This window comes from Patagioenas fasciata, chromosome 3 (assembly GCF_037038585.1).
Source record: "Patagioenas fasciata isolate bPatFas1 chromosome 3, bPatFas1.hap1, whole genome shotgun sequence".
Classification (NCBI taxonomy): domain Eukaryota; kingdom Metazoa; phylum Chordata; class Aves; order Columbiformes; family Columbidae; genus Patagioenas; species Patagioenas fasciata.
This window is the reverse complement of record NC_092522.1, coordinates 75,876,232-75,948,320: the sequence shown is the minus strand read 5'-3', so window position 1 is coordinate 75,948,320 and position 72,089 is coordinate 75,876,232. Positions and strand designations below refer to the sequence as shown.

General features: G+C 38.1%; 3 long non-coding RNA genes across 7 annotated transcripts; 1 reads left to right on the top strand and 2 right to left on the bottom strand.

Moving 5' to 3' along the window:
• Positions 1-11,647: 11,647 nt before the first annotated feature.
• On the bottom strand, positions 11,648-19,076 carry LOC139827598 (uncharacterized). 5 transcript variants are annotated; one of them, XR_011738416.1, is made up of 5 exons: positions 18,687-19,076; positions 17,366-17,517; positions 16,322-16,532; positions 15,725-15,831; positions 11,648-14,223 (listed from the first exon to the last, which is right to left on the bottom strand). It is a non-coding gene; the product is annotated as an uncharacterized lncRNA (long non-coding RNA). The 5 variants fall into 5 exon arrangements; XR_011738417.1 differs by having other exon boundaries at positions 16,322-16,381; XR_011738414.1 differs by having other exon boundaries at positions 16,322-17,517.
• A 26,714-nt stretch (positions 19,077-45,790) lies between these two features.
• On the top strand, positions 45,791-52,891 carry LOC139827741 (uncharacterized). The gene is made up of 3 exons (XR_011738661.1): positions 45,791-45,870; positions 52,117-52,202; positions 52,807-52,891. It is a non-coding gene; the product is annotated as an uncharacterized lncRNA (long non-coding RNA).
• A 12,681-nt stretch (positions 52,892-65,572) lies between these two features.
• On the bottom strand, positions 65,573-70,130 carry LOC139827740 (uncharacterized). Its single transcript, XR_011738660.1, has 3 exons — positions 70,045-70,130; positions 67,319-67,514; positions 65,573-66,200 (listed from the first exon to the last, which is right to left on the bottom strand). It is a non-coding gene; the product is annotated as an uncharacterized lncRNA (long non-coding RNA).
• Positions 70,131-72,089: the final 1,959 nt, after the last annotated feature.

Sequence of the window (72,089 nt, the reverse complement as noted above, 5' to 3'; positions counted from 1 at the left end):
AGGACAAATCCAGTATCAAAGGCCATTCATCAACGAGAGGTACAAAACCAGAATTTGCCACTTGTAGTAACAGTTCTGTGTATTTGGTTGACATATAGATAAGTGAATCCTCTCAAGAGCATCCTGCTCCATCCAGGCAAACTTTCAGCAATGCTCTAACACTTTGCAGTCAAAGGTTTCCTTTGCAAGTCTGGCAGTCTGGTTACTGGTCTCTGTCTTCCAGCCTTCCAGACTCTACCATGCTCATTAGTTATGGCACTTAGATGCAGATATCTATTAAATAAATTCTGATCATCTCAATTCAGAGTTCTCTGTGTTTACCCTCTGCCATCAAGTCCAAATCCCACTAAAGTTGACTAAAAAAAAAATGAACCTGCTGACCTAGCCATGTTCTCATGGTTCACTTTATTTAGAATTTGTTTCACTCTTTTAATGTTCAGTTTTTTTTTTTTTTTTTGCTTTATTTTATACGATAATCTGTAGCTTTGCTGCTATGAATTAGTTGTCAGCCTCCATGGAGCTGTTTGCCTAGTCTCCCCACCTACTTGCCATCACAGTAATGGACCACCTCAAACCTGAGATTGCTTCTGCTTCGGCTTCATGACAGTTTCGGTGCCAGGGACTGTGAAAAAATGTCAATATATGCTAAAACAGATGAACAGTAAAACCTGACAACAGGTTGCTTCTAACAGAGTCCCCCATTCCAATCTGTAGAACAAGCTGGGATTGTATTTTGTACTGTATTTTATAATGGCCCTCTTCCAAAGCCTCTTTCTCCAAAGGACAGATCATTAAAAGGTAGTGACAAAATTCAAAGCTTCCACTCCTAAAAGAAATGCTTAATGGATGGGTTTTTTTCAGGTTCCAGAAATAGATATAACAGGTAGGAAATAATCCACAGGGAACTTTTCTGTTGCAACATGTGTACTGGAGAGATCAATTACCAGAGCATAAAAATGTGAAACCTCGTCATTAGAATAGTGTTATTCAGAGCTGTGAAAATGCTGGGAGAAAATGGACCTGCAAATATTCATTTAAATTTAAAAAATTAATTAGCTTCTTTATGCTGATACCTCTTTTCCCCAACACTCTGCTTGCATGAACATTCACAGGAAACGAGTTTTCTCTCACATGCTCTGTGAACACTGTCAGTATTATAATATTGTTGTGAGGAGTCAGAGCTTATTTCATAGATTCCCGTTTTAGTCTTAGCAACAGCCATAGCACATTTGCTGGCAAAGGATTTTTTATCCACCAGCTCTGCAAATTCAGGCAGGGACCTGAGACTCAAACTGGATTCTTTCTGGTACTTAACTGTTATCAGCTCCAACACCAATCCACTTGTTGGTAATACCTCTGCAGTATGGCAGTGTGCAAGGTAAGAAGAAGATCTGCACACCTTTTCTCAACTGTCTCCTAATATTGATTTTTGTGAAGAAGGTACACAAGATGATTTGACAATTGTTTTACTTACTGATGGCAAGCTTACAAACAACTGTTGAAATGGTGAAATGTGCTCAGACTTCGTACATATTTACCTTGCAAATTCCATTTCCTTCAATTACAGAATTATCTTAAATTCAATGACACAGAGAACCGGGCTAAAACAGAGCAGTGGGATTTCTATTTTCCCTACTTTGCCATTTTACTTATCCAGTCCTAGGAATATGAAATGAAAAACTGAAGCAGCTCAGTTTGTAGCACCAGCCACAATTTTCAATAGGTCAGAGATTCACCAGGGGAAATTCACTACCAATTGATTGTAGGAGAAAACTTCCACATTCCTGCTCTGAAATAAGGCCTTTAGAATTAAGTCTGCACCAAAAGGTGCTTTCGAGAAAACATCACGATGGCCCTCATCCATTAGAGCATTTAAACAAATGCTTAACTTTGAGTGGTTGAAAATTCCTACTTGAAGAGAAATATTTTCATTCCTAAAGCTAAGCACATGCCCACATTTTTATTATATGAAGTACCATATGAAGAGAACATCCAGTCCTGTGTAAACACAGATACGAGGCTGTATCTTTGGACACAGTTTTGTTGTTAGCCCTTTTTTTTTCCCCTGTTCCATGGAATACTATGTCAATGAAAGTTAGATACACACACACACAAAATGGACATCAGTCTGCATCTCCATTTGAATGTTGGGAGAAAAACGTTAGTTCACCTGAGCAGTAAGTACTCCCAAAGCAGTTACTTTTACTGATGGGAATTTTGAATAACAGTCCAAGATGCCTACAGATATGGTACATTTAATACATAAAATACACAGACCAAAGGCAAGAAAGTTAATATGTTTTATATGTGAAGTGAACATGTTTTATTTCTATTAGCCAGAAGATACAATTATCTAATAGGGATTTTTAGAAGTCTTTCAAACTAACTTTTTTAGGTCAACTGACACATCTTGGCTAGAAAACTTTCATTTTAAAATGGAACAGGATAGTATTTCCGTCTGCATTGCCTGTAAAAAAGGTTACAATGCATTTTTGTGACCTTCTGACTCTCTGTTCTGGTACCCAAGGTGCGGTGACACACAGGGGCTCAGATAACTCACAGAGAAGGGTCCAAAGCTGTAGTGTTTTCAGCCTTTAGCAATCATGCCAAGCACCAGTAAGTACCTCTCTCACTCTTTGCCTTTCACCTGGTCCTGGAAGTATAGCATTGCTGTCTTTAAAGCAAAGCGTAAAGCATGTTTTGATATGCCACATTCAGTTTAACATCAGGATTGTTTTCTGCATTTTTTTTCATTGTTTTTATGATGTTTTCATTTCTCCTGTTTGCATTGTATTACTTAAGAAAATGATGTTGATATATCATGGCAACATTATTTTAATAATTCTTACCATCCTTTACATCGTAACTTTGATTCTAGAGTTGGCCTTTCAGCTTCTGATGTGAGCAGAGTGGATTTTCTCTTCTGGACAGGGATGCTGCTGTTTTAAAGAGGATCTGGTCCTCTTTTTTAATGTGTCTGCCTGATGGCAGTCTCTCTCACAAACTGAGCAGACACTAACTAATGTAAGTTAACATGTGAATAGGGTAGTTTTACTTCTGCTTGTCTCTTTGTTATTCTTTTATCACTTCTTGCAAAACACAAATTATTCTGATTTTTATTACTTCCCCACAGGATGGCTTTTTCTTTCCCTCTCCCCTTCACAACTGTTGTCTCTTCCCTGTAGCCCAGCAAAATTCCTTTTAAAATTAAATTCAGTGGGGCATCTTCCATTTCCAGAAAAAAGTTTTTTTGTCAGCTCTACTGTAATATTTTTTATATACTGGTTTGGACTGAGCACCAAGCACTTAAAGGATAAACTTTACAGAGTTAAACAACCATTGTAAGCTGGATCAGAAATAAAAAAACCCACAACTCTACACACTAGGAAAAGGACTTACATTAGGTCAGGCTGGTGTGGTGCTTTATGGTTTTACTGAACAGAGGCCAATGATTGCCTTTTGCCATAATCTTTAACATTTTAATATGATTAACCTCTTAAAATCAGTTTTTCCTCTGCTACTTATCACTTCTATCCAGGTGTCACAGAGGCACCCAAAAATCAGTTTAGGCTGGTGTTAAACTCACAACAGACTTTATTGTAAGCAGAACTGTTTAGTGGAGAACCAACTAGAAATGGGATTTATCAAAAATGATTCAGCACTCCAACAACATCATAAAACAGAGATTCAAATACTCGTTAGCAGCTCAATTACTACATAGCTGATTCAGACTCAAGGGATCCCAAAACTCTACAGTGATGACTCAAAATGTGCATCTTCCCACTCATAAAATGTGACAACTCTCAAAGGTACTCAGAAGAGTGCTTACCAATAAGGCAATGTGTATCAATCCTTGACGAAATTTCCTCACATACAATCCCACCCTAACAAGCAGAACAACCTTCACCTTCAAAGAAGACTGACCGAAAAGTAGCTCTCTGGTGGGCTCTATTTATATCCTAAGTCGAAGCTGGGCTGTGGTCATTTATGGTAATGGCCTAGAAACTTCTCTCAACCAAGGTAATGCATTGGTCAAGGGTCCCGTCTGTTAACCACGAAGCATGTACATGACCATAGTGGTCCACTAGCCTAGAAGTTTCTGGTGCCTTTTGAGAGGAGATGGCATGGGGATTTGCACCTGCTACCCCAGGAGCAGGAAGATCCTACCTGACTCAATTCTGATCGTAGGTTGCTGCAGGTTATTCTGGTCACTGACTGAGAAACACTGCTCCTAACAGCAGAACAAGATAGTATTTACCATGAGTAAAAGAGGCAGAGTCTGATATATAGTTAATTACTACCAGAAAGAAGATACATTTTGTACATTTGCAGGTTACATGAAAGAAAATAAGGAATGGATGGATTGCCACATTACCCTTATTTTCTTAAAAAATGTCTTCTCACTTCCTTCCCTTTCTTACTCATGCTTCCAGTCCACTGTAGGAAGCAAGCAGAAAGTCTCCTGCACAGAACATCTTCCAAACTGATTTTTTTTTTTTTTTGACCATTATTTGAGCTTTGCATAGAGAATATAAAAGTATTAGTGAACAGCTGAATTTTTGGAGCATAGTTAGATTTATTGTGATTCTGTGATTTAGCTACATCTGAATGCTTCTTGTTTTTAACATTTCTGGGAGCAGGGAGAAGCTGGGCTGAGAGAAACACTCTGCTTCCCCTAAACCCTAACTGAAGTAGAAGGCATCTGTAGTATGAACTATGTGTGTATACCAACCACCTTTACAAAAAGAACAAGGAAAACCACCAGTGAGTTTGTCTAGTTTCAGTCCTCACTAAATCTACACAGACCAGTTATGACCACTTAGCCTGATGTCCATTTCAAGAATGAATGTGTCAGATACGTTATATAAATATGTAACGAGCTTAATTAAGAAATCACTTTAATTTAGCTGGCTGAATGCAATAAAAAATCCATCTCCATTAAGGGGAAATTACACATTTCAAGGAAAACAGAAAGGTTTGCATACTGCGGTGGTACTGGTTCCACTAAATGTACATCTATATTATGTTAGCTGAATCAGCACAATTTTCTCACCTCAGACACAGTTGCTGTTTTGAAATGTTAAAAGTATTTCCACACTGGGTAGCAAACTATGTTCTTAACTTAGTCTGGATGTGATTCAGTCAGAGAGTCAGTTTGGCTTTAAGACTCCTCATACCACATCGAAAACATCATAACCACAGGATACAAATCACTATCTAGTGTCATCTTACTCTGCTGGGTCAAACTTATCCAAAGAATTTGTGATTGGCTTTGCAGTACTAGGATTTAGAAATGCCTATATAAGTGAATTAAAAGAGTGAAGGACCATTTTTTGGCACCAACGTCAAATAGCATAGATCAGCTTGCATCCATGATGTGAAACCCTCTTATCCACCAGAATACAGTGATAACATGCAAACACTGATTGGAATTGCTTTTGGCTACTACTAATTGCCAAGTTATGCCCAAGTTTTATTTAGGGAATATTAGCAGGTGTGAACCAAAACCATGCCTTGGGCTGTGACAAGATTTTAGCAGCACAGAGGACTGGGTTTCAGTGCCCAGGAATGTTGTCCAACAGTATTTGTTCTACTTCAATAGAAGTTATCAAAATTCAGTCATCTAGTTCTATCTCAGACACACACTACAGTATTTCAAAAATGGATTGCCAGATGTGGTACATATTGTGCAAGGAAACCATATGCTTTTGGGCTAAGAAATAGAAGTGAAGAAGAATATAATTCCCTGCAGCCTTGAGCATCCCCAGTGACCATAGATAGATTTCTTTGTCTGAGGACCTGAGGGGAGACTTTCATGTTCATGCCCAATTACCACAGACCAGACACGATATGACCTGGTTTACCATATCCATCACCTTTACATGAAAATGATATCATGTCCACATTTTTTCATAAAGTCCAACTCAGCACAAATGTAATCTACTCCCACAGAATAAAGAACAACTCTGGGATTAAAGTGTTTGGTGACATGACAATGTTCACATCTGATGTGAGGATGAAGGAGTAATAACTTTCTATTAAGTTGCAGTGAAATACTGTGAATGCTCTGTTTTAACTTGAATTATCAGTTTAAGTCCAAACCTGTGGGGAAACAACGCAGAGACGAATACACAATAGCTCATCTGTCTTTTTAAAGAAATAACTTTTTTTCATATTTATGTCAGAATTCTTCACAAATGTCCACTCATCACTTCTGCTTTTGTATTTCAGAAATGTATTTGGGGAAATCCACTAACTAACATGAGAAAAGGAAGAGAGAAAAGGTGGAATTTCCACAAGCTGCAGTGTATACCATGACCTTTTTGAGGGAAAAAAACCTAAAATATTTTAAAGCTAATAGTTGGTCTCAAAGCTTTTTACACCTCCAGTTTCCTTCTGGTGTGTTTTTTTTATGGTGAATTCTGTAATATCGTCAGAAATCTGGCATCGAGCTGACTGCCCTAGATGGTTCTGCTTGAGCAAGGGGTTGGACAAGAAGACATCCAGAGGTCCCCCCAGTTTCAACCATTCTGTGGTGCTTTGCAGAACTCAGAAGCCCCTTCTCTCCAGCTACACTGGGAGAAAGACCATCTGAGTCTTTGAGTAACACCTGTCACCTTGACATCAAAAAAGGAAGAAAAGAGAGAATGGAACAACTACAAAAAAAGATACATTAAATGAGTAGAGAAGACAAATAGAATAAGGAAAAAAGGCACCTATGAGCATGTTAACTTAGCTACACTGTACAGGACACAGTTTAACTGACCTCCTCTGCTGTTCCAGTTTTCCAACAGTTACTTGGTTGAGTATGTTTTTCCCTAAAAATGATAGTCCACAATACGTTTACCTTAACTTGTGACTTCTGGCTCTATACAGCTTGAGAATTCAGTTTGACATGGAAATTCTTTAGGAACACAAACCAGTGATACTTCTCAAAACCTGTTTTGCATAGGAAAGGGGAATTTTTTATACCCCAATTATTCCACACCTCTGTACTATGATAACGTTTACTAGAACTGAAAAAGGAAATACTTTCACCTATGAGAGGACTAACAAGAGAGGATTGCTAATGTCTGATGAACATCCATTCAGTAGAGAGTCCCTGAAAATAAAACCAAAGATACCACCTGGGATTTTTTAAATTTGATTTTAAGTCTGAAAGAGGTGGAATTAAGCAATGGGTTCTAGGGGCAGAAGGAGAGAGTTTAGGTCTTCTGATGCTAATCAGGAATACTTGATAGAGCATGTGAAAAAGTGAGCCTGAAGGAAAAAGTTTCTCCCCAGTCATTAATAAGAGGCTGCAGAGGGACTAGAAGAGAGGGGTCAGGAAGAAGCAGAGAATTCAGGGTCCAAAGAAGCCCAATGCAGGAAGATTGAACAGCTAAAGAGACTTTCCTTAAGTTCAAAGACAACGTCAGAATAATCAGAAAAACGACTCTGGGAAATGTGGGAATCTTCTATGGTTTGACTACATCTATATAATTTTGTATTAAAAAAATAAAATTAAAAATTATTCTGGAAACTTTATAAAGCATGCATGTTTATTTACTTTGACTACTTTGCAGACCAAAAGACATCTTGAATGGAAAGGACACCGTGGAGAGGGTGAGCTTAGGTTACTGAGGCACATGAGGAAGCCTGGGTCATGGGAGCCCTGGGTCCTGTGCTTTTAGAGGACTATGTGATTACCTTACCACCAAGGGCTAACGGACTGGAATGAACTTTGTATCCAGAACAACAAGGACACAATTGCACAAATAAGCAAAAAAAGGGTATGTTGGTACCTATTCACAGGACTCATGTAAAAGCTAAAGAGCATATCTGTATGAGGGGAATAAATATTTAAATAAACTGATTAATTTTGAAAAATAAATCTGCAGTGTGAATCATCCTTCCTTGATAATGGAACCTTGTTATTCACAGCACTGTTCTTTTTAATTTCAGCCTTGCTTTTGAACTCTTCCTTTTCTCTTTTCACCTGGATTCTGCGTAAGTGGGCCTGAAGTTTTCAAAAGCATTTATCAATGAATCTGAACCTAATCCTACCCTGGCTTTGATTTAGGAGCCTGGAACTCATTCATTCAGAGTTTATTCATTTATTTATAAATACAATAGTTAACCTGAGCTTTGTAAAAGAAGGAAAATTATCTAGACCAATACTTTTCAACAACTGGCATATCATTCTGAATCTTGATAGATATTATTACTGCTAGTCATCTGAGAGTGAAACGTGATGAAGTTGTTTTTTTTGGTTTTCTTTTTGTAGTACTGTTCTTGTGATACAGCATTCTTTTGGAAAGCCATAGTAATAAAGTCGCAGTACTGCTTCAAACAGAGAATATATCATCATGTTCATTAGCAAAATTCTTCCCTGGTATGAAAGCTTTTTAAAAGTTTATGAGATATTTATTTATAAAATGATTTGTTGAAAATCTGCAATATGGTCATGGAAAAAGCCAATCTTTAGAAACAAGAATAGCAAGACCACGTGCAATGACCAGTTCAATGTATGACTGCATTGTGATGATTTCTGAACTAAGTAGTACAGAAACAGTGACAGTATAGAGCAAAGAGAAAGCATTATCTTTTCATTTCCTCTTAAAATTATTTTGTATTCTGTATCACTTCTCACTTTAGAGATTTTTGTTTTGTTTTCTTCCAAAGCCAGACTTAATTTGAACTTATATTCTTCCTGCAGCTCATGCTGTAGACTATTTCATGATTGGCATCATCATTTTACATGACACTATATAGTTTGTTGCTTCAGTCCATCTTTGTGGCAAAAACACAATTTTCAAAACAGTAATTTACTGTTCTGCGAACAGCTAGACTTGATATTTCATATCTCCATTTGCTCAGATGACGAACTCTCTTTTGGACCAAGAGGTAAGTAAGTACATGTAGCATGTGATTAAGCATTGATTTCACATGACATCTGCCCCTTATAGACCTAATCCTGCTTACAGTAATAATATGAGAAGTCTCTTTTCATACTGTACGCAGTCATGAAGCAGACAGCAGCATTTGGCTGCTAAACATGTTCTTTTCCTTCTCCCATTTCTTTCGTACACCCCAAAGTGTGATCAGAGCAGTATTAACCACTCATTACCTGCACATATATAGACGTTGTTTTTTGCAGAAAAAACCCTAGAGTGAAAATTGGAGTAATGAAAACCTGACACTAACCATAGACTGAGTTAACTCCGCCTGAGTTAAAACGAACCCCTTCTTTTGACAAGCTGCCATCAGATACTTTTCTGAAGAGAGAGTCTCTGCTGTTATTCCTGCAGACATAGTGAAAATGTACTGATCCTCTTCTGCTGCTGCTTTTGTTTCCAGGCCTTCGTTTTCAATGGTTGCCATAGAATCTGTCCATTATCATATGAAAAGCCTCACACAAAACCCCCCAAAAGCCTGTTGCTAAAGCCATGAACACTTTCCAATTTTCATGTAAAAGGAAAAAAAAACCTCTGGAAGTGAAATGGTTGCTGAGGGAGAGGTTGTCTTTAGCTCTCCTCCTGTCTTTCTCTGTAGAGATGACTTGATTCTTGTATTTCTTTTAACTACATAAACTTCTTACTGGATCTTCCTCCTGACTGCTGTAACAATTGCAGGCCATTTATCCACCAAAGTAATTTTAATTGCCTCATAATTCAAGTGATAACCACATTTTTTTCTTGCCTAATTTGTTATGCAGACTTCTATTTTAACATGCATTTGACTTTTTTGTTGAAGATTTCCATACCCAATTCCCAGGGTCTGGCTTCAAAAAAAGGGGTGAAAAACTACTGAAAACTGAAGAAGAAACATACACTCCGCGGTATATAAGCTTCTTATTGTTACAGGACTTCTTATTTGGTGTAAACAGAGGAAGTGTTTGTTATTGGGAATGCAACCCCCCAAAAAAGACAATTTTTTCCATATAGACAGTTTAACAATGAAGCCCACCCCCATTTACACATGTGTTATGCTGGAGATATCACACTCCAATTAGTGGACCTACAAGAGTAACTCCTGCTGTCTCATTGTTTACTTCAGTGTAAAAGAGGTAAAGAAAATCAGGTTTTGAATCTCAGGACTTTGGTATAAAATAGAAGCTTGGTTTTCAAAGACCAGTCATGATGTATACAATATTTATAGGAATACCTCCAAAAAATAAGGCAACATAATATAGCTACCTCACTGCATCATGTAAATGAGTAAATTTCTAATCTCTTGACATCTACTCACTTCAGGAAGGACACAATTTTTATAGGGGTATTGGAATGGTTCCCCTTGTCCCTGCAACTTGTTTGAGCATATACAATAGTGCATACAGCATGGATGTGACATGCTCCTCCCCTCAGAGCTGTTGAAAAAAACTTTTGCACCCCTTTCCCAAGTAGGGAAGAAAGTATCTTCCCACTGAATGGTAATGAAAATTTGGCATAAGGAAAAATTGTTAAGAAAATTCTCACTTTTCTGACGTAACTACTCTGATAAACAGCTATTTAATAACATGTAGATGTGTCACATTCAATATGCATTTAACCTCCTTGTAATCACCTTCAGAGAGGCACCCAAAATACCTTATTTCCTAAACTTTATTAAATCTCTGTTTCTTCTAGTGCAGCTGTGTTTTCTGCATATATTACATTGTTTTTGCACTACTTCAGGTAATTTCACAGGTATAAGCAACAAACAAATAAGCTTTATTTTCTGGATAAAAATGGGAAAGAAAATTACGTTACATTCTAGTTATGTACGCATGAGGATTTTGTAGATTCTGATTATTTTTTTCTTCGCCACCATTGACAATTTCAGTGTCTTGCCTGTTTGCTAGTCTTTGAGCATGACAGAAAAATAGAGTAATATCTTGGTCTGTGTGTATCTCCAGCACCCAAAGTCAGAGCCTCTTTGCAACCTTCACTAGCATTGCCTGTGCCTGCAGTAGTAAACAGCTGGAGACAAAATGTTTCATAAGAAACATAAAATGACACTGTGAAAGCCAGGAACCACAGATAAATTATCTGAAAGGACAAAACTTTATATCAAAGCTGATTATCTTAGTAAGAGTTCCTGCACTTGGCTTTTTTCTTATTTTTAAAATCCACATTCAGATCAACAGAAATATTTTCTACATCTGAGTTTGAAGTGTCCAAGGGTTTGTATAAAATACAAAACACACAAAAAAATGAGCCTCTCAGAAAGGCAACAGTAGTCTTAAATAAAAAAACTTGTTTATAACTTGAATTTCCTTCAGCATCACTAGTTTGAATGACACATGGTTTTTAATAGGATGCTTTTACAGACTGCCACAGATAGTCACCTCATCAATGAGAGGTGTTTTGTGGTCAAATCACTGAGCTGCCTGGTGAAAGATCTGAGATTGGAGATGACTAGACTATGCAGCACAAGGGAAGATGAGCAGGAGACCAAGAGGCTCTTTGCTGAAACCTTGTCATGTCAATAAACTACATTCTGCATTTTACAGAAGAAGGAACAGCTAGGCTAGAGGTGATGGAGACTTGGGACTTCATGACAGAGAATTTTGGAAGCTTGTGCTTCTAACAAGAGGAGGGAGAGTCTTTCTCCATTTGCAGTTGCACAGTTGCAGAAGATTTGTATGGCCCTGATGAGGTGCGGAATGACCTTACAACCCTTGAAGTTATAAGGAAGGTATGCATTTATTTACGATGCCAGACACACGGGATATCATTTCACCTAATGCGTGTGTAAAATTACAGTAGCTGTGAACTTGGTTAAATGCGGTAAAGTGTTACATATTCATGAAAGCTTTAGGAACGCCTATACATATTCATAACCTGTCCTCGAGAAGGCAGTTCTTATTACAATGAGTTCTGGGAGACCATTTCCAGAGTCTCCACCTCCGACTCCTCCTGGTTGCAGCTGTGCAGTGACCGTGAACCTGGGTCCTCTTTCTCTGTACGCGGTCACCTTTGGTCCAGTGTGATGAGTTGGTTAGGTCTCAGACTGCTGAGTTGGTTAAAACTGGCTTAATCTCCTGTCCTGTGCCCAAGTTTCTGTAATCTAGTTCACCCAAGGATGCACCCAAGGGTTATTATTTTTGCAAGGCGTCAGTGAAGTCCTGTTTTTCGTACAATAAGTTACACAGAGTTAAGCAAGGATAGGCAATAGTGATGTGCGTTAAAGGGTCTGCTCTCTAAATGTCTTTAGTGATGTGGGGTAGGGTTAGTTCTTTGAGTGTCAAGTGTTAGTTTTTTAAGTGTTAATTAGTTAATTGTCAATTCCCTGTATCACTGATACATGAATTGGGATCAGAAGCAAGGATAACAAGTGGGCATAATGGTGGTCATCTGCTATAGACTGCTCAATCTAGACAAGGAAAAAGGAAAAGACTTCCTTAAGCTACTGGAGGAAGCCTTGTGATTGCGCATGTTAGTTCTCATGGAAGACAGTTGAAGTTAGCCCTGCTTTGAACATGGTCTAGTCCAGATTGCCTTCTGAGATCCATTCAAACTTAAATTACTCTATGCTCTCTTTCATATGAAGTGGAAAAAATAAAAATATCCTTTTATATTCCTTTTTATGCTATGAAGAATTTTAGAAGATGACTCACTGGCAACCAAACGTCATTAAACTGCAGTCATCTCTAGTGACCAGACCTCTAACCTCAGAATAATTACCATGAAGAACATACCAGAACAGTGTAAATGAGACCAGAATATTCAGAACATGGCACTTCTTCACCTTTAGAAGGCATGCCTAGCTCTCTTCAAACTGCAACCAACGATACTATTATTTGGACCTCGCTCTGTATGCATGACAGCTCTGTTATGTCTGCAGTGGGATGGAAGTTTCTTACCTGAGCTTTAAGAATAATTGACAAAAACTGAACTTCTTGGCCTTTTGTGTCACATGGAACAGATTTTCTGATGCTCATTAAAACAGGATGCATCTCTGTTAGCATGTTAGTACATTTTTAAAGGAATTTCCTTGTGCATCCTTAGTTACAATGAATGGTTTGTTCGTATCACAGAACAGTCTCAAAACGTCTGAACTAGATTTGGTTTTGGATGATGCTAGGATGAAAGATATTCTTAAATCTTTCCTCTCCTGCTTTCTAAATCATAATTAAAATTGATCCATAGGACTAGATGAGAGTTAATTTAAAGTAACCCCCTCTGAAAAAGTGTGTGGTACAGACACCCAGTGCTCAGCTTTCTGTTCATTCTATGCCCCCATTATGACAGAGCTGCACACTTGTTAATGTGGATATAAGCCTTTAAAAAAACTGAATGTCCACTTATTAGTGAACAACTTCAGGTACTTTCAAGCACCATAATTTTATATGTTTGAGTTTATAAACTCTAAAAATGGTCTGATGGCTAAAAATGCCTGTAGTAGTTAAGTCATATTATTAGAAAATGTTGGCGTCTTTCACTGGAGGCATATGAAAACAATTTGCATGACTATGTTTTTGTATTTCTGCCATATTTTAAAATTTTACTTTTCCTGAAAATATTTGAGCTACTAGAAAACACTGGACAGAACTATGACTATCAAACTGAAATTTTATTTACTGTTCAGCTAACACAGCCCCATCTGATTTACAAGGGTCTAATACCTCCAATATTGGTCTTATTTAACCAGATCATGCTACACATACAGAATTATTAAAGGTGACAACCATCTAATATTTGCTGTTTCTGTATAAAAATTTACATACAAGTGTCACATCACAAGCTCTGAAAAGCTTTAAATAATATCATATCCTTCCTCTGTTAAATCAGAAGCATTCATTTGACCATAGATATTTTCCTGTAACACAAAAGGTAAAGTATAAAGCCCATTATATGGGTACTTTCTAACCGTATGAATAATATGGTGCAACTCTGGAAAAATGGGAATCTTCTTTGTAGTAGGATGTCAAGTCTAATTTTTCACAGATATTCAGTATTTAGTAGTACATTCAGTAGTGTTGCATCTGGAAAAGTACACTTCCCACAAGAGGCTAATCAGGGAGTAGAGATGTTTGAGCTGTTAAATTCATTTGCATTTTCTCCATCAACTTCACCTTGACCCCAGGAGAAAAGTCTTTACTTTCTTTTGTTCCTCTTCACAAAACCTGGTTTGGTCCTTCCATTCTTATTTTCACTTCAGTTGCCTTCTGAATCCCCAGTCCTTGCCTTTAGGAAGCCCAGTTCATCCTTCTCTTATTTGATGTGTTGCATCAGGCAAGGTACCCTTGCTGTTGTTGCACTTATTAATGAAGAATAGAAAGACTTTAAAACAGGAATGTGTTACTGAAATTTAATCCGAACATTGCTGGAGTGTGTGCAGAGACCCAACCCTGCTCAAAGGAGATGTGCACTGCTGACTTCTAGCAAAACCAGAACCGCTCTTATTGTCAGCAGTTAATTCATTGGCTTTGCAAATGACCTTGGTTTTTATTTTTTTTTAGTTCATGCTGGATTAGTATTAATATTAACCAAGAAAAGTATTCTTTCTATGTGATTTTAAATGTGCCTTACTACAGTCCTACCTGCTGTGAAAAGACTTGTGGGAAAAGTGAGCAGATTCAGATGCAGCTAGAGACAGTGGGCATGAGTAAAAATAAAAAAGGAATCTTTAATTAGTAAACTGAAATATAAGAATAATTATTTTAAATTATTACTCAAACAAGAAATGTTTCTCTTCATCCTGTGTGACAGCAAAGTTTGGGATGGAAATAAAGACTTGCCAGTCCTCTGTCCCTTCCCAAAACTGATGTGCATCATACAGTCCCAGAGGCAGAAGACATTCCTAGGCAGAGCCGGCAGCTACATTAAAGATTAATCCAAAGCAGAAGCAGCTGCACATCATCATAAGCACTGGACACTAACAGTGTTTTCCAACTCTGGCTTCACTTCTGCCAGCTGAGGATCTTCCTCCTCAAGCTCTTGAGACCTGTATTTCCATCTCCTCACACTTCTCTCTTTCAAGTCCTCTTGTGCCAGCTTTATTATTTCTGCTTGTCATGTTCTCCTTTACTTGTTTCCATCTCTTTCCACAACTTTTTAGTGCTTTCTATATTTTTCTAATTAACTAAACCATTGTTATTTTGTTTCTAGATAATGTTGATTTATCTCTAACTATGTGTTTAGAAAAAAAACAAAAACAAACAAAAAACAAACAAACAACAAAAAACCACATAACTGCCTATCCTCTACCGGTATAAGACAGAGAAATGAAAAACTTAATTTGTATGTTGCTGACCACACCCAGCGCCTCTAGGTGCTTTGGTAATATGCAAAATAGTAAGTTAAACACACTGGCTTTGAAAGATGAGTAAGAATAGTGAGATTTAGTTAAAAGACCATTCCAGAGCAAAGGTGATGTCTACTGGGGAATGTAAATTGCAGCCATTTGACTGTGGTGTGTGAGAACAGTAAAATTAGCATCCATAAATTAGCATCTGCAGTTTATGATATATCCCCTCAAGAGACACTCAGCAGGAGAGGCTCAGTTCACTTTTCAGAGGAAGTCAAAAAAGGGCGTTGTCTTTGATTTTTAGTGATTTTGTTACATTTCTGCTGTATCCCTGAAGCAGATATCAGCTTAAGTTTCCCACAGCAGCGGTTTCCTATTCCTTAACTTTAGAGGACCTCTCTGCCATAATTCCCAGGATTCCCAGACACAAAGTCTGATAGCTTTTTGGGTGGACATTTCTCTAGTCAGTGATAAGAGAGAATTATGTATAAGAGACATTTCCTACACTCACCTGTACACAACCTGTAACTTTAAGTCTCTGAAGTCTTTCCAATGAAGTGATCAAATATAACCTCCAAGAGTATGTTACGTTGCTGTCCAGAGCATGAACCATGTTACCTGGGAAATGATAGAAAAGACAACATTTATGCCTGTAAAGACCTACTTTTTAGAGGGTTTTCAAGGTCCTGCACAAAGACTTCAGTGCCAAGGACCGCTGAAATTCAATTTAGGCTGCATACCCTTTCTTCCTTTAAAACACACATTTGGCCAACTACAACTATGACAGTTCTTCGTTTTGGAAGCAACCGATGACTAAGTGCCTATGGAAGTCCCTATGACTAAGAGCATTATAGCCCCAGGAAACAATAAAGAAATGATCCATTCGCTAAGGTCAGTCCATCCACAAGACTGGTTAATGAATCCCATGCAGTCCATGGAAGCGTGAGAGAGAGTATCTCTCCCTTTACACATAACAGTTTCCTAAATCCTTCAGAAAATGACACTGGGGTGCAATCTTTAGAAAATAGAATTCATCAGGATAAACATAGGGGGTTTTAGGTTTCCAAAATCTTTGAGAAGGGTAATTCTGTCTTCAAGGTTTTCATACCTTAACATTTTAATTTACATTCTTGTTGACTTCCATGTTCACCATGTAAGTTAGGTCAGCCTAGAGGACAAAGGAAATCTTAGAATTACAGTACCATGAACATAGTGATGACTATCAACTTGATGCCTCTTTTCCATTTTTGTGGAACCCCTCCTTGCTGCAATTTGACTTGTTTGACTTCGTTAAGGCTAAGTCTGGACAGTTTTTTCCACTAATAAGAGAAGAGAGAGAATTACAAAGCTGAGTACCATGCTATCCTGACAGGGCTAGTCACAGTTACGTCTGGCAAAGGGCACAGTATAGGAGGAAGTTGTAGAGCCAGTACCAGGTATGGGACTGCTGCCTACCAATAGTGGTCTGCTGGCCTTGGCGGCTGTCAGATCTGTCTGACAGATCTACATTCTCTGGATAAGGACTGGTAGATGACTTGCAGTCCAAATAAGTGGAAATTATGGCAAATACCCAGACACTGAGGTGAATAAGTAGTAATTGCTATGGGTTTTTTTCAACATATTTTTTTATTTTCTTTGGGGAGAGGTTGTCAATAAAGTGTAAGATCTGAGGTGCTTGGGTCTTTTCACAGGGTTAAATGACAACAGTGATGGGATTTTTAAAGAAATGTTTCATTTTGACAAGGAGCCTGCAAATTTCTGAATGTAATAGACCTTGGTGCATTCATCTTTGCCTCTCTCACCTCTCTGGAGTGGTTTGCTCCCGTATGATCCACTTGCAATTACAGTTTAAAACCTCTTAGGAAATGCATTTACACAGGATCCAACTTCCTGTTCCATTCTGAGAATATGGGACAACACGCTATGCTGAGGTAAGCCCAGATACTGCCTTGCAACATGTTGGCAAGGAAAGCTGCTTTCACAGGACTTCTGGACAGCTTCCCATTCACTGTGGAGTAGAAGCATGCACACAAGCAGTGCTCATGCGTATCTAAGACCTCATAAATGCACATTATTCCTTAGTCTGTGCTGATTTGTTCTTCTGCCCATGTCCTTGCCAGTGTTTCTCACGCAGGGGGATCAGACAGCTTACCTTGGCTACCAGTTTCTTGTCAGACACAGTTCAAGGCATTGACCACCAGTTGTGTAGGAAACCTTCCCCTTGTATGAGAACTGGAGTGCTTGAAAGGGTACTCAGTCCAAACAGCTCAAACATCTACTTTCCTGGAGATAAGGACAGTCCTTCTGAAGGGTGGAATGTTGAGAGATGTACTTTTTCAGTTACATCAAAACCATTTTGGCCCCTTACAGTAATATTTTGAGAGTCTTACATAGTACCACTTCCATACCTTGTTTTACTAGCCAGCTGGAAAAGATATGGAACTGGAGCCTTATACAATACCAAGGCTGATTAGCAAAACATGAAAGCACTTACCAGTTTCTAGAAGATAAAAATAAATGAACCAACACAACCAGGAGCTATCTAACTACAGCAGAAACGAGCCTAAACCAAACCACTCACCCAGAGCAGCACTGCCACCAGCAAACTCAAAAATGTCATGACTTGTGAATATCTATGACTCTGTATGGGTTGCAAAACAGATTCCAAAAATGTTTTACAAAATTAAATACACCTATGATGCCTGTCAGCCTGGAAGCCTGACTGTGCCTTTCCCAGGACCCATAAAGGCAGAAACAGTCATGGCTGCACTTGGGTGGTGCTGAGCAAAGTTATTTTGACTGACTAGCAAAAATGATCAGGTGTTTTAAGAGCACCTCAGAAATCTGTGAAACTTGGAGGCAAAAGCCAATTTCTTTCATACACTTATCTCCTTTGACTTCCCTGTGATTTTATGTATTTTTGTGTATGCTTACATCTACATGCACATCTCCAAACTTAGCAAACATGAAGTGTTTCCTCAGCAACATTTAAAAAAAAAAAAAGATAGTTTTGAAAAATCATCTATATGATTTCATGAAATCTCATGACCATTACCAATAACATTTCGGCTTATCTTTTTCTTTTTTTGCTAGTCAAAATCATGTCTACAAAAGACTAGATTGTCTGAAGAGCTCCCTCTAAACTGCCTCCTCCTGTTTCTAATATATACACCCATGTAAACACACAAATATATGGATAAGAGCTAACATACTATAGTGAAAGCAGTTTTATTTCTGAACATCTGATTGCACTTATTCAGGTATTATAAGAAAATAAAAAACATAGGACATAATGAAATATATTTATGAAAGTAAAATGGGCAGGATATTGGGGAAAGGGAGTGCGGATGGATGAGTGAAAATCAGGAATGAGACATTTGAGGCAAGGGAAGCATCTGGCTCATTTTGCTGGGAAAAATAAGTCAAAAACATTAATCAGGATGAACAATGTATTAGAAGTAAACAAGTAATACCTTGCCTAAATCTTTTCCTGGCTTCCAGTGTTGTTGGAAAGTGTCAGTTCTTCTTTGTCATGTCTGCTAAGCACATTCAGGGGGGGCAGGGGGGAAGGAAAAAAAATAGCAGAGAGTGAACTTAATCTTGGAATCCTGAAAAAGTCGCCTGTGTGCTTTTTCTAGCCTCTGGTACAGCAAACCAGGTTGCTATGGTAAAATGGGTCAGAGCAGTAAGCAAGTTAGCTTGTGCAACAAAATCAGACTCCTGGTGCAGCGATGGGAGGCACAGGCCAAAGCAGACAGTAATCTACAGCTGAATCTAGGTCACTGGGGTGCTTTGTAGCTGCAGCTGTCCGTGTGGGACTGTGATCTCCGGCAAGGCTCACAAAACCATCCTGACGGCTGGGCTCCTGCTCAACGGCTATGAGTGTACTGGGGAAGCTGTTGCTTTGTCTCCTTCAAAAACAAATTATAATTTTAGATTTTTAATTATGGATGCATAGTCAGGCAGCATGTGTCTGTGTGTGTATTATGTATGCACATTGATTTTAAAATAAAACATACTCGGCAGGCACATGGCTCATATTTTCGGAACCCATTACACAAATTAACACTCACACTCCAAATGGTCATTATCACATATTTATGGGAACCATGCATCCCACTCCATGAAAACTATACAGATCTGCAAGCAAACATAAGAAATCTCTTCCCCAGCATACCTAATGAATTTCCCCCCTCAGACAAACACCCTCCCAAAAAGCCTGGGAAAAGAAAAAAAGGCTTTGGAGAATGTCAGGGAGGTCGTCCCACAGTTCAGTCTCTCACATCCCCCCACAAACATATGCTGATACACCCATCCATGCAGTAATCTTTTATTATCATTTACTATTCTGTGACAGTTTTTTTTTTTTTTTTTTTTTAAAAAAAGAGCAACAATCAGTTAATAAAAAGCCAGGGAATGGGGCTAAACCAGAGGCAGAAGTAAACCAGCATACCCCCTGCTGATGCTGGTGAAACTACAAGAGATTATGCAGGCTCAGGCTTTAGTCTCATACAGACATGGTCCTCGCCCAAGAGGGGATGCAAAATGACCCGTAACTGAGATTCATATGAAATATAAGGAAGGTATACTCCTACATGATGAGGTGGGTAACTGTTTTGACTATGAGGGCTACTATGTCACTGGGTTTTCCTGCCTTTTCCTTTCTTATGTTTAAAAATTCTGCCAGGCAGAATTTGCTGTATTTGTCTGGGATTCCTGGCTATGCGACAGACATTCTGGATACATCCTCTGCACACTGATATATCAGCCTTGAGTGCATAAAGAGTAAGCCTCGAGCTCCCAGAGTACACCGGACTTACTGTACATGCAGTAATCAACCCCACAAGAAGCATCTAGAGCTCTGAAGCTCCCTAGAAGCCTCCTGGCACATGACACAGATGCTGGATAGTTCTTATCCCATATACACAGGAGGTCTGACACACCAAATGCCAAACATGTCACTGTCATATCTCTTTTTTTTTCTGTTTTGTGTAAAAATCTGGCATAAGCATATAGCAACATCAGGTAGAGATGTTAATGAAATTATGAAATATTCAGCTTTCAGATGTGGTTTTGGGACAGTATTAGACAGATGTGAATTTTCCCTCTGACAACTACAAGATACTAGACATTCCACTTGAGACAAATACATTGGACCAAACACAATGGTCCATATAATTTTTTTTTCATTGTCACGTCTCTCATACTGTTTCAAGATTTTTTGCCCGTTCCCAGTGGGTATGAGGGCAGAGGAAAGACAAGGGGCAACAGTAACGCGGAGTCTCAGAATCAGTGCCCCCTACATAAATCAAGTATGACAATGAAGTTCCTGCCCTCCAAATCTCACATTTTAACATGGACAGCTGAGATTAGAAATGTGTTAGGAATAACTTAAAAACTAGACAAGAAGTAATCCATGACAAGATCAGCATCCAAACACAGATGAGGCACTAGAGCTTATTCAATGAACTCTTAAAATCAATTATGCTTTTCTAAAAAAAAAAAAAAAAATAACAATACCTATTTTTATTGGAGAAAACATTTCAGTGCTCAGACAAAGGGAAGGCTTCTTATACAGCTGATGGTCAATGCCTTGAACTGCATCTGACAAGAACCTGGTAACCAGAGTGAGCTGTCTCACCTGCCCATATGAGAAACACCAGCAAGGACATGGGCACAAGAACAAATCAGGACAGACTAACAAATAATACATGTTTGTGAGGTCTTAAATATGCCATGAGCACTGCTTGTGTGCATGCCTTTACAGATGTCTGAAAAAACAAGATGAGGCATGTAAGGGCCATATTTCAAATGTCAGTTTGTAACCAAAGTAAAATCTCTCATTTCTTCATACAGAACTGTTAGCATTATTCATACACACTGGGCAACCATGCATTCATTCTGTTGAAAAGCAGCACACATAGCTTTCAAATGCTGGAGGTAGACATGTACATCATACACAAGCAATGCAACATACTCCTTCAAGAGGAAAGTAGCAGAAAGTAAAAGTGAAAGAGAAAAAAACGTCAGGACAGGTTCAAGAATGGCTTTCTCTCTTAATAGGTCCTCACAACTTCTCTTAGTCATAGTAGAGATCATATACATTGAAAAAGGCCTTGACTTATTCCACCTATCACATATAGTACATCTCTGTTTTCCACAGCAATTTGTCTTAAATCCTTTAGCATTGTTCTTCTTGATTATTCAGTGATGCCTGATCAGTCTCAATAACCCATCTGATATAGCCAAGTGATGGAAATATCTGTCTATTTGGCATTGTCTCTGTAAAGCAAACAAATAGCACTTCATTCAAATGGGACAGTCAAATTCATCATTGGTGAAGCATTCTGCATATGGGGTTTATGCCTAATGATCACCAGAACAGACTTATTTAGAGATATCCCTAGAGATACAGAGCTGCTATTGTGTTGATAAAATTCTTTTCATGCCACTGATACCTTAACAGCCAAGTCTACAGAACAACAGGCACGAAGACCAGGCAGGCTTGGAAACTTACCTGGATGGAAAGGGAGCAAGAAGGTCATGATTTTCATTTGATACCAGAATTACATAGCCCACCATAGAATTTGTCGTTTGATTTGATCAGATATATTCTGAAGGCATTTTATCTATAGCAGCATGTCTACAAAAATCTACACATATAAGAGAGGAAAACAAACAAACAAACAAAAAGCTGGGGGAAAAAAAGTTCATTTCCTAGCTCTGACAGAAAATATTTTTATACTTACAAGGAGCTTTAGGCTTCCTTTTTCCAAAAAAAAGCAGTAAATCACAGACTCAGACAACTATGCAGACATGTACAGAGTGGAGGGATGGCAGGGTGCAGGGAGGGAGGAACGGCTTTACGGGCAGAAAAGAAATATTCAATAGAAGTATCACTCCCAGATAAATCTCCTGTTGCAGTCTGTCTGCACATTCCACTGCTGAAGGGCCATGAGTTCCCGATAAGGGGTCATTTTCTTACCCCTGGACAAACATGCAATTCACAGAGAAGAGCTACTTAACTATGCCATACATTGGAGGATCTGAAGTACCTAACACACTTCTGTCACACTCCCTTCTCTGAGCAGGGTGGCGTGGATGTTGACTGGAGGAGGGCTGCAGAAAAGACTATCTGATAAACATTTCTCTTCTTAGCTAATTTTCTTCTTACTTTACTTATTGGAAAATGTTTTCAAATGAGAGAGGAAGGAGGGAAAAGAGGGAGGAAAAGGAAGAAAAAGAGGAAAAGGAAGGAGGGCGGCAGGGAGGGAGGGCGGCAGGGAGGGAGGGAGGGAGGGAGGGAGGGAGGGAGGGAAGGAAGGAAGGAAGGAAGGAAGGAAGGAAGGAAGGAAGGAAGGAAGGAAGGAAGGAAGGAAGGAAGGAAGGAAGGAAGGAAGGAAGGAAGGAGTCTAGCTGGTTAAATAAATACCTGTGCAAAGCTTTTATTCAGGCTATATTTAAAATACAGGTTGCACTTGCGTAAGTGTGTCTACTGATCGCATTTTAGTGGTGCTCATGTGCTGGTGAAAAGGCGCATCTTACATGTTTAAAGACCATCATAATCACAGCAATGTCATATATATGGTCTTCCTAAATGTGATAAAAGTAGGCAAGTAGAGTTCATCTCCTGGTCATTTAGTAAATATAGCATTCCTCCACTTTTTTTTTTTTTTTTCCCTCAGAATGAAATAACAAGGAGGTTAATTTAACTATTTATTACTAGCCCATCTATGAAGGATGCAAACACACATTACCTACTTTCCAGATTGAAGCTCATGACTGTTCCTCTCTACAATACCCTCTGCCTCAACAACAGCCTTGAGGATTTTGTCAAACGAGTGTTGGCAGTTTCCCACTCCATCCCTTAGTGTAACTGTGGACTCTTGTTTACTGACATCAGGGAATGCCTTAACAGAGTAATTGTTGCCTCATACCTCTTCAAATACTGATGAGGTGTAGAAAGACAAACATCTGATGCATGCTTCTCTCCCTGGAATGTGTTAGGAAAATCCAGAAAGGATTAAATCCCTTCCCTACAAAACTAACTACTTGGAGGAACTTTAGAGCTCTTCATAGCTCAGGCAAATACCATTTAAAGACATTCTTCAGCTAACAGGCTACAGGGTTCTCTGTGAGTGTATAAAAAAAAACTAACTACATGGTTAAGATTCAGCCATTGGGTAGATGTATAAATTAAGGATATGACAGCTCTTATGGTAACTTAGTAAATGAACACAAGTACTGATGGATACAAATACCTGCTATTTGAGTATGATCTCCAGTCTCTCCAAACCTCTTACTTAGAACCCCTTCACAGTGGACTATGAACTAAAGCAGTAGCCTGTTGCTAGAGGATTTGAAATAAAAAGAGAAATCCCTTGAGCACACTGGCCCTGGTACACAGAATTTTAGTTCCAACTGTGCAAGCTAAAATAATGAGCATTTTAAATAGAAATACTTGAGGCAAAACATAATGTCTGGCAAGGTAACTGTGGAGGAAGTATCTCATGTCATCCATGTGGAAGTCTCCAGCTGTAACAAAAGCTTCCTTAGTCACTCAGTAAGTGACTAAAGTTATAAACATTTATATCACAGTTAATTTACTTTCAACTGTAGTTTGGAAAGCTCCTCTTGCTCTCTTAAATGATGCTGCTAAATGTCAAATTCACAATTTTGGAAAGTTATTGTCAACACTTTGCTGTAAGTTGATATTAATTGATCCTAAATTGCAATGGTTTCCATAAAACTTCAGTCAATGCCAAAAGAAGAAAAAAAAGTTCATCTGCTATGTTACTACAATGAATATCAAAAGAAAAAAAAAAGAATGGCTTTCCACTTACAAAGTAAAATGTTGCCAAGAGCCACATTCAGCTAGTAGCCATTTATTTCAAGCAGATACTGACTCCTGTCATATGATGAGGGAATATGAGATTTGGTAATCTTACTGGCACATGTCAGGTGAGCATGGCCAAGAAACACAGAACTGTCTCCTAGCAATAGCCCTTTTCATCATAGTTATGTTGCATGGTGCCTAAGAAAACTGAATGTCTAAAGAGAACAATAGTGGGGAAAAGTCTTTATGAGACTTTTATGAGGGAGGAACGTGGTGGAGAGAGGTAGAGATGACTGACATTTCCAGATTTTCCTGGAAACACATTTTATTGATCAGAAGCTGGAGTCAATAAACTCACTGGAGATCTGAAAAAGCTAAACAAAGTAACTGAAAAAGGAAAGTACCATGATCAGTCCTGTATATTTATTGATTCAAGAAACAGAAGTAATATCTGACTGTCAAAAACTAACTGTGACTTTAGCCACTTTCGTAAGAACTAATGAGAAAGTGAGAGAAAATAAGAAACAAGAAAGAACCATACAAAAGAGACATGAGTCACTTATAACATAGGATATCAAAGACAGACGAAATAAAGACTGATATAGCAGATTAACAAGCTTGAAACTTTAAAAGATTGTGTTGAAACTGCAGAGAAGGCTACAGAAAGAATTTATCAGAGATGAGATAATGAGAGCTGATGAAGAGACTGTAAATACCACTCAGAATGTGATATGATCAATATAGTAGGAAAACAACCCAGACTGAATGTGCATAAAAGACCAGTTGGTTTCAGAATTTCAGTCCATCTTCTGTTGAGGGACATGATAAATAAAATAAAATAAAATAAAATAAAATAAAATAAAATAAAATAAAATAAAATAAAATAAAATAAAATAAAATAAAATAAAATCCAAAAGACTTTTGAAACAAAGATAAACTATTTGTATGTCATAATGGAGGAGATATAGGGTTTAATACTTGAAAAGGGTTTCTGAAAGACAACTTGGGGAAAAAAGGTATCAGGTTGAGAGCACAAAAATATAAAAACAAAGCCTTTCATTTTTTAGATTATAATTATGGAGTAATATAACAAATTTAAAATGAAAAAAAAAAAAAGGTACAGTTGATGTTCAGAGACAGGATTTATCTGTGGAAGACTCAGGTAACAAAATTAGGCAGAAAATAGTGAAAATGGACAAGAACAACAACACATCAAGAGCTGTTAATGTTCCCCTTGAATGTTTGTGGAAAGGAAAGAATGACCTAACCCTAAGACTTGAGAAACTAAATCACAGGAGGAAAAGGAGATCTGCCTCTGCTCTTTCATAATCTGCTGTAGATTTAAGAAAGCTTGTTAACACTGTGTTAGCAAGTATTAAGAAAAATATATTTCAGTCAATGTGTATAAAATCAAATGCACAGAGTTAAGTGAAATTTGATCTATGAAAGGTCATCGTAGATATCAACACATTATGACCATAAATATCAAGACATCTTAAATAATACATAATAAATTTTATGAGTAAGAAATTAACACGCAGAAAAGAGCAGGAAAGCTTGTTACATTTTGCTAAGTAGGGTGCCTAGCCTTAAATAGCTATGAAAGTTGCAATTCCATGAGCACATTTGATCTGTCCCAATAAGTCCCCACCACCACTCTTGTATTTGCCATTGTATTCCATTTCCTACCTCTTCTTTTTCTCTGGATGCAGTATTTGTCTGTCGCTTTAGCAAGACAAGTCAGATCACTAAAGTGAAAGAAAACTAACCTGGGAAAAGAATAATTTTTCAGCTTCTTTAATAATGTGAATCCATTAAGTACTTAAGCAAGAAACAGAGCTGGCACAGACAGTTCAGAGAGGCAAAGAGAAATATTTTTTTTGTTGACAGAGGGCTGTTAGGTCTACTCTACCATCAAAATGGAGCCATATTTGAGAAAGATGAAGCTATAGATAATTTAAGACTAACAAAAGTATATTATTCTACTAGACTTGAGAGCTGGACACAAAGTAAAAGACACATGCGCGGAATAAGAAGGAATAAAATTAATACATTTTAAATTAAAGTATTATGGGAAGACAGAGAACTTAAATAGTATGTGATATAACCTAAAAATAATTTACATGAAATCTATGAGAAATCAAACATAGAACAGAGTTGAAAGTTTCAGTCTCTTTAGGGTAGAGCTCAGAGTTAGGATGACAGACACCAACTAAGAATCTCTAGAAAAATTATTCCTGCAGTTCCTGTCTCTTGACTGATTCAAGGGTCAATGGAGAAACCATGTGGAATACAACCCAATTGTTCAAAACTGGAGCTGCAAGAAGATTGAAGAAATATTCCCTTGACCAGAAAACAGAACAGTGAATTTTAAGAAATACTTCACATCTAGGGTACGTGGCACCAGGAAAGATGAGAAATAGCAGATCAGAAAGGAAAGACACATCTTTAAAAGCAAAAACATGCAGCTTACGCTATTGACCATTACATTGCAAATCTAACCAATTGAACTAAGAAGCATGAATGTAATGGTTAATGAAGAGATTAATTAGAAACAAAATTATTTCAGGAACAGCAGTGTTAAAGGGAATATCACTACGTGGAACTGACCTAACCTCTCCAAAAAAAATGAGTGAATATTTTTGATGAAGTGGAACTGGAAATCAAAGTGCTTGCAAATAGCTGAAGGACTGAGATATATCTGATACAAAGTGGATGCAAAGTCAAAAAGATTGAATGCAAGGGTAAATAAACTACAGAGAGCAACAACAAACACAGTAAATGTGGAGGCAGTCAAAACACAAGGGCATCAGGCTGTGGGGCATCATGTCTTGTAAAGAAAGCAAATGACTCGCAGAGTCCACATGATTTTCTGCAGAAATAGCAGAGATCAAAATCTGAATCTGTTCAAGAACAAGCAGAAAAATAAAGCTCTGATTGTGAGGCAGGGACAAACCACCATCTTACTTGATTCTCTTGGTAAATGTTCACAGAAGTTTATAAAAATTTTGCTGCTATTGTTGTTTTTCTTTTTTTATTGGTGACACAAAAAAATCAATGAACAATGACTTTCAAAATAAATAGTGGAACTGATTACAGTGTAATTTCTGGAAGCACACACAAATATATGGTGATGCACAAATAAATGGTGACTTGCCTGGCTCGAAATCAAATCAAGTCTTAATTTGTATAGTAAGCATAAAATGAGCCCATGTGGTGAAGTCATACAAGCACTCCTATATAAGGATAAATACAATCAAAACAGCTCAAAATAATGAAACAGGAAATTTTCTGCAAGCTTGTGTTGAAGAACAGTCTGTGAATATGGAATATCGAGGGATAACCCAGACCCAGGACAGTTCTTTAGTTTCACAGAGGGAACCTCCTCAGAGGAAGCCCAGAGCAGCTAGTGTAGGTTGTTGTCCTGAAACACTAAGCAGGGGGCACGTCTTGTTCGTTCATTGTATAGAGACCACGTCCTTTTCAAGATAAAATTGTCCTTTATGGCTAGCATCTAAGCCAAACTATCTTATCACTGCAGCTTTTTATCACATATCAGCCCAAAATATTTAAATAAAGAAATCAGGAGCTAATAGTCTATTCTAAGAGCAATTAAAAGAAATTTATCTTCCTGGAGATTTTAAAAACTTGACTAGATAAGGTCCTGATGTAAGGCCCCAGCACCCTGATATGACTTTGAAGTTAGTCCTGTTTCAAGTGAGAAATTAGTCTAGATGGCCCACAGAGATCACTTATGACCTAAATTATTCTGTGACTGAATGATTTTGTCTGGAATGGGAACTTGTGAAGAACAGATTTTAAATTCATTGATCTTGGGAAAATTAAATTGGAAAATAATGCAGTTTGGAAAGAATCCAGACAAACAAAAAGAAATCTTTTATTCTGTAAGAAATATTTTATTCAGGTTTTTCACCTGAGCTAATGCACTGCATTTCAGAAGAAAAAAAATGCTTCTCAGAAAAACACTGTAGAAGATAGTTATTACATCTGGTTTTTATTAATTAACTTCTCTTCTAAGGAAAGTAGGCTGTAGAATATTTTGCTCTTATATCTTCTGTTGATTTTTTGTTTTCAATAAGCACATTTTGGACCAAGGACAGAAATTCGGGTCTTGCATTTCTCCAGGAAATACACTAGCCATTGCACTAGAGAGTTATTATAATTAAGTATGCTACTATTTGCATGAATTTTGAAGGATTGTACAAAGTGGAACAATGCTACCACAGGAGAAGGTTAATTTCAAGATGAGTTTATGACAGTATCTAAATTCTAGGGCCTGCATTGTAATAGTTCAATAGCAGAGACAGAAGCTTTACTGCTCTGGCCTTATTTCCTTGATTTGAAAGTGTGTTGAGAACCAAAGTGTAATTCATGGCTCATTCAGTAAATAGAAGCACTCACTATAGCATTTTAATTCTTAATTGAATCTAGTCATTAAGAATGTCATTGTATGTGACGATTTCAGCACAGAATTTTCTGGTATGGTAAGAAAACCACATAAAGAATCAGTGTGAAGTGAGGCTACTCATGTCTTTTTCATAAACTATTGATTTGGTCACTCCCCTCACAAGTAACTATGATAATTCCCTGTCAAAGATGTATTTGTTCATCTTTGCATTCAGGGCATACATCAAGGTGCTGGGGCACTGGGACAGGTGCCCCAGGGAAGTGGTCATGGCACCAAGCCTGTCAGAATTCAGGGACTGTCTGGATGACACTCTTGGTCACATGGTTCAAATTTAAATAGTCCCGTGAGGAGCATGGAGTTTGACTTGATGATCCTTATAGGTTCCTTCCAATATGAGACATTTTATGATGCTATGATTTATGAATGTGAAATGCCCTGGATGTTATTCTGAAGAAAATTTCTTTGATAGCTTTGCTTGAACATGACCAGTGTCTCCTTATTTTCAGGTAAAGGAAAGTCACAGGTTCAACAATTTGTCACATCCCCTCTTTAATCTCCCATTGACTAATACTGTTGATTGATTGTTCTTTTCAAACAGTCTTATTTTCCTTTCATTCACTTGGAACCTAATTCAATTATAGACAACAGTAAAACATTTAGACATTTTAACATGCATACATTTGCTTAGTGTTGCTCCTCTCAGAGGAATGATTTCTGCCATTTTCCTCAGATTAATTCCTTTTAATACCACAAGAATGCAGACTTTTTAAACTATATCTTTATGGCAGTGTCTTTGATTCTATCTATACATAATATTTTTCATTCCCAGCATGACCCACAAAGATACTTTCAAGGATGGTGAGCCTCAGAAATGATTGTTGCCACTCTTGGGAAATTAACCACATGCAAAGTAAAAGACTATGCTTCTTATGGAAAATCTGTCACTTAAAAATAGAAATGCACTGGGCCAAACCAATGCTGAAGTGAATTTCATTAGATTTAATGGAGTTACTCCAAGACTGACTTCATATAACCATGTAAAACTATAAAGAAAAAAAAGAAAAAAAGCTTAGTGAGTTGCATTCTCCCCCATGTGAGACTAAATAATAACAGAATGTAACCAAAAAACATACTACTTTGCTTAGGCTAAGATTATAAGTGCATCAATGATTATCTTTTCCTGTACATAGATGTAGCACAGAAGTAAATGCATACAAAGTACAACTAGACAATCACATTCAAGGCTCCTAAGCATAATCTACATTCCAAAACATGGATGATATAGCTAGATATCTCATTTAGAGTTTAAAATGCTGTTGCCTGATAAGGACATTATATTGGCAATAATCAGATTAGTAAAATTAAAATCAAACCTTGATTCAAAAGACAAATTAATTTAGATATACTCTATGTCTGTCTAGCTGTTCTTGATGTTTTAATGAAACAGAAATTGGAGAAGGTCCTTGATGTGAGGAATAGACCTCAAGATTCCAGTTTTCCCCAACCAAATAGATCAGTTGGAATAAAATTAGTCTCCCTCCCATTCTGCCTTCAGGAGGGAAACAGACTGTTTCCCTTCCTTGTGTGAAGCAATAAAGCATCTTTATCTTTCTGATTACAAGGAAATGCTTACACAGGAAATTGATGTCAGCTTGGATATCTTCAGCACTGGGCCTTTCATATGCACTGAGATCTCCTAGTCAAGAAATCTCATTAAGACTATGGAAGGCAGAGGTAAACAGTAGTAGCCAACTGAAGAAGGTATCCTATGTTATTTGAATTTATACCACTACCACTCTGCCCCATCAAAAAGAGAAGGAAGTTTACCTTGATTTCCCATCTCCTTTTTGGGAGCTCTAACCATGATATTACTCTATTAAGAAAAGGAGGACAAATGTGCAAACATCATTTGAAGCTTATCATCACCTCTGTGGTTTTAGAAGATAGTTTCTGTGAATGTCTGCCAGATAAAGCTCCACAGCAAAACTCAACAGGACACCCTGATAGGATGCAAAGAGAAGACAGGTATCATTGATTGGGCACCCTGGGAGAGAGGCGGTTCTCAATAAGGGCAGCAAATCAACTTGCAGAACAAAATTCTATAGAGGTACCTAAACTTCGAGGCATTTTCATTTACAGTTGGATTCAATCTTAACTTATCAGTCCCATGTCCCTGACAGTGAGGAACCTTAGTGGGTATATCATAGGAAAAAAGAAAGGAGATGAGGATGCTTGGAAGCCTCTGACTCTTGGGGTCTGTCATAGCCCTGACTTGGTCTAGATCGTGTCTTCACTGCAGCAAAATTCTGTATCAACAGATAAACATTAAGTAATCAAAGTATGCCAAGTGGAACCATCAATCACTAAGCAATACCGCCTGAAAAAGCTGAAGGTGAGCGTGAGCTATAATCCCAGACTCGAATTCTCAGATGGGTTTTCTGCTTTGTCACAGTGTCCTGTGAAGTTCAGGTTATGTGATTAGTAGTAATGAATTAACTGTGTCTAGCTTTACGCCCTGGCGGCATCAGCAAACTTTGAACTGTCAGTCCACTGAAAATAACTGCATAAAATTCTGTAATATTCAGATAATTACTCCTGCAAACATAATTTCAATTTATTTATATATTTCTAAAACCAGAACAAAAATGCTACTTCTATTTGAATAAATTGTTCCCAAATAGTTGGATTCTTGAGCCTTGCTTACATGACTGAATGGTGAAAGGATCAATCTCATAAGTGTGAAGGAAGAAATCAAAATGCTCAGCATTTTTCAGAGAGTAAGTGCTGCAAAGCAGGTAGAGGGAGAACTGACAGCAATGAAGGCAAAGGTTACTGGGACAGAAATGGCAAAGGCAGAGACAGAAACATCATCTCTGACATGAGATACTCTGGGGCTTTGCGGCTGGCTCCCGCCTCTGACATGTCTCCCTCTCTCATCTGCTGCAAGCTATCACCATGCTGTGCGCAGTTCCTGTTGCAGCCTGGGTGAGGAAAAAGGCAAAACCCAAAACAAAAAAAAAGAAAAAAGGGGTCTTTTGTGACTTTCCCTTTTTCAGCATTGTGGGAGGCTGAGACTGCGCTTTGTCACAGATTAGTGGCCTGTGACAGTGGTCTGGGGAAAGGAGCACTCTCCAGGCAACAAAGTACAAAGAGAGAGAAAGAGTTGCTGCAATCAAATCTGGAAGAGAGTGAAATGCCTGCCTTGACTATATTGTAGAAATAACAGAGAAATATACTTCTTAATCAGAATGACCATCTTTCTGTGATGGGTCATAACCCGATTTTAGTATTTCCTGTAAAAAAGGCCTTGCAGGATTTTGAATTTAACTTGACCCCTCCCCTTGCCGGGAATCTACCGATGGGTAGATCAGTCTCTGACACTGCAAAGACTTCCAGCATGCTCTGCTTAAACTGCCTTTACACGTCACGCAGAAGTTTCTTAGGTAGAAAACTTACCACTGTTTACAGTTCACAGAAACACTATCTGATAGTTTAGGACAGGAAGTGAAAAATGCCATTAAGCCAAATGAAACTAGAAGGGGGTTTATGCGGGCAGAATGTTATGAGTCAGACTAATATTTTGGAAGAGTTACTCCTCTGTCTAAGAATTGTTAGATCAGACCTTTAAAAAAGAAAATTTAATACTGTTGTGTTTTGATATAAAATATGTTGACAACAGTGGGTAAGCCTGTCATTCTTTTTAGGAGTAAATGTGAGAACCTATTGAAATTCCTTTGAGGAAAAAGATGGCTAAAAATCCCACACGCATTCCCTAAGAAGCAGGAATGGACCACTGCCCAAATGAAAGGCAACATGAGAGCAGATCTTTTGCTGCAAGTACTTTTATGTATGTTCAACTGTCTGTGAAATAGTGTAAAAGCCAACCAAGAAGACAGAGAGGGACTGGGCTGTGGGAATGTCCTGAAGGCACCACCTGAGTGTGGTCTTACGGACTGTGAGAGTGTGTGCCAAGAAGCATCATGCCGTGATGTGCTGCAGTTGGAGAAGCAGAAACATGTGCTTTCACTGCAGATATAACTCCACCAGCAGGGTCTAGTTCCACTACCAATTTTACATTTTAATAGAAATAACCTTAAGAAGTGTAACATTTATTTAACCGCTAGAGTAAAAACAGAACAATAATTCAACATAACTGAACAGAACAATAATGATAAAAAATGCCCTCAGGTATTTTCGTTATTTCTAGTATTCAGTGCTTTTATTACATTTACATAATAGTGTTTATATTACATGTGATCCAAAATATGACAACATGCAGCTGCTATTGCATCATGTTAGGATGCTACATTATGTATGTACCAGAAGAATGATTTTTAGAGAAGAAGCTTGAGCACACTCATATTAAATCCATAAATGAAACTCGTGTGACTTCAGATTTGGTTCTAAACTCCAAAATTACACTGAGGCTCCTTAGCAAAAACATGAACAATTATGATTAGTGTATTTTATGCAAATGAAATTAAACAAAAATGTCATTTGGCCTGAGATTCTGATCTTGTTTTTATCTGCATCTCAGGGTACAGTTAAGAAAGAGCAAGAACTCATACAGTTACATTTAAATAATATGTTCCCTGGAAATATTGATAGACAAAATAAACCATTCTTCATATTAATAAAACTTTCTGTCTCTCTCCAGATGTAATTATTTTCTTCCAAATATCCAATAATGATATGTGACAATCTATTCAGGCATCTCTACAGCTCGCAGGACTATAATGCTCTAGTAAAATGGAAGTCACTGTGAACTATCTTAACATGTTAGTTATATAGCCCCTGTCACTCTTGTATTTGAGAATCCTGTAGTCATTACCATTTTTACAAACACCACATCTCTGATAAGAGAGTTTTGCTTTCATGTTATGCATAAAATTCAGAGCAGTCAAATGATTTTACTCATGGCAGATCTCCTAAATCCTGTGCTAAGTGGTTATTATGTACAGTGTTACTATACCCAGGCTGTAATCCATCATGGTCATGCTAGTGGATCCCACTAAGGAATCCCAGCACAGCTGATATTATTATTCTCTTGAGTCTATATGGTGAGATGTGTCTATTGAAACTAGTCCTTATTTTGCATTCTTCCAAACCTTTTTTTGGTGTCTCAGTGGTATCAAACACTGCAGTTTTGTGATACCGCTATCAAAGTAGACAAAATCCAAAGTTACATTAAGTGCCCCACTCTGGGCAGTTTTGCAGGAAGATCAATCTGTGTACATTTTGTTATCTATTTTGAACTCCTATCTTCTTCTCCATTCCAGAACAGGCTTTCCATAGTTGGTACTGCTTTATTATGAACACGAGTATTTAAAGAAGTCTTGATCATTTCAAGTAATCCACACGTGCTAGTACTGAAATTGAACCAAGACAAAAGAGAAGTTATACAGTAAGTAATTAGCTGCTCTGGGTAGGAAAAAAAAAAAATGAAGTAAAAGCTTGAGCACCACAATAGAAAAGTAAAAGAAAGTTACTTTTCTGCCTAATGGCAAATGGCTGTGTACTGTAATCATGTCAGCCCAAATGTTTGCTGGTTATCTAAGAGAGGTCGTCTGGGTGCAGGTCAGGAAGAAACTTCAAACCCACACTTCACAGCAAGCTATCCTTGCACAACAGCCCTCGGACATAAAGAACAGAGGGCCTCAAACCTCTCAGCAACATCTTTAAGGGAAAGAAAGGCCAGGTAAGGAGGGTTAAGAAAGACTATACTGTGTTGCCAATGTTGGTTTTGTACAGAAAAATCACAAATGGAAGTATGACTAAAGGCACATTAAATGGACAGACTAACAGCATGAGACATTAACGTAATTTTTTTTATTAGTTCCTCTGGCACTACTTCAAAGCAATAAGCAAAAACTCTATTAGCCTCAAGAAATTCTCAGTTGTTTTAGTATTGGTGTTATGAAGACAATGTCATATGAAGTGGTATTGTAGAGTGGAGTGACAGAGTGCCATTGAACTCAATAATTGTTATCAATGGAGTCTGCATCTAAGAACCCTCCCATCATAGCTAATGGTATCATAGGAGCAGAAAGGCAACATGAAGCTCTTTACATACTCAAAGAGGTCTTGTGTAACGACCTCCAGAGAGTTGAAATCAAAGGCACAAAAAGGAATCACTCACTTTCAGTGAGAAAACTCTTAAAAATACTAATCTCTTGTAAGATGCTTGGATGCCAAGATATTCCCTGAAACATTTCAGGAATGATAAATGACAAGTGAATAAATATTGTGTCAAGTGTTAGTCATTTAATACTCTGGAGCAATGTGTCTTTAACAGCATACTGTTGTCACTCTGCTTCTTCAGAGGTACCATATATCTGTCTGTCACTGCAGTGCCTATTAATCACCCAGGAATACTTGGCTTAAGCTGAAGTTTGCCCTAGCAGTACAACAGCAGAGACTGGGTATATTCCTCTTCACACCTATAACAAATATTGTCAACTGGCTTTGTCCTAACGTGAAAAAGGATTGTTTCAGAAGAGGGTGTCTGGGAGTTATTCCTCCTGCAGTGTAACACAAAGATGATTTATAACCATTTAAAATCAAGGTGGTCTGAGGAGTCTTGCAAAATAGGAATTCTCTGGGCCACCTAGTTCTGTTAATGAAATCTCTCTGTTAGATGCTGGGTCTACATAGGAGCAGCTGCTTTACTGTCAATTTATATTGTGCAAATCAGGAATATTACATGAACTACTTTACAACAACGAACTCTGAGGCAGTAGTGTCACTGCCTATAAACAACTGCAAACCACTGTGTAGGACTAAGAATAACTTTTGGGAATAACTCTAAATGATGAGTGTAAATACAGTGAAAGTCATCAGTTTCCAAAGAATGGTTGTTTAAAAAACATAGGTACCATTATGACTTTGAAAGACTATTGTGGCTGTTTCTCAAGGGAAAAAAAAAAAAAAATAGATCATGTTTCAACACATATTTCTCAAATTTCTTAACAAGGGATTTATTATATCTTCCTAGAACTAGTGCTTATAGGCTCATCATGGCTTGCAAAAAATACATTTTAAAATAGAAGTTGTCAGGTAACCTAATCCCAGTCTTCCAAGTCTTCCATGCTGCCCTCCAGAGGCCCTGTGCCCTGAATCCAGCTGAAGGCTGTGAGGATCCAGTTGCACAGGGCTTGCTCACGGATCATTCGGTCTCTCAGTGCATCTGTAATTCACATTTCACACCTCAAAATACAGAACACGATTCAGATGCAAAATCAAGTGTGGAAATGTAACAAACTGCTGCTGAAAACGACTCTGCAATAGCACCTTCATATTTCACCATGTATGCATGCAGCTAGTTTTTCTTTACTGTTATTAAGGATGTGTTATGCCAGGAACACACCACATTGTTAAAATGACCACTAATAAAATCTATGAGCGTTATGTGGCCTTCTCAAATCATTAGACATTATTTTAGCTGTTTATTTTTTCTGATCCATGTGTTTCTATTTTTCTTAATTTAAATAAACCTACATTTTGGGAAGATACTCAGCCTTAAAATGCATAGTATTTGATAGGAATGAGAAAATATAAGAATATATATATAAAGTAGATACACCTGTAGATTATTGTCATATGAACACATTCTTATTAAATTTACATACATATTAAAAAATCTGCCCTTACTATAACCAATAACAATTTTGTCATTGGCACCTGCAAAACCACAATTCCACTTCTTAACATTGTGTTTGTTTCTGCTATGGTATTTGCCAAAACCAGAAAATAAAAATAAATAAAGGAATAGTATGTCTAATTTTTTAGTAAGTATTATGTATACATATCATTTACTTCTAACTTTGGGTTAATTTATATGACAACAAAGTGACAAATTATACTGATATAGCCACAAATTACTAATTAACAGCAAATTACAGTAACATAGTGCAGTCTTCAGTCACACCTGAGTTTGAGTATTGCGAGCTGACATTTGAGCACTGATTAAATTAAGATGGAATAAAGTCATACTGTATGATGCAGTGATCCACTCAAGTGACTGAAGAGAGCAGAGTAAGAAAATTCCAAAGAAAGTCTGAAGTTACAATGTGGACACCTATTTGCTCATGCAAAATCTGCAGAAGCCTTGTTGTTATTATTTATTTGTACCTAAAGGTGTATAAGCCATTTAGATAGCACTGGCTCTCATGTTTAAAAGACTGAACCTCAAAAAGGATACATAGACTACAGAGTCTCCATGCTGGTTAGAGAAGGACATGGATAGTTTTGAGCAATATAATGTGGCCCCCAGCTAAATAAAAAACATTGGGAATCCTCCTTGAGACAAAACAAGAGCTGGTTCTTAATGTTGGACTCAAGCAGAATTCCAGTGCTTTCAATGGGAGTTTTGTCTAAGTAGCGTGCATGGCATTGTTTCAAGAAGGATGGAGGGCAAAAAGGTGAAGACTGTGAAGTGATATCACCCTCCTGCAGAATGGTGTATGCTGTAGAAGACAAAGGGGTATGTATTTGGATCTTACGGTGACTGAATTGTTCCATCAACAGAAGTTTTTATGTTCTGGAGAAGCTGACCCCATCCTCTATATGCATAAAAATTAGTAATAGATTTGAGGGCACATGAGCTTGGTCAGGTTAACCCATTTATTACTGCTGATGTAATAGGGCATCCTAGTCTGTCAGCTGAGGGGATTTTGACGTGTTCTCAAAGCATTCTCTTACTGTGCTTTTGCTTCCTAGTCTTCAGTCTGGATACCCTGCCAGCTTTTTTACATGCATGTCTTTCCTCATCACCACCTTCCCTTTGCCTCAGGACATTTCTGTTTAGATTTAAGATGAACACAGGGAGAGGGAATATATGTATTTTCTATCATCTTTGATTGTATTTTATTTTCTGTAATTATTATAAAAATATCTCAGAGCTCTGTTTTTCATTTATTATTGCTTGTTTGATAAGATGAAGTACTGTATGCTATGAGCTCTTGACTTTTGTGCCATCTGAGATTGAAAATACAATGCTAAGTACATTAAATGTGCACAAAGGGAGTCAAATAGGGTCATGGAAAGTGCCATACATTAATCATACATGTGTGGTATTCCCTTGTTAAATGATACAGTTCAGCTCCACATTTTCTGACAAATGAGGTCAAGATGTTGTTTGCCATTAGAAACTAATTAGAGGAAATTCTTCACGTTTTTTAATGAAGAAAGGCAAACTTCTGGAAATGATAATGTGAAGAAAAGTGAGACTACAGAGAACAAAACCAAATTACTTTTTTCAAATAAAAAGTGTGATTAGTTACAAAGTTCACTTGGCTCACATCCTTGTAATGTCACCAATCAATAAGGTTACTCCATGGATCAAGGTCTTACAGCAATGAGAGATAAGAAGAAAACAATGAGCAAATTATTACTGTTGTCAAATTTTGGTGTTATTTGAGCTATTTTTCTTTAGTATTAAGTATTAGGGGGATCAAATTAAAAAAAAAAAAAAAAGACCTTTCAATGCTTAGCTATTCTAGACAATTATGAAAATCAGGTGGTTTTGACATGTCAGCTTGAGAAAAAAAAAAGTGCATACCTCAGCAGAATTTAAACACGTCTGTGATCAGAGAAGATAATATAAAGCAGGGGTGTCAAACTCATTTTCACCGGGGACCACTACTAATGTCTACTACTTAGTAGTGGCAACTATTCTGACATTTATACAGTCCTAAAATTCCATTCGACTCTTTGAAGGCAACCAACAGTTTGATGTGGCCCCCGGTGAAAATGAGTTTGACACCCCTGGTGTAAAGAGACAGCTCTGCATCTCTGAAGTCCAAAGTGAAACAAGGCAAGATCCAAGACAGAGTCAGGAATGATTCTAGTTTTATGGTGGTCATGCCCATGGAGTTTCGCAGCAGCAGCTGAGGAGCATCAGCGGCTGGCATGCCCCTTATGAAGCCCAGGACAGGTCCAGGAGCCAGAAACTGTCTTTTGCCATCACCTGGGAGAGGGTGACAGGTTGCAAGTGAGTTGGGGGAAAGCATTACACCCCGTGCTTGTCCCTACACCTCAGCCCACTGAGGCAGCCAACCCTTCTGACAAGTATTTTAATCTACTCTCACTTCCAGTCAAAATACACAAAACTCCCATTACAGACACTCTTCCTCTCACGCATTTTTATTTTTTTAAGTAATTTCGTTTTACAGACAATCAAATTGCTTCACAGTGCACCTCTCTTTAGTAAGCAAAAATAACCTAACTTAGTCATGCTATCCTAACAACAACCTTCATCCAAACATGCAAGTAGGGAAGTACCTTCATAGACGTGTTTCTTTTTTTTTTTAAAAAAAAAAAAAGAAATAAGGTAAAAATAATTGTGATTATTAGTACTTTCTTGGGCAGGTGACATATTTTTGTTTCCTTCAAAGCAAGTATTTAATATGGATGCTTAATGCAGTAATAAAAATGACCTTAATTTTTATGTATTTTTGAAAAAGATTTTGAACACTTTATAAGAGTGTAGGATAGTCCTTAATTATATTTGCCATGACAAAAGAGGGTTGTTCAGGTAGACTTTGCATGTGCATAAGTATGTCTTTCATAGATGCCCTGGCTGATAAGAAGCATGAGCATACTCCTCACCCATCATCAGAAAACTCCCACAGGAGCTCTCATAAATGGTCACACCATGGGAGAAACTTCAGTTAGAGGTTACTCCTCTTTAGACACCAAAAAACAAGAGACAGAAATCTGTAGGGAATCAGGCTCTTTAGCTTTCATACTCACAGAACATCTTTATTGTCTTGTCTTGCCTTTTCATTTTCCTTATAAAAGCAAATTGTATATTTCTCTCACATATTTCTCATTACTACTTGCCCCAGATCTTTGATTATGTCCCACACTTAAACCATTTCTTCAAGAGATAGCTGTCATTGCCCTTCATGTCCATTATTTGGAGCATTGTTTGGAAAAAGATTGCCCAGAAGACAAAGAGAAGAACAGAGTGACCTGCAGTCATTTCTACATATATCTGAGCACAGTAGCTCTTCTAGCTCTTCCAAACCAGGTTTTAATTCCGCTGACCAAAAATCTACCAAAAAGTCATGAGGAAGGCAAGATGAGCACACACATGGAAAAAGAACTTCGTATCTCTGCATTGTTGCCCTAGGAATAAGTAGTACACTTTTGTCACTCATTTGCAGCAGTCGTCCAGCTTACTGCCCTTCAGTTCATATTACGGAGCAATCTCAGAGCACAATAAATAGTCACCTCTCAAACATAACTAAACCAAAAAGTTGTACTTCAGAGCATTGAATAACACTCCAGCTAGAGTGAGTTTTCAGTCTATAGGAGCAGAAAACAACTACACTATCTAGCATGATGCGAATTTTACGTAAGCAAGAAGTTCCAAAACATCTTTGCAGTTACAGCCTCATCCTTATTTCAGCAATAAACAAGTTGAAGTATGTTACATGATGTGACTGGTGTTTTGTATCAGTAGTATTTATAAAAGCCTTTTTCTTTTAGAATTTGCTGGTAACTACCCTGTTCTCCCTCCCTGTCTCTGAAGAGGTGGAGTCATCTGTCATCCTTCACGTATGAAAGCACAGCCACCAACTGTGAGAAGTAAAATTGCTTGAATATCGCAGACAAAATCTCCAGTATTCACTCATTATTTAGGTCAATCATATGTGCATTTGAAGCTAAGGACTGATAAGAGGGAAATTGTTCAGGTTCAATGTCGTTGCACAAACTTCCTTTCCTGCTTCTTTTTCATCAAGCCATTAAACAAATTCTTAAGAAAATGGCTACTAAAACAACATTTTCCTGTTAGCTTGCAGTATCCCCTGGAGGTCAGGGTAATTCTGGCTGTGTGTCTATGACTACCTTTGACCATACATGACTGAGGACCCAAAAACCCTAGGCTACATCTCAACTAGCTAAGCAAGTATGGCCAGGGCACAGCTCAACCGTTACTACATGAGCTTTTAAATCACTAGCATGATCCCTGGGCACAGTTTCAACCTAAGCCAACTACAGCACTCCTATACCATTTCTTGTAGAGAAGTGGGAGATAACACAGGCCAGGACCCTTCCTGTTAGGCAGTTTGAATGCAATCACCCTGTTCTGGGAAGCTGACAGAGATTAGCTATGGCAATGTGAAATGTGTCAAGCAAACTGACTTCAGAACTGATGGACAGTGCCTGATCTGTTTTAGTTACTAGTGTAGATGTTGCTGGCCTCTGTTTTTTACAGGAAAAAGTACAAAATTAGGTTTTGCATTTTAGTTTCTTTCATCAGAGAATTGTTCTGACCTATTTGTGGCAATAAAGTAGCAGAAAATTCTGGCAGACAGTTTACTGTAAGTATGAGCACAGAATCCTGTCAATAGTAGAAAAGATATCTAAAATTTTTAGGAAACTCAACTCAAATGTAGTTTTCTTCAACTTCCATATTACAGATAGGTAGGCAATGTCATGTAGCCAAAGTCTATTTCTTTTCTTTTTTTAAGTACAGCTCCTCTGGGTTAAGTGTATTTTTCTCCCAAATCTGTCCATATGTATGCAACAGTTAATTAAAGCTTTGTCCAGTGAAAAATCTGCCCATGTCCTCGGGTACTTATTACTACTAGTTTGAATGGAAACAAACTGTTCATTGTAGGGTGGACAGAGAATTCTTAGAACCAGCTTCAGTTGATCTAATAGCCTGAGCATGAAAGCATTTGTGAGGGGACCGAATACTGAATAGTAAGGGTGACAAAGACCGTCAGCTTTTGGACCTAACTATCCAGAAGACCGCACAGAATGTATGAGGTGGAAAATTTAAAAAAAAGTTAAATTTTTAAATTCACAGGACATTTTTGTGGAAGTGCCAAAGAGCATTTTGACCTGTCTCTGCTTTATTTCTCTGGTAAAATAAGTAGCACTGGACAAAATCCCTGGTGCTGTCAACCCCTACTAATGACAAGTCTTCAGTTTCTAATTAAACCCCCTATACTTTTTTACAGTGTACGTTTCAAGATTTTATCTGCATAAAATACAGTCAATTCTATTCTACTTGTGATGAGAACAACATGAATAAAAGGAAAATGCAGATAATCAAAATCATACAGTAATCCATTTGTAAGAACATATTTAAAACCTTCAGCTTTGTCAGACAGGTGAGTAGACTTCTGTAAAAAGCTGGAACAGTTTTAAAACAACAATGAGAAAGATGTTATGTGCTGTACATCACACAGTTTGTTGTGAGACAAGCAGAACATATCTATGGGTAACTCTGCTTCATGAATCAGGAAACTTGTGTGTCATTCTCTTCCAGCAATCCTAGCAAGACAAAAAATGGGTCCAGGGATCTTCTTTGTCTTTTTTTTCTTCCCATCTTCAGTGGGCCTGAGGCTTCTTCCAGAAGAAGAAAGGCTTCAGCAGTCAACTCAGCCATAGCATCACCTGCATAGATCCCTGTGCCAGCCAGGGCACCCCATGAGGTAAGACATGCCTGCCTAAAGACAGTGCTGACACTAGGGCTCCAGACAGAAGCTGTGTGGAATTACCCATCTCCTTGTTACAGGGACATGAGTTACTGTGGTAGGTATGACTTTCTGCCAGCCTAATGAGGCTGGCAAAGGTTTTCTCAGGAAAAAAAAAAAAACAAAAAAACAACTGCCTATGGTGTTGAAAGGAGATCTTCTTTCATCACAGCTGCATGGGCTGGTGAAGTAGCCAGGAGTTTTATGCACTCTGCCTTGTGGCTAGTCCAGACCTACTGTCAAGAGTGGGCTTCCTTTTACAACCAAGGTTTTCAGAGCTGGTAAAGCCAAAGGTAAGAATAGGAAATAAACAAAGACAGAATTTTCTCCTGGAGAGGAGTGGAAACATGTTTCTATTCATTAAACATAATGCCTTTTAATTTACCACCAAAAAGCCTTTTCAGTCTCTCTTGAGTTTGGATTTTGAGCTCATGCATGCTAGGTGGAGTGAAAAACACTGAGGAGGGTGGTTATGGAGTTATGGTTTCAAAGGTAACAAATCCTGTATTTTTTACACATTACAGGGCTTTCTAGCCTTCCTCCAAATTGAAAGGAATTTCACAAGGGCTTCCAGGACATTAGTCTGTGATGGAGATACACGGCATTTCAGGATACGTGTCCTGGGAGAAAGTAAGTGTCCTCAGATGTTTGTTGAAAGCAGCAGGTTTATGGTTAAGTAGCAGTTGGAACAGGCTTTAAAAAGACAGGCACATACACAAAAAAAAAAAAATTCTAGGAAGGAACAAAGTCTTATTCACTTATGACAAAAACAGATCACTTGGAGTTTTTCATAACAGATGTAATATCAACCATGGTGTCCTGGCCAGTTTTCAATTCAGGTAATTACAAAATACCTAACTAAATGTTCCCTCAGGTTCAAAAGTATTATTTACTACTAAATTTAAATTTATTAATAGTATTGTTATGTCCTTTCATGCAGCTGCTGCAGTCTGTTTTAGAAATCAACAATGTTTTCAACTAATTCAGTTGTGTATGATATTTATAAAGCACTTTCCTATTTCTTACAAAAGGCATCATGAAAATCCATAGTCTGGAAATGGGAAGATAAAATACAGCAAGGAAATCTGAGAGAATAATAATTTAATTCTCTCACATGCTGTCTGGTCAAAGACTATTGTAAAAATATCTGAAATTTACAGAAACAGTTTGGTCAAAGTTACATGCTTGGTGGAAACAAGGTGCATATAAAGAATTTCGATTTTTTTTTTTCCACTACACTTTACACGTGCACTTAAGTCTGTAGATTTTATACTGGCAGAATTGAGCTCAAAAGCACTCTTAAAATATTCACCAAAGCAATAAACTGTACATAGAACATAATTTTGAAATCTTCAGAGCCAAATCTAGTCTTTCCATTTCAAGCTTATTTCTGTCCTCAAATGTTGGCATAGTAATGCGATCTCAGTGGTTTCAATCCATCTCAGACTGAAAGGCATCAAAGAAAGTAGCTTGAAATCAGAGACCTTACTTCCCCAGTCTCCCCTACATTCAAATACAACAGAAACTATTTTCAGAAGGCCTTTACAGACCCACTGACATTTAACAAGGAATTGTAGTCCATGTTCAGAGCAAAGTTTTCCTCTAATGACACTAAAGACCTCAAGCAGGATACTCTGCACTCCCTACACATGAAGATACGACTCTACTATTTCACATAAGCAAAGAAGTGTAACATAATCAAGGACAAAGAAAATTGTATATTGAGTGATTGTGGCACAAACATATAGTTATAGTTACAATTGCATCTCAACATGGGACAATGTGTCATATTAGTAAGTGCCCTCGCTGAAGCTCCCTTGCTCTCTCCTTCAGGAGTAAGCCAACAGTTGAATGTGATCCAAGAGGATCAACCAAATGATCACATACTTTAAGAAATATATAACTTCCATGCATCATCAAGGATGCTACTTTATTGCTCCTATTAGCCAAAGCAAACAGAACAAAGCTGAAGGTTGAATTCTGCTTTCTCAGTTGAATATACTCATAGATGTAAAACATCTTGGAGATGTTCATTGTGGTGTTTATCTGTTCCACTGCTGAGGAATTAACAGAGGTTTGGGGTTTTTTCCAAGCTCAAAAAACAAACCAAACCAAACAAACAAACAAAACAAATCCTCTGGTAATAATATTTGCCCATATATTTATTATTTTTAGTGCTTTTCCAAAATTACTTATCCCTTCAAGCACCACCTATCATTCTCAAAAGGAGTCCACTATCCTAAAAGGAAAAAGAGCTGGTATGTTTGTTCTGATTTTCCACTGCTTGTACAGAGACATAGAGGTAATCCAAATGAAAGAGATAAAACGTTGCTGCCCTAACTTGTTGGCACTTTTCCATGTGTGTTTTTTACAACCACATATATTTCACTGACAGCAGAGAATCAGACCAAACATAATCCACAGTCCACTTCTGCAAGATGTGGTAGATGGATCTAACAGCTCATTCCTGAAAGAAAGTGCAGATCCTACCTCCTCCCACACGTGTTTTCCATGTACTATCCTGGCTATGCAGTACTGCCACTCACCTTTTGCTGACCACTATGCTCTTCAGATGCCACCATCCATCAATTCACCTCCATGACTTGGAAGAAAATAATAAGAAAGCTGGATAATTCTCTTTTGAATTGACTGGCTGAATTGACTCAAGAAAAGATGTAAAGGGTGAGACTAAGCACTGAGGACAGGACTGTGAGAGGGAAGAACGAGAAAGGAAGACACAGAATGGGGAGGAGGAGGGAGTGAGACCTTCTTCTGTGGCAGCAGCAAGATGTTAGGTCAGCATTGCTGCTTGTTGGCTTGCAACCTTTACCGTCGCAGCACCAAATAATCAGTTACGCCAAATTGTTAGATGCAAAAGGAAGACAGGGCCAAAAATGTTCTTCCCAGGCACTTAGAAAAGTGAGTGCTCCCTGAAAAGCAAAGGCACGTACTTAGTTAATACTTTACAGAATTGGGATCTAATCCATTTTGGCTGATGGGGTTTGAGAGGGAAGATTGTTTCTCCTCTTAAGTTAAGTAACTGTTAACAACATTCCTTCTGCTGAGACATTAAAATTTACATGATTTATGACCAGCACATGGTGTTACTATTTGCAAACAAAATAATTTCTAAACTAGAGATTAGCCTGATCCAGTTTAAGACCATAACTCTTTTGGAGCTACACATTCCTAAATATTAAACTTTTCTTTGCATTTTTATTTTCTTTTCACTTATCCTCAGCATTGAGCAAAGGAATTAACTTACTCAAATAAGGCAGTAGGAGGTTTTGGTAGAACATAACTTTGTTACTCATTGTATTAATCACTTGATCAAATCATTTGCAAGACAGACCTCTTGATAAAATACTGTTTACTTACCACTGCACTGAAAACAGCTGGGTCCCAATCACTGCAGGGTTGATTCAGCCATCCAGCCTCCAAGGAAAGATAAATTAGCTTTGAGGTAATTTGGAAAAGACACCCCAAAACTAAAGTTCTTTGGAATTTAGCAATCAGCTTTTATGAAAATGGAAACATATGCTCTGCAATTCATCTGGGATTTGAAGTCACTGCCAAAATGCTGCAGAGATAACTTTACTTGGAGGCACTAGGACAGTCTTGGCACTGCCCATTTGTTACTTGTAGACAAGATCAACTCTCACTCATTGGTAAGGTTCATATACATTAAGGGTTAAGCCAGCCTGAATTTTTGCAAATGTAAAGCTGGCTACCTCTTACAACTCAGTCATATTTTACCTCTACACAATAAATAAGCTTGTCGAAAGAATCACATGGCTGTTTTGTTTCCTTAGGCCCCTGAAGACAGCCTCTCCAAAGCCCTGCTGAACTCCTGCAGGCAGCACAGGTCCTGCAGGCACAGACTGCTTGGCTGCAGGCAGGTTAGTGGTGGCTTGGGCAAGGCAGAGCTGGGCTGGTGTGTCGAGCGGCACGGGAAGAGGTGGGAGAGGAAGCAGCAAATGCTGGAGGATGGCTTAGAGAAAGAGGGTGTTGGGAGTGGGAGAGCAGAAGAGAAGAGAAGTACACATAGGGTTACTGTATACTTGACTTAACACTGTAGAGATGATTCATTTTCTGATGGTATAAATATAGTAAATTAATTCACTGTGTGACTCTGACACACTACTATTACTATCATTATTATTGTTATTGCTACTGTTGTTATTATTCTTTCAATTTTATTGCAGTCATAATTTCCATATCATTCTTATTTATGTCCCTATGTTTTGAGGTGAAATCACATTAACAGTGTGCCAGTGAGGTGTGCAACATGACAACTAACTCAAGTCTGGAGGGCTAGAGACAGACCAAGTGTCACTGTTTGGATCACAGCACCTAACATCAGTTTCTGAGGATATTGCTTTACAAAACAGATCCAAGACTTTCAGCAAGGCTGTGAGGTCCACAGGAGGGAGGAGGGCAGAGGGCAGAATTTGTCTCCCCATTCACTCCTCTGACCCACCCAAAGAAAGAAGGACAGGCTTTGCCCTGCACAGAGAGGGGCAGCACCAATGAAATCTTCATTAGCAGATTCTGTTAAGATTTCCTCCCCATCTCTGACAGCAGGTGCCTTCAGCATATGGTCAGAGAGGTCTGCAATGGCTAAGGCAGCACTAGACTTACAAGCCACTTCTGAAACTTTAGGTCAATGGGTTGCCTAAAGCTACAGTGAGCCAGCAGACTAACAGTCGTTATTCCCAGGTCAGTTTGCAGTATTCAAGGCTAAAGACAGTGATGTGTGAAAACTCACTGCCAACCAAAAAGTGTGATACAGAAAAGGAGGAAAAAAAATGTCAGCTGGTGTTAGCTTTTAGCATATAATGCTCTGAGGCCATTGGCTTGCTTTGACTCCTCATTTTTGCTATATCAAGAGAGTAAAAAAAAAGCATTCACAGAAATTTTACTGAGATGTTATCACTCTTCTTTTTTTGAGAGAGAGTGTTGACGAGGTGACATCTTTCAGTCCCTCCAGCCATGTTTCAGATTATACAAATCAGCATCATTCTGTTACACTGATAAAGCCAGGAGGATCACATTGAACAACAGGCTTCAGTCTTCTGTTGGAAGTGCTGAAAATCTTCCTTTATGCCTTCTAAAAATATTTCATGATGCTCGATTTAGTATTTTCTAGGTGACCAAATCAGGAAGAGTAAAACTCTGTGATGTTTCCTAAGACAGTTTACCGATGGATATAGCTGTATTTTTTCATATCATGTCAGCTGTCAGACATTTAATTTGATAATTCAGAGGAATGTAGTGCTAAAACTGCTTGACCCTACCACTTTGGCTGCCAGATCACAGCTTAAAGGAGAGAAAGCAAATGTGATGTGGACATTGCAAACTTTCAGTATCAGCCTGCATGGTAAAAGACTTTTCTTCTGAGCTAGACTTGTCTATTCCTGTTATTGACAGATGTTCATGGACACTTTGTGAGTTTCTGTGTACTAAAATCTCACTGCAGTCTTCTATCATAATTCCCACTAGGCTCCTGGCAGTAAGTACACTTTAAACAAAATCAGAAACAGGAATTACCCATTTATCAGAAAGCTGCTTATGTCAAGAGCAAAGAAATATTCAAGTTCGTGTGCTGCAACTAAGGGGCAAATGAGCAATTTGTTTAATTCGTCTGTGTCTTCAGACATGCCAACCACCCTCACCATGACCAGCAAAGGACACTTAGAGGTGCTGATTAACACTGTTAAAATAAATACAAATTGACCATTACACTGCACAGAGATATCTATCCCCTAAATAACCTGATCTTTCATACTCTAATTGACAGTAGTTAAATCACTCCCAGAGATTAAATTTTTGAAAGGAACTTTTACTTTTTCTTGCTTAAATTCCTACCCAAATATAAACTGGCCTCCTTTGGTTGATTTGCAGTAAATAAAATCAAGTTATTGCATTCAAAACCACAATACATACTAAAAGCAGTTTTGGAGTGACAGAAAAGTGAATCAAAAAACAAAAATGTACTTTAATCTTACCTCACCTGTCCTGCTGAAATACTGTACTATGTTCAATTAGCCCACATCATCTGTAATTTAATTTCTTGTGCGAGAGATTTGACACTTACTTCCACTGTTACAGTCTCTGCTGAATGGTAGAGACTACCTACACTAAGTTTGCCTGAATGAAATCAACCTATACAGAGCCTTTCAAGTGGATTGTATATGAGTTATGATTGCAGCATTGTTTATTCCAGTTAATAAGAATTTCTCAAAGTTTTTTTAAAAATAGTCATTTTCAGAGAGCTTAGTGTCTTTGGAACATCCACAAACAGAACCAAAAGCAGAGATGTAAACTAAGATGCTTTGTCCAAGGTAACTCAACTACTCATAAAACCCTGATGATTTTACTCTGGGCTAATGGGATTATATAACTAGAACTACTTCATATCGCTTTAGGACAAAGCACATACAGATACATAATATTTTTTCATTTATGACAACACCTTCTTGTTTTCACCCACCTGAATTTTAAAAACTAGTATTCCCAAATATAAGACTGATGTGTCCAAACCCAGGTGCTTCTGTTTTCTTGTTTATCGAGACAAGGAAATTTCCTTTGAAGGCAGCTGCTCAGTGAACCTGCAGGGCTTACTCTAAAAACTGGTCTAATTTTATCTCCTTTCAGAGATATAAAGATTGAGCTATAAGCCCTTCTCTTTCAAAGCATTGCCCAAGGCCCAGGAACACACGGTCCCTCAATAATCACTAGAAATTAGGCAGCTGAAACTCCATGCGGTATTTTCAGCCTTCTTTCAGCTAAGTGACCCATCTTAAAAGAACATATAATTTCACTGAAGCCTTCTCAGCTGGGAGAATATTGTGAAAGCCAATGACAACAGATAAAAATATCAGGTATCCAGACACCTTCTGAGAAGCACTATGGGAAAAATATGCTTGAATTACCTCTGAGATTTTTGTCTTAATAAATATCTGCAATCAATAAGAGCAAATGGTCCAGGATGCGATCATTTATTTTATCACAGTAAGGATATAATTTACACTAAGAGGTAAGATGCTTAGATCAAAGCCCATTAAAATTTCAGTTCCCTGAGTATAACAGTAGCTTTGGGTCATTGTTCTTTATTGGCAAGGAGAGGGAGAATTAGATAAAAAGAATATGATAATAGATTTCCTAGATTCATAGATAAATAAAGCCAAAAAGGATTGATGTAGTCTGATTTCCTAAGCAACATAGGCCAAATGTTTTCTCTGAATTACTTTTTTTTTTTTTTTAACTGGAGCATATGCTTGAAAAAACAACCAGCCTTGATTCACCACTTAAGACCTTGTGAGTTATATCCATACTGTATAAAAAGGGGGCTATGTCAAATCTAACTACGTTCTTCTTTTCTAAACTGGAAAAGCCCTTTACTATCAGCTTTTCAACCCTTCATAACTAACAAAGTGTAGGGAAGATACTCTTAGCCTCTCTTGGACATTCTATCTGGGTTGAACAACATGAGCATTTAATATAAGGCAGATTATCCAGTCCTTTAATAACGTCTATGGTTTCAATGCATCTCCATATGTCTGTCTGTCACCTTAGCACCCAGTTTGGGTGCTCATCCACTCTACATTCAAAAAAGTCCTGTTTATACATACAAAAATGGCACAAGCCTTTTGGATGCAAAATTTCACTGGCAGATTCCAGAAGACAGAAGTTGCGTTTTTATTCTGTATCTCTGTGGCATCACATAACCCTTGCTGAAGGCAGGTGTTCCTAAGTGCTAAATTAATTAATATTAATATCAATTAATTCGTATTAGCAAAACCAAATATCTTATTTTGCTGATCATAATTTTTTTGTCCTTTCCAGATTCTTCTTATAGATAAGATGTATCTGCTTTCTTGCTACCATATTTTCTTATTTGACCTGACTAAGACATACTTACTTATGTTTTTCGGCAACTTGTAAGCTCAATCATTGTTTTTTCCTTCCAGATTCTTTGTAAAAACATTAAATATTGTAGGAAAAACAGTGATCTCTTCAGAACCCTGCATCTGTTCATTGATGGATCCTTGTTTACAGTTATATTCTGAGATTTGGTATGCCTCCAAATTTTAGTTCCTTTAATACATGTCATGTTCATTTTATTTTATATAGGTTTTAATGCAAAAAGCAGTACAACATCACTCAAACATTTTACAGAAATCTGTTAGATCGATACTATTATCTATATCAAGTGAACTAGCCTAAGCAGTAACAACATGCTTTACTTTCTATATTCCATGTGTTGATTGGTACTAGTTTAATTATTTTTCACTACCTTCTCCTTAATGGAGACTCAGACTGTCCATTCAATTTTTCTGTCCTAGACTGACAAATGGCTAGAGCACCAGGATTAAGGTAATCTAAGTACTTGCTTTGTTTTTTTGGAAGATTTTCACACTTACTCCTCGGAAGGTTCCCAGGTCTTTTCCAAAGTCAAACCAGATATGAACAGCTCTTCCAAGAGCTCCTTTAAGCTCTTCTTATAAACATGTCATCTGGACACATGGATTTAAAATTGTAACAGTTACTGTTTAACACCTTCTGGTTACTCAAATGGAAGCCATTTTATTAATTTGGCTGGAAGCCACCCAGTGCATATAACATTTGCTTTTGCACACTGCAGAGAAATCTGCGCTATGGTTTAGTCTTGGGTTTGGATACCATCATTTCTGGGCTTATCCTGGTCCAGTGCCTCCAGCAGGTTGCCATATCATTGACCTTCAACTGTGCACTTCAGTAACACAACTGAAGAAAACTTTTGAACCATTAATGCTTGTCCTAACCAGGCAATTCTACAGATCAGATGCAATAAGCCGCAACTAACAGCACCTGGGCTTAATTGGAAATGTCTTATGGCAGTGAACTGGGGTAAGATTAGCAAGGCAAAATTCCCTGCTACTAAAGACTTGGCCTACCACCTATACTGGAAAGGGTAAACAACAGGAAATTATTGAAATAATAAAGAAAATCAGAAGATTCAAGTCTTTTACTGGTTACAAAACCACAGTGGTTTAAAAGTAGTAGTATATGAAAATCTGTCATTATGAAGAATAACATTGCAATGAAAATGTTCAAGGTTACTCCGGTCACTTTTGGTGTCTGCCATGGAGCTCTAGTATGGGTGTGATACACAAGAACTATCCACAGCGACTGAATACTGCAAAAGGCACCACATTTTTTTAGTGCTGTGAATCCATTGTACAAGCTCCAGGTGAGCAACCATCATCTCTACCCTCAAAAAGCACAGCCTGCCAAAAGCATCTTACAATTTGCTATGTAGTGTCTTGAGCACAGGAAGGATCTTCATTAGACAGAGCAGCTACTCTGTATGAGGGTGAGGGATGTATCTTAAAAATAATGGAAGAGTTCACATTTCTTGCATTTTTAAGCATTTGCAAGTAGAAGTCACAGAAATTATTCTCATTTCTCTCAGTGGAGTGGTCTGGCCTGCTTGCTCCTATGGACTGTCCTGCAAAACCTGGTACACGGAAAAGTATTGCTTGTTTCCCTTTAACCCTATGCAATTTAGTCAAAACCATGCTTTTCCTTCCTTCCTTCCTTCCTTCCTTCCTTCCTTCCTTCCTTCCTTCCTTCCTTCCTTCCTTCCTTCCTTCCTTCCTTCCTTCCTCCCTTCCTTCCTTCCTCCCTTCCTCCCTTCCTCCCTTCCTCCCTTCCTCCCTTCCTCCCTTCCTCCCTTCCTCCCTCCCTTCCTCCCTTCCTCCCTTCCTCCCTTCCTCCCTTCCTCCCTTCCTCCCTTCCTCCCTTCCTCCCTTCCTTTCTTTCTTTCCCATTTCCTTGCTTATGTTCTCTCCTCCCAGTAATGACCCAGTGTTTAGCTGGGGAAGACAGGAGGTGTGGGGGCAGGACTGTGTTAATGCCCTAATTAAGTCTGTAGTTAGCTGATGGGAAAATCGTTGTCAGGAGAGCTGATAACAAGCATAAACATGACAAGCTTGTTTTGAAAAGTCATCCTGTCACTCTGTTTACTTATGCTACTGCATGCAGCTCCAAGCTACTGTCATATATGTTTATATTGATCCATCTGCATCACTTCCCCCCCACACTTTTTTTTTTTTTATTTAAGGAATATAGATAAAAGCTTCACACATCTTGTATTTCAGGGGGTCACAGGGAGTGTCCACAGTAGAAGCATATATTCACTGAATTAAGGAAAAATAGAGAATATGGAAGAGAAGGATCTGAAAAGGTGAGGAACTTCATACATCAGTTTTCATTTTCTGAATGACTTAAAGATGCCTTTGTCCATGCTTAATCTTACTGTGATATTTAAGTAATTTGTTGGAATAATGTTAAATACATGAGAAGCGTATTTTACATATATTTTCAATAGAGAGCTGAAAGGGTTATAAAATATAAGGAAAAGTAGTAGTGTATATAAAATATGTCACAGTGTCTCTACCACAGCATACGCTGTGAGTGCAGTATTTCTCTCACAACTGAAACTGCAGCGTTGTATGTGGTTCATTCCTGTGACAGCCCATAAGCCTTCATGAACTGTTCAAATTATTGTCTCTATAAAGGAGTCCTTCAGACCATTTAAGCTGTGGCATACAGTTTAAGATTTTTACTTTGAAGAAACCTGGCTTGATTTCCCAGAGTTAGAGACTTGCTACAGCATGAAAATTGAGACAAATGATGAAGCTGTATACTCCTGAGCAATTCAGCATCAACACACTCCTTTCCTGTCTTCAGATAATCGCAGAAGTGACAATGTAAGGCTGAATACATGTCTCTGGAACTGGAAAGAGGTTTGTATTGCAGTAGTTTCACATGATTTTTCTTTGGCTTAGGCGAAAGGAGTCAAGTTTCCAGTTAAAACATTCATTGCCTTCTGGTTGCTGTTTCCTCTCTTAACCACAGATGACTCATTACAGGTAAGTAAAGTTTCAAATCAAGCTTTAATTATTTAGCTGACACAGGAGGAGTATGATTTGTCATTGTCCATCCAAAATAAAGTAAGTTCAACTACATTAACCTTTTTTTTCCAGTGGATGGAGTTTTAGCAGAAGTCATTTTGTTTAAGGCATGTAAAGAAATAATTCCAACAGCTAAGGAAAAAAGATTAATCACAGACTACCTAGTAAGAATTCTTTATTAAAAAAAAATCTTGCTATGGACCTAGATTTTTAATTTCACTCTATCTCATGGGTCCTTAGGAGCGATTAAACTCTTGAACTTCCTCAAGGGTCTTCTGTCACCTGGAGGAACACCTCAGTGAAATTTATTTAATCTTACTTAGCCATCAAACAAGTAGGTGCCTTGGCTGAGCTAGTCATCCAGAGACCCTCTTCACTAGCTTGTGAAAAGAGACAGACCCCTCAAAAGGGTTTGTACTCAGCCCCTTCTGACTTAGACACCCATTTTAGGTTGGTATGAACTTCCTTCTGGAAGGGCTCACCCCCTTCCCTGACTACACACAGAATCTGCAAGTTTAGACAGGAAGACTCAGGTTGTCAGCTGAGTCAAATGAGATTAATGTCATCCTGTTTTCTGGGAGCAGGACCAGGCTTTCATCCTGTATATGTGTTAGCTACCAGAAAGCACCGAGCATATTTAACGTTTATTAAGAAATGTCCATAACACTAAGCAGATTTTCTGTGTGAATCATTGTCTTTATCCACTTGTCTTAAATGTAGTACTTATACAGATACCAAAGTGCCTCATCTTCTCTGGCACTTGTGTTCACCGTACTTCCTGGGTAGGAAAGGACATCTACTTATATTTTGCAAACAGCAGATACTAAGAAACAGAGAGACTGAGGTTCAAGTCTACAAAATGGACTTGAGCACTAAAACTGCTCCATGGCACTGCACCTCACTTTTAGGTACTTGGCTCCTGTGCAAAATGTACATCTCCAAGTTCGAATGTGCTTTGCTTACAGTCACACAGGGAGCTTCTGGTAGAAGACAGAATTGAGGTCTTTCAAATCTTAGCCTTTAAAAGCATCCTAATAACCAAATTTTCAGTCTTTCCTTTTTTGAAGTGGGCATGCTAGTATGCAGTGGCACTGAGTGACTTCACCCCTAAATTCATGTTACACTTAGCTATGTGCAGATAAATGGCTAAGTCCTGCCACCCCAGAACAAGCCCATCCATACATGAAGTAGCTAAACATCATTTGGCAGTTCTTTTCTTCACTACAGCTGGAGCTCTTATTTCAGTAATCTTTCCTTTCTCACCTTCAACCGAGTCCATCCACAATTTAAACTTCTTCCATCAGTAATAAAAAAACAGTGACACATCTTCTCTCTAGCAATGTAGAAATACAAATAAAGTTATAATGCATCATAAGGGCATTGTCAGATGTGCAGTCACCTGCAGCAGTCACTACAGAAAAAAGCAATTTCTTTCTAACAATGAAAGGAAATATATGAACATCACTAACATTTTTCTGAAGTTCAGTGTTGCTACCTCTCATGCCCTGGCCAAATGCCAGCCTGGGTAAGTATACTCTGAATGCCCTAAATTCATTCCCTCTATAGTTCCAACTAGATAACTTATTCTAGTGAGAGTAAGCAAAGAAAATTATGTGCAGTAACTAGGACTGATGTCGAAGAACAACTTCCATGCAGAAGACTCCCAATGCATCTTGCCGACCACAAGATCAATTCAGCTCTGAGTTATGCCAGCCCTTACAATCACAGTAGAAGATGCAAGATGTGACAGACAAGTGTGCGGTAGTCTGTGGTGGAACAAGTGCCTCTGAAATGCTTTCTCTGCTGGGAAGCCATGATAAGTTAAGGTACTTCAAGTGCTGATTAACCAGGACAGGTAACTCATGGAGTCATTCAAGAAGGAAAATTTCTCTGCAGTGTCAATTAGACATTAAAGCTTTCGGTGAGAAAACCTCATCAGTGTATGAAAGATTTTCATGAAGTCTAGCTGTCATTATGAGCGCAGAGGATACAGTCATTACACCAGCAAAAATTGTAGCCAGAGGACAGAAAATAAATTAAAGCAAAGCGAGGTAAAAAATAGCATTTTCTTTTTAATCATCATCAGCACAAGGACCAAAAAAGTTTCTGTTGATGGAAAGGATCCCAGATGTTTCAGCAGGTTTTGGATGAGGCCCTACAGGTTCTTCTCCTACACAATTCTCAAGTTGTGAAGAAAAAACAGAAGTTCTGTACTGCTTATAACTCATACTTGCTTAATGCTACAGAAAACTGACATCTAAAGCTAAATTAGCAGGACTTTTTTTCACTTTAGTGTTTGTGAGCTGCACAGAATTATGATAGAAAAGGTTCATGAAATTCCTCTGGAGAATGGCCTGTAGATGCCTAAAGCGGCTCACATACTGTTTCTAATGCAAATTATGGGAAAATACCTTCATAAAGGCATGGAACTATCCATGTTTGTGAAATTTCTAAAGAGACTATATGTTCCACAGAAATTGTTTACAGCTTTTCAGACTGACAGAGATCAAAAATCACTGGTCAAGGAATACATAGATCTAATTGTACATCTTCCTTCAATGGAAGCCATCATGTGGCTAAATTCCCATCAACTTCTTTGAAGAGTTGCCCAGAGAATAAAAGGCTCTCTCTCCTGTTATCTGACTGGTCTCCAGTGATTAATGTAAAAAAGGAAAAATTCATAAAAACAAACAGCCTCTTAGAAATATTTAACAACACTAAATAGTCTTGTTTTTAAAGATGGTTCTCTGCAGAGTTACAGACATTAGCTCTGGGCAGCTGTCTATTGCCCACACAAGCATTGTGCTGCTGGAAAAATAAGGCAGCTCTTCTCTGAGAGATTAGGTGGGCTGAAGAGCTTTGTTAGGACAGTAGGGAAGCAACAGAAATATCAGATCTTTTGTGAATCATTCAGTCTCTTATCTGTTTTGCAAAACAGCACTCCATGTCTTAATAGAGGTATAATCCATCATCCTTTTAAAACAATTTGCACCTATGTGGGATCATTCAGAGGAGGAGATCAAAATCATTTATATGTACAAACTGAGAAATGGATAAACAGGGGGAAAGGGAAAAGAAAAAAAGAACCCCCAGGAAACTGTAACTTGTACTAATTTACTCAGTGAACTTATGGCAGCAAAAAAAAAAAAGAAAAACCTGAATACTTGTCTCTGAACACACATACTAATTACTGCACTAGTTAAACTGATCCGACTAGGAGCGGTTTTCAACCCATATACTTGAAAAAAAGCCTGTCCAAGAACATATTTTAAGTGCAAATGAGTCAATAAACAAAACATGGAGTACAACAAAGGGTCATGCCCTAACTGTTTATGTTGGAAAAATAGCCTAACAACTGACTGAGACCAAAGTACAGCATGTTTGTAGGCAAAGCAAGTACTTGGTGACAATGCAGGCAACTGAAACAAACCATGGGGTAGAAATAAAGATTTGTTTATTTTCCCAGGAGAGAGGACAGATAGCAATACAAAAAATATGTAAGTTAAATGATGCTCCCTTACAACATAAAGAAGTAACATATTATTTTCGTCCTTTGTTAGAATTTCTGTGTGACAAGGCAAGCTTTTAAGATACTATAGACTTTAAACAGCTAAGAGCACATCTGAGGATATGGGTACACATCTAAATAATAGGATGCCTTTTCACATCACACTATTAGAACAATGTAATCAGTGTTAGTTAACATCTGCTTTGAATTACTGTTCCTCTGGTTAGTACCCGGTAAACTCATTAGACTTAGGTGCTGTGTTTGTGACTACATACATTACTGGGCTTGTGAGTAAGAAAGCTTTATTTAAGATGAACAGAAAAATTAGCACATATTTGCTACTGGAATACAGATAATGATAGCCCTGTTTTCTAATCAGACATGTGTGTGTCTGTGTTGTAGCAGTGTCCCAACTGGTGGAAGATATAGATGAGACAAACTCAGAAATAAATATTTTGAATAAATGAGGCCCATTTTTCAGAAAAAGCAGCCATTGACTTCAGCGCTATTTTAATGCTGACAACAGGACAGACTAAAATGATTAATCACTGTAGCTACCGTAACTGCTCACTGTTATGCACTCTTTTGCAAAGTTATGTCTGTGAGTATTTTTGTTTATTTGTCCTAAGCACTTGCCTTCTTTCTTTAATACAGCGCTGCCAGATCTTGAGGTTTTGTCACAAATGTCACATTCATTTGAAAACTGTGTTCTAGAATCATGTGAATATATAAGCATTTTACGTTTTCTTCTTATTTTTTTAATTGTTTCTTTTTTGAGTTTTATATACATCAAGAGCAATGAAAAGGAGAGTCAAAATCCAAATAAAGAAATAACTAACATAATTTTCAATCTCACAGTCTCACAATCTGTAAATTTAACATTATTAATTTAGATGGCCTGGCTCATAACTTCTGAACGTTTGTGTGGGCCATGTAGTAATAGCTTCCTGCTGCCCTAGAAACCTTCACATCTTTGCAGTTTTGGAGCCAACCTATGTTGGGCAAGTATTTATGCTAGACAGTGCTATTTGCTTTGGCACAAAGTGAGGAACCACCAGAGTGCCAGGTAACCTGGGCCCCTGTAATGAAAAACCCCTTGCAAAACCACTACTTTCTTCCTGCCTAGTGTCACAACAAAGTGCCTTATTTGTATGCCAAGTAAGTATCTAAATCCAGGATTCCTGTTTTGGGATAAGAAAATCACTGAGTCTTGACATGGGCTAGCTCCTCCTGAGAGCACTGATCCACTCCAGAAGGCTGATGACTGAAACCAGAAATAAAAATTTCCCAGTTCATTCCGGGTTTAACCTCTCTTGCAAGAGTGAAGCTGTGGCTGTGCTGGTAGCACACTGCACAGCACAGTGCTGAAGAACTGATGTCCATGACATACAGACAGGAGGGGGTTGCTGGTTTTGTTTGGTGGGAGGATTTCAGACGAGACCTATTACACTTACATGACCTGACCTTCTGTGGTTGCAGTGCATTAGGAGTGTTACTGTCACTTTATTTCATCTAAGCTGAATACAGCTTGGGCATGGAGACTTCTCTGTAATGAAAATCAAAGCATAGTAAATGGGGAGAAGGCAAATGAAATCCTGATCTGAACTACTCTGTTACTCTGGGCACATCCCGCGCTGTAAGAGGTGAAGGATGCAGCTTCCTGGCAATGTAAACTAATCTAAGTCAGAGCTGTTGTAGTCCCACCCCACAGCGATTTTCCCCATGACCCACTTTTAATTTCTCCTCTATTATGTTGGCAAGGTGCTTGCCTGGCAAAGCACCATGGTTTCAGTGTATTCAAAAAGATTGAAAAACAAAACAAAACAACAAACAAACAAAAAACACTGGAGTAAATAGAGAAAGAGTTGTGGTTTTTTTCTTTTTCCTTTCAAACCCAGGGCAACATGGAGTCAGAAGAGGTCCAGTGCTCAAGGTGCAAACAGTCACCTGGTGTTGGAGATCAGTTGAAGGAGCTCAAGGACAAGGGCCAAAGCAGACCTGACTGGCTTATGATCAACACAGAGGGCTGTGTCTTTAGATTGGAGATCAAATTCACTAAAGAATTAAGAACAAGACACTCTGAAAACACCTGTGCCTAGTATCGCCATGGTGCAACACAGCAATATTTAGAGATATCAGTCCAGGCCCAAAAGCAGACTTTATTAACTGAGGTGCTCACTAACTTGGCTTTCTCTGCGATCTCTCCACTGCATATTTTAACTGAATCCTCAGTTTCTCCTTCTGAACTCAGATTTCTTCCTCCTGGGATTATTGCCCTGAACACCACCCTATGGCCTGGCAAAAAGGTTTCTATGAGAAAGTCAACAGCTTTCACCATCACTTGACAGCATGATGTTTCATTTCTGCTCCTCTCCAAAGTAAGGGGGCAGTGAAACCAATTCCTCCTTAGTTTACACTTGTATATAAGAATACTCTTAGGCATTCCCCATTCTGTAACAACACAAAGACTGTGAAGATTACAAAAGTCTCCCAAGGTGCTATTTTCTCTCTTGCTAGGGTTTTCCCATGTCTCACTGATGGAGTTATTGTATAAATTTCACATGGAATCATACAAAAATAACAATAAGAGCTTTGCACATAACAAGAAAATCAGGATGCTACATCTGTTTCTGACAGAGATGTGTTAAAGATCAATGGTGGTTCATGGTACCAAGCATGAAAGGCCTGTATAGAATAGGTTTAAGTATGATGGTACCTACCTTTTATCCCAAAACTAAGATTCCAATCCACTGCTTTTACAGTTCCTCAGGGAGGATATCAGCACTTTAGTGAAGAGATTTAACTCCTTCAACAGGAAACTGAATGGCTGTTACAATAGGTCTAATAGGTATTTTATCACTAGTGTTAAATATTTTATTGTTTCTTTTTTAATAGTTTTGTGAAGTGCAGTCTCCTCTGCCTCCACATTCCCTACTATGCGAGGTTTCCCAGTGTTCTTTACATCAATGACAATTTAATATATGCTAGAAAAACCTTGCTAACTCCTTCTTCACTAATCCATGAAGTCCAATTGGTCACACTGAATTAAAAAAAGAAGTCCAGTATGTGACTCTGGATCACAGTTATAAAGCACACTAACTTTCAGGTCAAATCTTGTCCAGACTGATTTGCATCAGCAATATTCCTACACATGAAACATTTTATATTTTTTTTAATTAAACAGTGGATTGTCATTACTATTGTTTGAACACACAACATCTCTGTACATAAACAACTTAGTCATTTTGGCTTCTAGAGTTCATTACAAGTGTTTCCAAGAAAGAGGACATGTTTTGAAATTATGGCAATTCTCACTCTTAACTTGCACAGCCCTCATTAAATGTTTAATGAGGGAGTGGTTTGCCTGTTTACTTCTCAGTGTGACCTTTTGCCAATCAGTATGAATCTTCACCCATTTGTGTGAACGAAGAAAATCAAGATTTTTAACTCTTGTGATTCTTCTTCTGAATGTCACAAGTTGTTTACAAATGTCAGTAGCTGAAGACAAATAAGATTTCTGAAGAATGTCAGGTGACTGGGAGAGTGTGGGAGTCCTTGTGGTGGGCTGCTGCCTTCCCTCTGTCCATCCTGCTCAGAGCCCTGGATGAATTCAAGGAGCAGTATAGTGTTATTCCCTCTTCTGCTCTCCCCACTACCCAAATTACCTTGCAATATTCAATTCAACTTTTGGACCAGGACCAGATCTGGACCTGTTCTCTGTTTAGACCTAAGATTTAATTCTTCAACAGCAGCCAGCTTGGAGCACATCATTCTGCAACAAAACAGGACTTTTTTTTTTTTTTTCTCCCCATAAGCTTTCCTTTACATTTAGGTGCATTAAATATAATCTGTGATTGTATTACCCAGTCAATCAATACTAGGATGTGCTTGTGAAATACTCAGAAGTTAAATTTTGGTTTTGTCGTCCTGAATAAACCAGAGAACTTTGCCTCTTCACCAGTCACCCACTCTAATTCTTTGTTGCTTTCTTGAAAAACACAGACCCAAGCAGATATCCATGTGGGACTTCAGCGTTGTTGTCATTCCACTTAAAGCTGATCACATATTTCTACTTTGACTTTCTTTTATTTTAACTAGTTTTATCCACATGAAAAGCTTCCCTATTTTCCCATTACCACTTGTTTAAAGGACTTTGGTGAGTAACTTTTTTAGAAACATATCTAAACTGACATGTAACTCCTTTACAAGGCGATTTTAGCTTTTATTTGCCCTAATTCAGGATACAGACACACTTAGAAATGCCATAATTCTCATAATAATTGAGGCAATTTTGATCAGCTCTTGTTTCTTTCTCCCATTTCCTATAATTTATGGCACCCGTATCTGGAAAGATGGTGATCTGTATAACAGGGTGTCCTTTACTGTTACAGTCTCCTTCCTTCAGACAAGTCAGAATGTGTAAGACATCCAGCTATAAACCAGATGATTTACTATGCTGTTTGTTAATTACAATCTATTAATGGCTTTATAGAGCAAATTTATGTTGGTGTGCTAAACCTGCTTGAAGGTGTGTTCAGAAAGCCAAATAAATAGTCAATCTCACAGTAGTCAATCTAATTTCAGGGATCCATTTGAAAATCAGGAAGCAAAAGGAATGCAGATAAGCTGTGTTAATTCATCTTTATAAAATATTACATGTACTGCTTGTACAGATACTCGTATTACAGATCATGTACGCCTCCTTTAATAGTGCTCAGTTTACATACCAATTGGTGGAGTAAATTCAAAGCAGTGCACTTTACTTGAAGTTACAGATTTAGCTTTGCCCTTCACCTCACAGTTTTTCTCAAAATGTTGCCTTTTTGTAGTTGGAGGGGACTAAAGCTGAGTGAAAACACCAAGAAGAATTCTATACTAAAAAAAAAAAAAAAGAGAGGCAAAAAAAAATGCAGTAGAGTTCATGTTCATTTCTCTCTGTTCTCCCCTGAAATCTCAGTTAAATGGTTTTGCAGCTGGACTTTCTAAGTGCCAAGTCCTTTCCAGAAAACATTTGCAAAACTGCTCCTGAAGATGGTTTTAAAAGATAAGGCTGAAAATTCTTAGTGCTTACTGAACAGATGGAGAGGATACCACAGGAGAGATAAGAGGAAGAATAGGCATTCAGAATGACCAGAGCTAAGGTAAACAACTGGTTTACCAGCCCCCCAGGCCTAAAAGAACCAAAAGCAGGTGTGAGGAAAAAAAAAAAAAAAAAAAAAAAAAAATTGAAAAGCCCCCTTAATACAGTTAAACAATGTCAAAAAGAAAATCAGTCTTCCTGTGGAAAAACTTTACCTCAAAAAAAAAAAAAAAAGAAAAAAAAGCAATAGTTACTCAGACCACAAGTTGTTTAAAACATGTCAATTCTGTCTACACTGTTATTAACCAAGCATAAGTAATAACCAATTCACTGAACTTTCACAAACATACAAGAGCAGTATTAGACCATGTCAAGCCATCTGAGACTAATTTGAGGTCTGCAGGGTATAGGACTTGGAAGACTGAAATTTTGTATCATTGGACTGGAAAAACTTCTGACAGTATCATGGCCCCATGTGTTTATTACAATGTGCACAAAAATATGTACGTACTGAGGATGGAAAAGCTGTAATGTTGAGATTTCACTGTTAGGTGAAGAGGTAGGCTAAAATATGACAGACTCTTTTTTTTTTTTTTTTCCCCCAGCACAGGTCTTGTGGAAAATTGTTAGAATTGTTTTTATTTTTAACTTTTTGCAGAGGGTTTATTTGTACAACCTTTCTCCAGTAAATCTGTGATTTGGGGCACCTTGGAGAAATTTGTAGAATTATACACAGGAATCCCACTAGAAGTCATTTTTCTTGAAGTAGTCTCTCATTACCGCTTCTGTAGGAGTTGATACTCTGAGTCAGGTAAGGACATGTTCCTAGAGCTTATCTGGTAATTAAAAGAGTGACTGTATCACTCCACCTGAGATAGCCTCTGAAAATTAACATTGCAAGCCCATGGGTTAAATCTTAGAACTGTTCCTTTGGTGCAAGGAAAGAATAGGCCTAGATGACTTTTCAAAGATGAGTAGACAACCAGCCTAGGGAAGTCAGCTAATACAGGGGACAGCCTCAAAGAGAGCGAAAGATGCCATGTGATTGCTCTTGCAATCACCAACAGCATGAAACCTTGCAAAGTTGTGTTCTGCAAGTCTTATATCTCAAGAAACTGAGAACCTTGAAATCTCGTCTTCCTTCCCATGTCCTGCACTAAGTTACAAGATCCGCTGAGGGATGAGTAAAAGTTGTAGGGTATCCTGTGTCAGATCGTCCAGAGTTGAAAACATCCTAGTCCATCAGCACAAGAGGTAAATATGCTGTATAGGATTGCACTTGTGCTGGCTCCTGCAACTGTATTCTGAAGACTTTCTTTTAGGCTACCTGATAAACTCTTACGTTTTAATCTGTAAAGTAACGTATACTATGTTTAAGGGAGAACAATAGAATTAAGAGCTTGTGTGTATGTTACTGATTAAAACCACAAATTGATTTGTTCAAGGAAGAAGATGTTAATGCTAAAGAAGGTTATGTTGATTTAACACATTGCTAGTCCTATCATATTGCTAGTTAACCGCCTTTTGTAGAGGATTAAATTAAGGATGCAAATAGGTCTGTCCCATTCTGTGTTTGCACAACTGCTCTCATGGCAGGAACATGTAGCCTGGGAAGGGCAGAGCAAGTCTCCCCTGGAAGGGGCTGTCTGCATTTAGGCTGAACTAAGTGTACCTTAAACCAGCTTCTCCATTTGCCAGTTCAGCTTTGGGTTATGTCTTGGCTTGAAGACAGCAATTAGTGACCATTCTGAACACACTATTCTTCATGGCCTTTGAGCATCCCGTACCATTTTTAGCTCACCTTACAAATTAGGCAAGCTAAAATTCATATTGAGAGGTAAAAATTCTGAATCCAAAACCAGACTGCTCAGTTTTAGAGGTAAGTGCTAGTCAGTCAGGATTAACTCCATAGACACTGTATGAAATCTGGGTGTGAAAAGAGCAATTGCAGTTTTAACACAAGTTAGCAGTTATAAAAATCATAGAATAATCTAGTTTGGAAGGGACTTCTGGAGGTCAGAAAGTCCAACTCCTTTTTCACAATGGGGCCAAGTTCAAAGTCAGATCATGTTGCTCTGTGCCTTCTCCATCTGAGTGCTTAGTATCTCCAATGACATCCAAAGTACCTTGGTACCTACTGTGAACGGTTCTGTTTACATTAAAAAAAAATTACTATGCTAGTAAATGCTTGCTAACATGAGATTAAGGGAAGATTGTTGTTGTTACATGCATGGACTTACTCTAAAGGATTATGAATTCCAGAGTTTAAAAGAGACAAAACTTGCCCTCTTTAAATACTAATATTTCAGATTTCCCTTCATTCACTTGTCAACATTTATCATAATCTTTTTTTTGAGTCAGTTCTGGGAAGTCTGGTGTGAGATGGAAATGGACTTCAGCATGTATTAACATTAAAGAGAAATTGGAGACTGTTTCAATGTTTTTCTTTCCTTCAAAATGAAACAAACAAACAAATAAACAGTATCCAGCACCCTGTGTCCTGGGAGTGAGGTACCTCTATGGGAAAATGGAGCGTGATCCTGTCAGCTAAGAGAAGAAATTAAAGTCAAACCAGAATAAGGAAGCTAACTGCTGAGCACAAGGTAAACAAGATGACTGCCATGACCAGTCCTCCTGCAGTCTCTCTCTGAAGGGAAACAGCCACCATTGTGCTCTGTAGGAAAAGCCCTTTTGCCACATCACATGCAGCAGAACCTGATGAACTCAGGCTGAGAAAGACCATGATCTGAAAAACTTCATTTTACAAACCTAAAATGTTTCTGCAGAGCAAAATTTGAACTTTTCAAGGAGCTGTCATTGAAAAAAATATCAATGTTACTGGATGTTTCTACCATTCAGTAGCAGCCGAGCTGGAGAGTGGAAGATCTAAAATGTTACGCGTTTATATACACACTTAATTTTTTAATGCATTTTCTACTTTTTTTTTTTTTTACATGCATTTAATCTTAACAATCTTGCAAGCCAAAATTCCTCCAGATGCATATATTCAGCACTGTGTACACTCATTTTCAGATAGGCTTACATGAGATGGTGATAGAAAGGTCAGGTTATGTTTGCACAATATTTTTTAGCCAAGGGAAAATGCAGGATGCATAACAAGGTAGGGAAAAAAAAAAAAAAAAAAGATCTGGACAGGACTTGATCAAATGGATATGGGATATTGATATACTTCTATCTTTGTTTTCACTACAGGATTGGAACAATAAGCAAGTTCCTTAAGCATTAGATTAGGAGGGCTGGATTAAAGAAAATAGGTGGCAACAATGCACTCCTTGAATGTAATTTAAAGTTGTAAATTATTTAATTTGGTCTATATTCAAAGTTAAAGTAAAATTGCTCTGAATTTCAAATGTCAGATCCAGAATAAGATTTGAATTCTTAAAAAGATGAGAAAGTTAGATCAAAGCTCTTAAAGTAGGTTATTATTTCAGTGAGGAGGTTAAAATATGAACTGGATATCAGATCCATGCATTTGTAGTGTGTTACAAATAGCAGTTTTCATATCTCCAAAATGAATTTTTCTTATCTGATCATGTCCCTGATGCAGTTCCAGGGATGAACTGAAATTTTATCATGGTAACATTACAGAAAGATATTATGCTGCATTCTGAACTTGGTTTTGTATATGGATTTTTATGGTTACAATTACTATGAATTTCTGATCTACATTTTTTGAGATACTCTAATTTCCACATATCTGAGAAATTATTCAGAAAGTTTTACAACAATTCTCGTTATTTATCAGTGAGAATAATTCACTCAGTAAAATTCCTTCACAGTTCAAAATTTTCTTCCAATGAGAATAGTGATAAGAAATGTGTGCACCTCATGACCTTAGATTTCAAAATATTTCATAGCAGATGCATTTTTACAATGGAGAAACAGTCACATAAGGTGACATAATGTAATAAATATGTAATAATGTAATAAAGTAAGTAATGTAATAAAGTAAGTAATGTAATAAAGATCACTATGCAAGTCCAAGACAGACTTTGAAACTGCGAAATAAAATTCTTCATTTCTAAGACAGTTTATGCATGGATAATGCTGATTACCTATTGTAATATTGCTATTACTTATAAGAGTATTTCCTCTGTTCAGTAGGAAGAGGCTATATTATTTTTACTTCTGTGGATTACAATGAAATAAAGAGCACTAATGTTCTAAGATATAGCTTGGATTTGAAGCAAGAAGAATCAAAGCAGTACAATTCACTTACATGTTTTAAAGACTTCTTCAATTACTTTGATGTTACAGGAGGAAAATTTCAATTATGACTTATTTTTTTCTAAAAAGAGCTTGACTGACAGCTCATGGAAACTATGTCCTCCATTAGTAAACAGAAGAAACATAACAAGGATCTTGTAGTTTCTGTTGATACAGTTAAGAGCAGTAATTGATAACAGCTTAATTGGTGGCTTTAATTATTTAGATATTTGTCCACTATAAATACAATTGGAGCTTAAATTTTATTATAGAAAAAAAGTGCATTAACAAGATCTTGCTCAGTGATTAGTAATCTGGGGCAGCTTCAAAACATGATTTTACAACAGCAATCTTCCTGTCTCATTGGCAGATACAAGGGTCATTCTGAAGAAGTTTTAAGTTACACAAAGATGAAAATGGATGACCACCCAAAACAGTATCTCATAATTTTGTCTGTAAAATGAAATAAGAAAAATATGTTAGCAAACATTTTTATGGCACTAAAACATCAAAGACAGTAGATCTAAATATAGCCCAAGATGCCTGATACTTAGGAACTGTAATCTAGTAACATAAAATGCAACTGTTTGAATTAAAATTTTTTGTTGAACCCTAAAACCAAGACAATGTGTTCGGTCACTCATCTTGTCTAGTCCCCTTCTGGGAAAATTCAACTCAAGAAGTAGTAGACTGGATTAAAGTAGAAAGCAATAAGGTCCTGTATCAAAGAGTGGGCTGGGTGGAACACATTGGAGTCAATAGGACAGCTGAGTAAGAATAGTGATGTGCTCTCTTACTTTTAGCATTGCCAGGAATATTTGAATTTAGGCTTGGTCCCTGAAAGAGTCTTTTCATTGAAAGAGGTCTTGAAAAACCACAAAGTCAATTTATTCCCATTGCAAGGCCTTTTTCACTGGGAGTCTCTCATTGTTGTTGAGATAAGGAGAACAAAAGAAATATTTTACAGGGACCTCCAAACTAATTGTGAGTGGAATAGGAATTAGATTAGAGAACTCTACAATTAGAGATGATTACTGCTCCAGAGAAGCAGTATTTTCTCCTATTTCCCTTCTGAAAATATTCTCATTTCCTTGTCCCTTCTGTCTTAAGTCTCACAGTTGCCCACCTCCACAGACACTGCCCCAGAATCACCCTTTGCATAGTCTTCATATCCCATATCCCATGGTCTTCATATCTCATATCCCTTCATTTTCCCAACCTCATTTCTGCTTAATCCTCCCCTCTCACCTCAATAACTCCCTGCCGTCCTCCCTCTCTTTCACCCCAGAACTGGACTTATACATGGAAACTAACTTAATTTAAAAGGGATCACAATCTCTTTGTATTAAAGGAAAGACCTAATGTCCTCAAAAGCACACTGCTATGAGTAACATGTTCTCACTTTACTGTCCCAGTTTAAATACCTGTTTACTGCAGATCCTCCCAGTTCATCCAGTCCTCCCTCTTACTACTGCCCCACAGCCAAAAACTCCCCAGCAAAGACTCCTCTTGCAGGTCCCCTCTACCCTCCAAACAGCACCTGCTATTGAGCTTGGAGTTGTCTGAATTACCTGTGCAAGCTGACAGCCCCTCAGGCCCAGTGACCACCAGCACCCCCTGCCCTTCTTCCAGGCTTTGGTGTTGCTGTCAGCCTGCCCACCTGCCTGCCGCCTCCTGCAGAAACCAAACTTCATCTCCTGCATCTGGCTGGGTCTCTGCCACCCGAGGCACATTCAGTAACAATCCATCCAAACAGGGCTCTGACAGCTGAAACAAGAGACCATGTTAGGAAAAAAAAAAAAAAAAAAAAAGTAAAAAAGTATTGTAATCCTATATCCTCAGCTTGCCACTCTTTATTCAATACCAAATAAGCTTATTACAACAGGAGTATGCATCTTGTGCTTTCCTGGCAATACTGAATTAAATCCAGTCAACTCAAGGAGACCATTCAGGAGGGAATTTAAAAGAAGGGATTGCATTAGCTGAATGGAGAACTTAGAAAGGCATAAACAAGTATTTCGTCAAAGACAGGGTCAGGGTGAGGGCAAACTCTGGCAAGGATCCAACCGTAGTGATAAACCAGAGGGAGAAGCTGGTGGAAGAAAAAGTTCAGGGTCAGCTATGACAATGAGATTTCTCTCTTGGGGAGAAAATAAAGTTCCAGAGACATGAAAAAACTTTAGCCTAATTAAAGACGCTCCTTGTGGAAAAACTGGTATCAAAATATCAAAATAACATAGTTTAATTATTATCACCATCATGACAGGAACCCATATATCTTTAACTTCCTATAGAATTAGTAACACAGTCCAGCCCTGTGTGTTTCCACAGGACTGCCTCCCTTCATCCAGGAGCAAAGCACTTCACCATGGAGATGGTGCACAGCCCATGCAGTGGCTCCCCTCTTCTCTGGAAAAGGCAGTGGTTGAAGGAGGACCTGGTCCTTTGCCTTGGAGATGCCATCTGGACATCACTGAACCAAGCTGTGAAATGCTGAGATGAACAAGTGGAGCAGGTTTGTTTGTTTAAGGCCATGCCTGAAATGCTGTAAAGCAATGCATTTTCAGCTTGTTTTGAGCTCCCTACATGCTTTGTGGCAGAGATTCATAGCGTCCCTGTACTTCACAGATCCTTTTAGAGGGGGAAGAGCAGTGAATAACAAAATGCCTCAAGCTGAAAAAGGACCTCATTTCACTGTCTTTACCTAAGTTGTTAAATGAGCATTTGCAACTCGAAAGATAAACTTGACACAATTGCTGGATTCCAATTAGCTTACCCAAGGAGTAGGTACCATTCACATTAAGTAAAAATATGGAAATCTGACCCAAAGACTTATTTATTAGAAACTGGGTTACAGAAGAGTGCAGCTCGAAAAGTACAGTAGTGCAGGCATAAAGTGCAAACTAGTTTATGGAAAATGTGCGCCCTCCCCTCCTTTTTCTCAAGATGTTTTAATCTTTCACCATTTTGTTGGTATTGATAAGGACTACCACTGTAACTTTAATTCCCATGTTCTGGAGAACAAAGAGAAAGAAAACCAGAAAACTCTGGGGAATAGTTCTTCTGGTAGAACTGAGACTTGAATACTAGCCACATATAGCAGCCTGGTGATGTCTGATACAACCCATTAAAAATGCCCTGTGTAGTCTATAAATTACAGCTGTGAAAATGGAACCAAATCCTTTTAATATGCTTTCCTCAAGAACATATTTTTATGTACATCAGGGTGTTTGCCTTAGCCCGTATGTTATTACTTAAATTCTGAATCTATCAGGTAAATTAACAATAAAATCTACAAATGTTAAAGCCTAATTTAGCAAAAATTGGTCTGGTTTCCCTGAATTTCCTGTACTTTTTAAAGCAAGCATTAGCTTTATTACCTGGAGTGCCTGCGATTGGGAGTGTTCCTGAGCAGCTTACAGCATAGGAAATAAAAGATGTTACAGAGTCTGAGTATAAAAATTAATTTCACATTAAGATCTATTTTTCATTATTTATCTATGTTATTTGTGAAACAACAAAGTATACAGACCAGTGGCAATCAGTATTGCCTGATGTTTTAAACAGATGACATAATGAGAGAAATATCCTATGGTATAATTGCTTTCATTGTGCATATTCAAGTTGGGCATTTAGCTGCCAATTTTAACAAGTAAAAAAATTGATATCCCTACCAAAGCCATTTCTCCTCATTCAGGAAGCTTCTTTGGGGGTTGGAATTTTTAGAGGTGAAAAGAAGAAAATAGGACTTCCTCCTTATTTTTGTTTTGTTTTCAATCTTTTTACTGCATCATAGGTTTCAGTATTGCTGAGAAATTGCATGAAGTCAAATTCAGAAATGAAGCAAAATTTTATATAAGGTGCCTGACACCAAAACTTCATCTAGTTGTCATAGAAGTCATTAGGAACTATATAAGCTTCTTAACCACCCAGAAAGGACTGAAATTTTCATACACATGCATAGGACCAATCTGCTACTGGCGCATAGCCAGTATATTTAAAGATGATTTAAAGATTTACTCTCTGAGAAGCCAAAGAGGAGATGTAAAAGTCTGAGTTCTTGTCACTTCTCATATGCAGACCTACCTATGACTTACATAACTGTTAGGCAACATTAGGGAACATTTTTGCGCCTAAGAAAAAAATCAGTTTACAGAATGCCACCTTACATAGTACTGAAGTAAAACATTGCTCTCACAATCATTTCCCTAAATTTTGACTCACTAGTGCCTATCTCAAAACGTAATTTCTTGTTAATCTTTATGAAATAGACATGTAAAAACAGCTTAGAACTTACCTGCTCAGGTGTGTAATGAATGGCAGATGCTACCACCATCATGGACCCAAGGAGGGTTTTATTTCAGTCTTGTAAATTGAGTTAATCTGGAGAAGAAAGTTCAAGGACACCCTAAAAACCAGCACAGGCTCTAATAACTGCTTGTTTTTCAAGTTTTATTACTTTCACCCACCATAACACTCAGTTCCATCACTGTCTGTTGTTCCAACACAGTTATTCTTTAGTAGATTACTTTAGAATTTTTTATTAGATTCCAACTTTTTCAGAAACATTTTTCTCTCCTTTCTCTCCCATTGCTAATGTAAAAGAAGAGCGGAAGAACCTCCTTCATATCAGTAATTTGAAATTACACCGTAAGAAGCATATGGGAGAGTAATCTGTGAAAACCATTCCTTGGAGGTGGACTAAAAAACAGTTGTGCAGGTAAATGGGGAAATGGTGGAGTATAGATTCCATGCATTTTGTTCTGATGTAAATAAGGGTGAAATCTTCTTACTATAAATTGAGAAAGTGCAGTCATTATAAACAAGATCAAGTTGTTTCTTAAAGAGTGACCAATGTTTGAACTACACAGTGAAATATGTAGCATATTAGCTTGGGTGTTTAGGATTTAAAATTGTATAAAATTTCCTGGAAAAAGTTGACCTTTTATTAAAGTACCCAGCATCAATTTTTGCCATCTGAGAGCCAGAATTTTTCAGATTCTGGACATTCCTGTACTAGAAAAGGGATCCAAACAGGTCAAGGTTTGGGTTTTGCAGAATCTTTTCTACAATTTTAACCTGAATAAAAGACAGGTTATAGTTTTGGCCAGGTCTGAATATATTTTAAGGTTATTAAAAATGTATATACTCACCAAGGGCAAGATCCCAATTTAGCCATTAGCCTGAGGGCCAAGTTACTCCAGTCTTCAAAAAAGGGCGAGAAGGAGGCTCTGCATAACTATAAACTGGTCAGCCTCAACTCTATCCCTGGGAAGGTTATTGAACAACCTATCCTTTGCGCCATCTCAAGGCATATCAAGGATAAGAGGGTCATTAGGGACAGTCAACATGGCTGCACCAAGGGGAAGTCGTGCTTGACCAACGTCATAGACTTTTTTGAGGACATAACCAGGTGGCTAGATGATGGCAAAGCAGTGGACGTGGTCTATCTTGATTTCAAGTAAAGCATTTGACACAGTCTCCCACAGCATCCTCGCTGCTAAATTGAGAAAGTGTGGACTGGATGATCAGGTAGTGAGGTGGACTGGGAAACGGCTGAAGGAGAGAAACAAGAGAGTTGTGGTCAATGGGGCAGAGTCTAGATGGAGGCTTGTATGTAGTGGAGTGCCTCAAGGGTCAGTACTGGGACTAGTATTATTCAGACTTGAATGAGGGAATAGAGTGCACTGTCAGCAGGTTTGCCGATGACACCAAACTGGGAGAAGTGGCTGACATGCCAGAAGACTGTGCTGCCATCCAGCGAGACCTGGACAGGCTGGAGAGTTGGGCAGGGAAAAATTTAATGAAATCTAACAAGAGCAAGTGTAGAGTCTTACATCTGGGCAGGAACAACCCCAGGTTCCAGTATAAGTTGGGGAACAACCTGTTAGAGAGCAGTGTAGAGGAAAGAGACCTGGGGGTCCTGGTGGACAGCAGGTTGACCGTGAGGCAGCGCTGTGCCCTTGTGGCCAGGAGGACCAATGGCATCCTGGGCTGTATTAAAAGGGGTGTGATTAGTAGGTTGGGAGAGGTTCTCCTCCCCCTCTACTCTGCCCTGGTGAGACCACACCTGGAATATTGTGTCCAGTTCTGGGCCCCTCAGTTCAAGAAGGACAGGGAACTGCTGGAGAGGGTGCAGCACAGGGCAACAAAGATGATTAAGGGAGTAGAGCATTCTCCCTTATGAGGTAAGCCTGAGGGAGCTGGATCTCTCTAGCTTGGAGGAGACTGAGGGGCGACATCATTAATGTTTACAAATATATAAAGGGTGAGTGTCATGAGGCTGGAGCCAGGCTCTTCTCGTTGACAACCAATGGTAAGACAAGGGGCAATGGATACAAA